This window comes from Leucopleurus acutus (genome assembly GCF_964270905.1).
Source record: "Leucopleurus acutus genome assembly, chromosome: 6".
NCBI classification, from domain to species: domain Eukaryota; kingdom Metazoa; phylum Chordata; class Mammalia; order Artiodactyla; family Delphinidae; genus Leucopleurus; species Leucopleurus acutus.
The window spans coordinates 115,927,648-115,982,548 of record NC_139149.1 but is presented as its reverse complement, the minus strand read 5'-3'; the positions used below and the strand labels follow the sequence as shown (position 1 = coordinate 115,982,548).

At 53.6% G+C, this 54,901-nt stretch overlaps 1 protein-coding gene across 2 annotated transcripts; it reads right to left on the bottom strand.

The window, feature by feature from the left end:
* Nucleotides 1–3,838: 3,838 nt before the first annotated feature.
* RAMP1 (receptor activity modifying protein 1) lies at nt 3,839–51,758 on the bottom strand. Of its 2 annotated transcripts, none has more exons than XM_082841689.1 (3): nt 51,318–51,758; nt 35,000–35,138; nt 3,839–4,404 (listed from the first exon to the last, which is right to left on the bottom strand). In XM_082841689.1, the coding sequence occupies exons 1-3, from the start codon at nt 51,745–51,747 to the stop codon at nt 4,149–4,151; spliced, it is 825 nt and encodes a 274-aa protein (XP_082697815.1). In that variant the 5' UTR covers nt 51,748–51,758; the 3' UTR covers nt 3,839–4,148. The 2 variants fall into 2 exon arrangements, with proteins under 2 accessions (XP_082697815.1, XP_082697816.1); XM_082841690.1 differs by lacking the exon at nt 3,839–4,404 and adding an exon at nt 5,430–6,052.
* Nucleotides 51,759–54,901: the final 3,143 nt, after the last annotated feature.

Here is a 54,901-nt window from a genome sequence, read left to right as displayed (position 1 = left end):
CGGAATATTACTCGGCCTTAAAAAGGAGGGAAATCTTGTCATATGTGACAACATGGATGAACCTTGAAGACATTATGCTAAATGAGATAAGCCGGTCAAAGAAAGACAAATACTGCAGAACTCTATTTACAAGAGGTACCGAAAATAGTCAAGTTCATAGAATCAAAGAGTGGGATGGTGGTTGCCACGGGCTGGGGGGAGACGGAAATGGGAGCTGCTAATCAAGGGGCACAATTTCAGTGAAGAAACATCAATCAGTTCTGGAGACCTGGTGCACGGCATCATGCCGACAGTGAACAAGACGCCACTGAACGCCTGAAACCGTGCTGAGAGGGTAGAGACCACACGCCATGTGTGCATACAACAACGCAACATCTAGCGAAACTCTATCTAGCAAAAAGGATTCTGTCTCACACAGGTGGCCAACGGGCACATGAAAAGAGGCTCAACGTCGCTAATCATTAGAGAAATGCAAATCAAAACTACCTTGAGGTATCACCTCACACCTGTCAGAATGGCCATCATCGAAAAATCTACAGACAACAAATGCTGGAGAGGGTGTGGAGAAAAGGGAGCCCTCCTGCACTGTTAGTGGGCATGTAAATTGATACAGCCACTATGGAGAACAGTATGGAGGTTCCTTAAAAACTACAAATAGAACTATCATATGACCCAGCAATGCCACTACTGGGCATATACCCTGAGAAAACCATAATTCAAAAAGAGTCATGTACCAAAATGTTCATTGCAGCTCTGTTTACAATAGCCAGGACATGGAAGCAACCTCAATATCCACTGACAGATGAATGGATAAAGAAGATGTGGTACACATATACAATGGAATATTACTCAGCCACAAGAAAGAATGAAATAATGCCATTTGCAGCAACATGGAGGGACCTAGATATGAGCATACTAAGTGAAATAAGTCATATAGACAAAGACAAATATCATATGACAGCACTTATATGTGGAATCTAAAAAAAATTATACAAATGAACTTATTTGCAAGACGGAAACAGACTCACAGACATGGAAAACAAACTTATGGTTACCAAAGGGGAAGGGGGGGTATAAATTAGGAGTCTGGGATTAGCAGATACAAACTACTATATATAAAATAGGTAAACAAGGTCTTACCGTATAGCACCGAGAACTATATTCAATATCTTGTAATAACCTATAATGGAAAACAATGTGAAAAAGAATATATACACATATTTATAACTGAATCACTTTGCTCTACACCAGAAACACAACATTGTAAATCAACTATACTTCAATAAAAAAAAGAAATTTGTCTCTAAAGACAAGACCCAATTTTTGTATACTTTAAAACATATTTAATAAACCTGAAAAATACTTTAAAATGATCAATCCCTGTTCTCTTCCGTTAGCTTGGATAATTTTAAAATAATGATATTGTTCAGCGTTAGTGACACGAGCTGTAAAACGTTTCAATACTAACAGCTACCATTGAGCGCGCAGCATGTGCCTGCGCTCTGCGCGGGTGGTTTCTGAGGAGGAGCGTGGCAGGCCCTCCGTCACCGGGAGTGGGGCTGCCCCACGGCCCCCTGCCAGCCCAGCTACCCATCGGGCCTTTATCTGCAGGCCACACTCCACGAGGCCCTTCGCGAGACCGGGGAGCGGGCGGGTCAAGGCAGGCCTGCTAGCCGGGGCTCCAGGCCGCGGGCTTTGGCGCAGGGACCCCCATGGCTTCGCCGACCCTCCTGAGACCCTCCTGGCATCTAGAACCTTCCCCAGCTCATAGGTGCCGTGCCAACAACCGCCTCACCAGAATCCCATGCGGGCGGAAACCTGGGGCTACGACATTTTACTTAATTAACGCATCCCCCTTCGAGGGAGACCCCATTACCCTCCCCACTTTATGGACGAGGAGGTGCGGGCACAGAGCCATGGCGGGGGGGACAGTAGGAAGGCTGTCGCGTGGCTGAGCTTGGCCTTTTCTGTCGGGTTTAACACCATTAGTCTTCATAGGCTATGATGGCAGGAAATACACTTCCAAAGGTTTGAAAACAGGTACCCAATCGTTTTTCCGGAACACGCGACATTCTGACTTCATGAAATTAGGGGAGAGCTTTCAGAGCAGACCTTTCAGACGAGAGCACTCGGAAAACACATTCTTCCGATAAAACCGTCCTCTGCCTCGTAGGGACCAGCTCCCCTCAGTCCGTTTTCTTTCAAGTGAAAACGGTCATACGGGGCTACATATTGAAATGTGAGAAACAAGCGGCCTGCTGTCCCGCAGAAGGTTACTCTCCTTGGTCAAAACTGGAAAATCTCATTAACCTGCCGTCGGTGGTGCAGAAGAGAGTGGCCACTTAGGAAGACCTGAGGCAGGAGACGCCCTTCCACCAAGGGCGACCCCGACCCCACCCCACGCACCTCCGGCCAGCAAAGCACGTGGGGAGGGACGGCCCGGTCCCTGAAGACGCCACAGTCGGAAAACTGACTCTGGAAGGACCCCTTGCTCAGCGCTGGGCCTTGGGTCGTGCGGTCTGCGGGCGAGGGCCTGCGGGGTTCGGGGGTCAGTGGTCAGGGGTCGGGCGCGCCCCGCGGTGCCGAAGGGGGGAGTCCCCGCGAATCACCGCGAGCGGCCGGACTTGCAGGAGGGAAGCAAGGGCCGCGGTTCCGAAGCGCCGCCTCCGGCAAACGCACGTGTCACAGGTCACGGGGTGACTCCCCCGAGCCCGGCGGTGCTGTCCTTCCGCGTGCGCACCGCCGCCCTGCTGTCACTGGACGAGGCTCGTCGGGACCCGCCCCGGTCCCGCCCCCGGTCCCGCCCCGACCGCGGCACCCCGCTGCCGGCCCCGCCTGCTCCCGGCCGCCCGGCTGCCGGCCCCTTTCCGGGAGGAGGATCTACGCCCCCTGAGGCGTCTGCGTCCTCGGGGGCAGCTGCCCTGCCGCCGAGTCCGCGCCGTGGGGAGGCCGAGGAGCCGGGCCAGCCGGCCCCGGGCTCCGGAATACGGACGCCGGACGCCCCGAGGGATGGCCCGTCGTCGCTGCAGGGGGCTGCCCAGGGGGACGGTCGGGGCTCTGGGGCCGGCGAGGCCCAGCCCCTGGCCCGTCGCCACTGGGGCGCCTTTGCGGGGGTCCGGCCCGTTCAGCCCCAGCGCGGGTTCAGCTAATGTTGAAGAGCTCGGGGGCCGTGGCCTTGGCCCCGTGTCTGGGTGGCTGTCCAGCTGGGAGGAGGGGAGGCCGACGCGGAGGGCAGTGGGCCTGAGAAGGGGCAGGTCCTGGGCCGGTAGCGCTGCAGCCAGTTGGGGGCTGTAGGGACCTCTGAGGGGGGGTTCTGAGCTCAGGAGCCATCTGGGAGGGACGGTGCAGGGAGCTCCCTTTGGAGATCCAGAACCTTCTGGAAGCTGGAGCTTGGGAAGCATGGTGAATGTGGCGCAGCAGCAGCCTGGATGGGTGCAGAGGAAATAGCCGCTGAAACCCTGGGGGACAGAATGGAGGTGGGTGCCTGGACCGGGGGCTGGCGAGGCATCTTTGAGGAGGGGCCTCAGTAAATCTGCCAGTCGCAGCCCATTAAGCCAGTAGTTCTAGACAGAGTGGCGGGGAAGGGGCCGGGGCCTCAGAATCCCGGGGAGCAGCTTCAGCGCACGCACAGCGCTCAGCCCCCCTGGGGCCTCACCATCATCGTCCCCCATATAGGTACCTGTGAGGGCGCCTCCTGTCAGAGAAAGACAAAATCCAAAGGGGCTAGAGTTTCTCCCATCCTTCTACTCCTGAGGGTCCACATCCAGAAAGAATGATGCTTCCCAAATTCAAGGACATCTTTAATCACAAACTACTTATCCATGATCGAGCCGGGGGTGGTTCATAAACACCTTGGGAGACAGCTCAGAACCCTCCCCAGAAACACTGACAGCTACGCTCTGCTCCCTCCCAGCACCTGGGCTGCCCTTCCTAGGGTGGCTTCTAGGTCAATGCCTGTGCCGTGACCACGCCAGAGTCCTGTTGTGAGCTCTTCTCGGGTAGAAGAAGAGGGGACCGGGGGTCTGCTCTGCCACTGGAGTCCCAGAAGCCTTGGCCAGGCTCAGCCCCCACGCCCACACTCGGCCTGCCCGGCAGCCTCCATGAGCGACAGCCCTCCCCCTCCCCTGCTGGGCACCGGAGCCCCCAGCCTACACGATGCCCTCCAGGCTCCTGCTCCTCCAGACCACCAGTGCCGTCACGAGCAGGGTCACCAGGATGGGCACCACGATGAAGGGGCAGAGGACACTGCTGGGCGGGTCCTGCAAGGCCCTGCCTGAGACGGGGCAGTCTCTGAAGTAGTGCCGGTGGACGGAGAGGAAGAACCTGTCCACCGCCGCGTTGGGCCAGAAGCAGTCCAGCTTCTGCGCCACGTGCCTGGTGCAGTCCGAGAGCTCTTCGTAGCTCCTGCAGATGGAGAAGCAGGTCGTCAGTCCCTGGTGGGCAGGGGATCAAGGTGGGACTCCAGTCAGGGGCTCCCCACCTCACTCCCCACTGGGGCGAGCTCCCCCAAAGTCCAAGCCCTGAGGCGGTGGCCCTGGCTTGAGAGACACAGGTCCTGCGCGGGTCCTGTGCGGGCTCCCTAGATGTCCTGCACGTGCTCACACCCCAGAAGGCAAGCTGGGGCTAAGGGATTCCAGGAGCTGGGGTGCCACACCAAGGGCAAACGAGAAGATGGACCAGCCAGGCGTCTTCAGGAGGCAGCCTGGGACCGCGAGCCCTCAGGCGTGGGCAGATGTGCAGCCTCTCGAGCCCCTTGCTGTCTGCATCACCCCGAGCAGACGCCCCCCAGCCTGAAAGCCCCCCAGGTGTCCACAGGACTCACTGTGAGGCCTCCCAGGCCTACCCTGACCTCGCACCCCCCCCATCTTCCCACACTTGCTGAGGAGTTTCCCACAGCACTGTCACCCTGCACTGTAGCGGGTTACAGGTTTATTTTGCTTATTGAGTGTAAACACCGTGAGGTCAGGGATTTTGTCTATTTTGTTCACCTCTGTAATCCCAGTACCTAGAAGAGTACCTGGCACATGGCAAGAACCAGTCAATTTTTTATTAAAAAATTGTAAAATATAAAGAACATACAATTTACCATTTCAACCATTTTTACCTGTACAGTCCAGTGGCATTAAGTACTATTCCATCGTCATGCAACCGTCACCACCATCCGTCTCCAGAACTATTTTATTGCCAAATAGAAACTCTGTCCCCGTTGAACACTCACCCCCCTTTCTCCCTCCAGTCCCTGGCAATTCCCATCTGTCTTCTGTCTCTATGAAACCTGACTACTCCAGGCGCCTCATAAAAGTTGGCTCTACAATATTTGTCCTTTTGTGATTGGCTTATTTCACTGAACATAATGTCCTCCAGGTTCATCCATGTTGTAGCCTGGGTCAGAATTTCCTTCCTCTTTAAGGCTGAAAAATATTCCATTGCTCGTACATACTTTATTTCGTTTATCCATTCATTGACGGACATTCAGGTTGCTTCCATGTTTTAGCTATTGTGACAAATGCTGCTGCTATGAACATGGGTGTGCAATTATCTACTCGAGTCTCGGCTTTCAATTCTTTTGGCTGTATATCCAGAAGTGGAATTGCTGGATCATATCTTAAGTCTGTGTTTAATTTTTTGAGTAAATTGTTTTTTTAATTTAATTTTATTTATTTATTTTTTAAAAACATTTATTTTTGGCTGCATTGGGTCTTTGTTGCTGCGTGCGGGCTTTCTCTAGTTGCAGCGAGCAGGGGCTACTCTTTGTTGTGGTGCGCGGGCATCTCATTGCAGTGGCTTCTCTTGTTGCAGAGCACGGGCTCTAGGTGCACGGGCTTCAGTAGTTGTGGCATGTGGGCTCAGCAGTTGTGGCTTGTGGGCTCTAGGTGTGCAGGCTCAGTAGTTGTGGCATACAGGCTTAGTAGTTGTGGCACGTGGTCTCAGTATTTGTGGTGCATGGGCTTAGTGCTCTACAGCAATGTGGGATCTTTCCGGACCAGGGCTCGAATCCGTGTCCCCGGCATTGACAGGCGGATTCTTAACCACTGCACCACCAAGGAAGCCCCTGTTTTTTAAGAAATGAAGATTCAGTGTTGGGGGAAATTAAAATGTATTCAGTAGTTTCCAGAAAGTGTTACTTCTGCTCAGGATGGAGAAAGCAACACAGAGTGTTGATCCCAGATGAACAGCAAAAAAAGCTGAAGAAACTACAAAATCATACATTTTCTTGAGTCCATCAGAGAGCTGAGACTGCAAGGCAGCAAAGTAACCTGAGTTTCAAGGAGGAGAAAGACGCAGCTGCTGTACCAGCTACATAATAGCTGAACTGCCCAGGGTTTAGCGTGGGCTGGAGAGTCATTCTGGAATTTCTGGGGCCCCAGATGCGGTGAGCAGGGTTCCATGACCATCTGCTCTTTCCCATGAGGCTCCAGGGGGTGCTCGTGAGAAAGGTTAGGGGCAGGCAGGGGATTGGCTGCTGTTTGGGGCCAGGCACAAACACCACACATTTCCCAAACCCTTCTCACAGAAGCAGCAACAGGCTTGGGGCCCTGGGGGATGAGCAGCTGATCTTGATGATCAGTGGCTTCAGCTGAACGGGCCTGAAGCCCTTCCTACTTCCCCAGACCCCGTGCCCACAGGGGTGCGTGGTTTTTCTAAGTGAACGAGGACTCGTGTTCCAAGTAGAAAACAGAAGTGGAAAAAGCCACGGGAAGTCAGGACAGACTGGGTCTCATTGTGAAAAAAATGAATTAGCACACGTCAAGGGCCTGGCACAAGGTAAGTGCAAGTGTGTCAGGTATTACTAAAAACCAAAGTGCAGACTTTTGAGCTGGTCGTCCATCAACCACAGGGCTGCATGTTACAAACACTAGCTTGAATGGTCGTCTTTTTCCCCACCTCAGACCCACTGAATCGACGTGTAGTTTTAGGTGTTCTGCAGACGCAGTGACACACAGTCAGTCCTAAATGTTGTTCCCTACGCTCTGCCTGAGGAGTGAAGCTGGGATGTTCCTAGAAGGAGGTGTTGCCACCTCCAGGCTGGCCAGCCAGGATGGGAAGGACCCCTGACCCAGGGACCTGTGACACCGGGGACCCCACGCTGAGGCCACGCTGAGGCTGAGCCCGTGGTGGGCTGTTCTGGGACGAGGCACTCTCTCCTTGAAATACCCTTCCAGTCTGCAAAGCCATCCCCGTCTAAAAATATCCCTAATGGGCAGTCGGCTGCCCACTTCATCCTGTTTATTTATACCGAAGTAACAGCTGAAACTTTCAGTAAATATTGTGAGCCCTGTCAGCAGGGATGTGATAAAAGAATTTCCTCCAGAGCACAGACATTCTTCTGTTCAAAAGAACATTGTACTGACTGAAGGGGCCAAAATAATCATGAAAAAATATGCTTGCTTTCACCCTCTATTTTCAGTTCTCATGTAATGGAATGATTACCCTTTTTCTTGGCCAGGACTTTCTACTGTGGGCCCCTAAGTGAACTTTGCTTGGAATGTTCCCGAACACTGTGGTGGGAGTAGTTTCCAATATATCTGGGTCCCAAGTCAAGGCTTCTGGTACCATGCTTCATGGCTGTTTGACAGGAAGGTGCCCACTGATGCCCACAGGGGAGTCATCTGCTCTGGGGACACCAACTAGCCTTGTCTGGCCCCGACGTGGAGTATGTGACTCTGGGCCCTGGTGCCCCACAGAACTGGGTTCAAATCCAGCTCCACCTCTTATGCTGAGTGATCCCAAGGGCCGCATCTCACCCATCCAAACCTTGTTCTCTTTATTCAATGAAGAGACAGGTACCCACCTGACAGGGTTACTGGGCAGATCAAGTTAAACAAGGTCAAGGGCCTGATGTATAACAGGTGCCCCGTAAGTGGACAGCTTCCTGACAACTGGTGTGTGGCCCCTTAAGGGTCCATTTCTTATTCCATAAACTCGAGTAAACGTTGACCAGGCAATGTGTGTCTAAGCCCTCAGAATATCTGAGGAGGAACCACTATTTTGGTTCACTCTCTCTGGACCAGTATTTGCTTCCATCAACTCAGGACAATTCACAACCTGGTGGCTTCCAGCAGCTTTAAATACCTGCTGGGAGGAGGAGAGGTGGCACCCTCGGCACCCTGGCAGCCGGGGCAGGTGAAGGTGAACAGGGCCCATTTGAAGGCAGCCTGGGGAGCCTGACTAATAAGCAGGTGAAAAAAATGTCTAACCTCACTTTTAAGGAAAAAAAGAAGCAAACATCCAAATAGAATCCATTTTCAAATGAAGAATATACTCAGGACTTCCCTGGTGGTCTGTCGGGTAAGACTCTGCACTCCCAGTGCAGGGGGCCCAGGTTCCATCCCTGGTCTGGGAAATGGACCCCGCATGCATGCCACAACTAAGAGTGTGCACGCCACAACTAAGACCTGGCATAGCCAAAATAAATAAATAAATAAATATAATAACAACAACAATAATAATAAAAGAACAAGGTAATTTAAAAAATGAGAATACTCAGCGCTGGTGAAGGTATAGTGAAATGAGGCAGGTGCTCGCATCATTGCTGGTAGAAGATAAACGGGTAAAATTTTTCCAAAAAGCAGTTCGACAATTATGTATCGAAAACTTCAAAATCACAGACAGCCTTTGAGCCGGTAACTCTATTTCTGGGAATTATCCTAAGTCAATCACATGAAATGTAGACAAAAATAATGTAAGAAAATGAACATTACAGATTTATAATTATGAAAAAGAGCAAACAATAGGACAGTGAGGAACAAACTGCTTATAAGAGCCTCAGCTACGTAGCTATTAAAATGATATTTAGGAGGAGGAAAATATTTATGTTACAATGTGGAACAAAAGAAAAAGCAGTTGAGACCAAATTACACAAACCATGTGCTTTCAGCATAAAATGGTCCATGTAGGAGGGGAAGACCTCAGAATGTTAGGAGGAGTTGTCACCACTAGAGGGTAGTGATATGAAGGACTTTTATTCTCCTATCTCCGCTTTCGGGGGCATTTTCCAAGTTTTCCGCAGTGAGCATACATTATTTTTATAATTATATTTTTAGACAGCTCACTGAGGAAAAGGCCTGCAGAAAACTGGACATCGAGGTCCCTGAATCTGCAGCCGTGGGGCGCACATTTCCTCGCGTCTGGGGCAGCGGGGGGCCTTCGGCGCAGGGGACTCGTGTGCTGTTCTAACTCCCGAGCTGCGTGGGGTAAACCCCGACCCAGGCAGGGCAGCGTCCCCACCACGGTGACACCCTCTCTCCCACCCTCTGCTTCCAGCACAAGGGGTTCTCCCCCCGCCACTCCAGTGGAAGGAGCTCTGGGACCCCCCGCCTAGGGGACACCTGGCTGGCAGCCCTGCTCCAGGCGGCAGTGCTGGGGGCTGGGCCCCTCCGAGCGACATAATGCGTTAGCTCCGTGGCTCAGCCGCCATTGGGGCCTCGCACACCTTCAAGGCTGCAGAGCTCCGGATGTCCGCTCACTCCCCGAATGTCCCCAGGGCCTGGGCGGGCCGGTGGCTTCGCTCCATCACTCGCCTCTTCCAGGGTCTGGGTTGCCTCCGGGGTGGAACGGACCTCCCTGCCGTCCCCGCACGGATGCTGCGGGGATTAGACGCCCGGTCCCGAGGGGCGTCCGGACCCGGGGGCAGGGAGGGCACTGAGGGTAGGTGGGGGGGGGGACGCAGGGGTGGGCTCCGAGGGCAGGACCCCCTTTCGCACCCATCCCCGCCGGCTCCCCGCCCCAGGCGCTCAAGGACACGCGGCTCCCAGGAGCGGCCCGGCCTCCCGGCCTCCTTGTAGGAAGGGCGAGGCTACCAGATGGCGCCCCCTTCCCGGGGACCTCCGCTCCTTGGTCCCTCCTCCCCTGATCCCTCTCCTAGGGACCCTCCCTCCTCCGCCTCACCTCGCCCCTCGCCGTCAGCACCCCGCTCGCTCCCTCCCTCGCCCCTGGCTCTCGAGGCTTCTCCCTCATCGGCAGCCCGGCGCACCTGCCTCCGCTCTTCCCGCCAGGTGAGGGGTCTTGGCGCTCTGCAGCCCTCGCTCCTTCCCTCCTCCGCCGGCGCCCAGACTGCAACATCCGACACCCGTGACATCCCCACCCCCATCTGAAGCCTTGGTCCAGTGCACAACGGGCGTCCACACCTGACTCCCGGGATGCCCCCCACCCCAGCCCCATCTCTCATGCCTGGGAAGCCTTGCCCCCTCTGAGTTGCCATGGATCCCCCCATTTCCGGGGGTCCCCTCCCCTCCTCCAGCCCTGTCACTGTGCCCAGGAGTAGGGCGGAGTGACCAGCCTTGGCGGGTTATTACAACCACATTTCTAATACCAGCTTCTACTTCTCTGCACTGAGCCTGGGCTGGGGCCTGGGCACCTCTGCTCCCCTTCTCCTCCCCTAACCCAGCTTAGTCGGGGCAGCCATCAACACCCTCCCCTGCTTTCCTCCTCTCTGAAGCCCTGGGCTCCATTCACCATTGGCTCTTGGGGCCACAGCCCTGGCCTTTGCCTTCTGCCCCCCCAGCCCGCTGTCCACACAGACTCACCCTTGCTTCAGGCCTTCAATGTTCCCTGCTGCACCTGTGCTGGATTCAAAAGCCCTCGTGTGGCCCCCACCTCTCCACTCTCAACTGTACCCTCTCCCTTTCACTGGCCACCCTGGCTGATACTTCTGCCTCAGGACCTTTGCACAAGCTGCACTTTCTGCTTGTAAGGCTCTTAACCCCATCTTTAAAGGTCGACATCTGTGTATCCCTCAAACGTCACCTCCTCAAACAGGTGCTTTCTTATGCTTCAACCTCACTTGGATCTCCGGCAAAGTGGGGTTTTCCATCATGGTTGTGTCTTACTTTGTACCTGTGCTTTCACTCTTGATTATTCACTCACTGTTGGTCTCCACAACTTGACTGCAAACACCATGAGGGCAGAGAGAGTGTAGGGAAAAAAAGTCCCACTCATCCTGTTCACAGCAGTCATCTCAAAGGCAAGAGAAACAAAGGCAGAAGGGACAGAATGAGACAGATCTGCGTGGAGATGTGAGTAGGACAGCAGGAGTGGTGGTCTTAGCAAACACAGCACATTCCAGTGCAAAAGACAGTAAACGGGAAGAGGGGGCGTTTCACACTGAGAAGAGTGTTAGCGTAGCTTCATAGGACAAAGACAGCCTACCGCTGCGAGTAATCGCGACGGACTCAACAAAATCTTCAGGTTAGGTGAATAGAAACTAGTATAAAAGTGAAAAATAAAGTTAATAAGCCTAACTCAGTGACTATATGAGGAAGTTTCTATCCTACAGAGAATCAACAATCTTTTCAAAAGTCCCTGGATCCTACTTAGGCTCAAAGAAAAACTTGACAAATTCTCAAAGTGGAGATTTTAAGTCAGTATTCTTTGACTATAATATTAGAAACTAGAAATTAGTAAGAAAAGGATAAATTAAAAAAAAAATGGAATCCCTAGAAACGGAAGATCACTCATATAATTTTAGGGTCAAACAAAGATTTAAAAATTCAAGGATAGGCTGTTAAGAAAAACTAATGGCAATACTGCACGTGAACATCAGTGAAGTATAGGCAAAACTGAATTCTGAGAAAAATCTGCAGCTGTAAATTGTCTTATTACCAACCAAAAATAAACGAGAATAAATGAAGAATCCAAATCGAGACGTTTAAACAAAGAAGCACAAAGTAAATCTCTGCAAAGGGCAAATAATTTAAATGCATTAATAATTATCGAAAACTAATATTTATTGATATTTTAAAAAACATAAAACTGAAAAAGTAAATTCAACAGTTGATTCTTTAGAAAAATAGCTACAATGAAATCACATTTCTGGATAGTCTAGTCCAGAAAAAAAGCAGAGAAAACACCACTGTACAAAACCTCAGATAAAAGACTAGAACAAGCATGAGATGAACGTACAAAACATGTGTGTTAAAAATCGGAAAATCCTTGAGGAATTGGGATGCTTTCTGGGGAAACAATAAATTATCTAATCTTGATTTAAAAAGTAGAAAATCTGAGAAGAAAAAACAGAAAAAGTTGTTAAAGGATTACTTTCACAAAAGGTGCTAGGCCCGGGTAGTTCTTTCAAATTCTTAAGATCACACCTAGGGGCAGGACAGGAATAAAGACCCAGATGTAGAGAACGGACTTGAGGACACAGGGAGGGGGAAGGGGAAGCTGGGACGAAGTGAGAGAGAGGCATGGACATATATACACTACCAAACGTAAAATAGACAGCTAGTGGGAAGCAGCCGCATAGCGCAGGGAGATCAGCTCAGTACTTTGTGGTCCCCTAGAGGGGTGGGATAGGGAGGGTGAGAGGGAGGGAGACGCAAGAGGGAAGAGATATGGGGATATATGTGTATGTATAACTGATTCACTTTGTTATAAAGCAGAAACTAACACACCATTGTAAAGCAATTATACTCCAATAAAGATGTTAAAAAAAATTCTTAAGATCACAGAAAAAGATGTCAAGCTTCCCAGTTCTTTGAAAAAGTTAACAAAACCCTGATCCCAAACCTCTTAAGATGACCTGCCCATGTGCCTCAGAACACTCACGAACAAGCAACAGATGTTCACTTTCACTTATAAATAGACATAGAAGTCCTGTTTAAGCGGCTGGCAATTTTAAGCTAGCCGTATACAACAGAATAAAGTAGGTTTATTTCAGGAATGCTTTAATGCTATTACGATAAAATCACACTTCGATTTGTCAAAGGAAAATAACATATAATCATTTCAATACACGTTGAGAAGGCATTTGATAAAACTGAACATTCGTTTCTGATTTTAAAAAACCCCAACCTTGTAAAGCACCAAGAAGTTCTTCTTAATGTGATAAAAAAAAATCTCTCTCAAGCCAGTAGCAAACACCACATTTGCTACTGAGGCATTTTCATCACTGTCAGGAATCCATTTATTTAATTTTCAGGTGGCCAGGTCTGTCTTCTCCCTTGTGGTTTCCACCTTTGGTGTCAGGGCTCCCACACAAGGCTTCATAGTCACCACAGAGCCCTTCCAAAGCGGGGAGGGGCTGCCCGCGCATCGGGCTACTTCCTCTGGTGACAGAAAGCCACAGAGGGGCCTGGCCTATGTTAGGCTTGGAGCGAGCCTGCCCGCCAGCTCATCCCTGCAAAGGGCCTCTGACCACAGACAGGAGGGCCGAGTGGCCTTCAGGGTGGGTAACCAAGCCCACGTGGGGTACTTTTCCCACAACCCACGGTGGGCGCACGGGAGCTGCCCGGAGGCAGTGCAGGACAGGGCATCTTTTGTTTTTCTTGACGCTGCAGGGAGCATATAAGGAAGTCCTGTTAATGGTTTGATTCAAAACATTTCACTTCCAACCCTGGTGTCATCTGGGAATGCGTGCTGGGCCGGCAGGACCCAAGCCGGCGGTGCACCTGGAGCCCGCCCACACCTCCGGGACTTGCAGTGGGGGTCGGTCTGTACAACGAAGACCTTCCTAAACCAGGCAGATCAGAGAGGTCCCATCAAGCTGGGAAAGTCCAACGAGACCAAGTGACAGGAGTCGTCATGCATTTCCGCCGGCCCAGGGCTGACCTACAGGACACCTCGCCAGGAACGTTTTGAAATCAGTGTGAGCACAGCGTGCAAACTCACACTTGCAGAGGAATGTTTCCAAGGTTCTGACTATGTTGTAGAACAGGGACTCCTGGCATCTGGGCCACCCCGTTCTCCCTGGGAGCACTGGGAATTGCCAGGAATGACAGCACTGGTGAGCCCGCGCTAGGAGGTGTCCACTAAGACTCTCGGATCAGTAAATGAACAGAACAACGCTACAGGCTTCATACAAAGCCTGCTGGATGGCGGAGGTAAATCCCATCTCCCATCTTCGTGACCAGCTCCCTGGCTAACCTGTACCACCCCGACTGCGGGCACTTGCTGAGCGAGGTGGACGGACGCCATCCTCTCGGAAAATGAACGATACGAATAAAGCGGAGAATAAAGAACCTTGGAGGGGTTTTCCAAGGCAAGAAGAGGAAGACAAATGGAAACGGGCTGGTTTTTTCTCCGCTGGGTAGGAGACAACAATCCCTCCGGAAACACTCCCAGCCCATCTGGAGGTACCATCAGCGGAACAATGGTGGAAGCAAGGTGGTCGGGGAAGACGGTGGGACCCCACTGTTGAACAAGCTCTCTTTGGCCCCGTCCTCGCCATGTCCCCTCCCACCCCGGGCCTTTGGCTTCACCTCTTCTGTCTTTCGCTCTCTCAGTCTCTCTTCTCCTGGCCTGGAGCCAGCCTGGCTGTCCCACCCCTGAGACGTTCCACCAAGGAAAATGTGTCAGTGGAGTTTGGGAGATGCTGCACAGGGAGGTTCCGCCCCCCACAGTACAGACAGGCCCTGAGGGGCTTCGGGAACCCAGTCCTCGATTCCCCTAGAACCGAGTCCTTCTCCACCTGCTCCCCCAGGACCCCCCACGCTGCGGACACGGAGGAGTGCGAGCCCGTCTCCTCTCTCACGGTCTTCTTTCTGGCTGCTTCTCAGAGCTCACTTAGGAATGACCTGCTCCCTGACCCTCAGGCCGGAAGGGATTTCACGCCTCCTCTTCCGGAGGCGTGTGGTTCTCCCAGCCCTGCTTCTACAGCAGGGAGGCGGGAGAGTCCTCTCGCTGCTGCCCTGGTCCTCCCACCCCCGCCTGCGGACATCCCGTTCTCCAACCTCCAACCCAGTACTTTGGGGATACACCTCCGGAACGCCACCTCTGCACCCCGCGGCTCCCCTCCCCGTATCTCGCCCATCCCTCTGCTCGTGCTGCAGCTGCCCACTTACTATCCGTCCTCCCTGGACTGAGACCTCAGGGAGGGCAGAGCTCAGCTCCCTGCTGTACTCCGGGCCCCGGGACAGGCGCACCGTAAGGCTCAGTGCACGACGGTCAACGGATGCTGTGTCTGCAACTCCAGGAGCCACTCGGAGCCCTTGTTCCCCGAGCCTGGGCTGGGAGGGAGGGGGTGTTGGGGGGTCACCGCCCCTTCCAGCCTGGGCTGCCCTGGGGCCCCAATGTGGGCAGAGGAGCCCTGGGGGCATCTGGGGTTCTTGCCTGGATATGGGGTCTGCCCAAGGCCCCCAGTACACACACCTCTCAGAAGCACAGGCTGCAGCCCCAACATTCAGAGCTGTCAGTGTTCCCATGGCAGCCACACAACCGGGCCCTCAGACTCCGGGGAAGGAGCGGGCGAATGCCCTGAGCAGATTCTTCAGCTCGGCATCCAGACCGGCAGGCCAGGCCACCTGGAAGCAGTGAGGGCCGTCACATGGGGGCTGGGCTGTGGGAGGGGCCGTGTGGGGCCCTGTGTGGAGTGGGAAGGGTGCCCCCTCCTCCAGGCAGTGCACGTGGCTTAGGTAGAGGAGCACAAGCTAGATTTCAGCTTCTACCTTGGCTAGCTGCCCCGTGAAGCTGCTGTATGTCCTTGGGCAAGAGACTCAGGGTCTCTGAGCTGTGGAATCTCCATCCGGGCAGACAGCCAGGGCTGAGATGGAGGCCAGGGAACCAATGCACGTGGGAGTGGTCCCCACTCCCCGACCCCCGTAGGGAGAAGCGCCCAACCAAGGCAACTGCTATCAACTGAGGATGCCAGTGCTTTCCTATGTTTCTGGAAGATTTCAACAGAGTTTGGTGGATAACCCAGAGCTTTGCCACCGCACGGGGCAGCTCGTGACCCAGTCCTGGTGTCCTGAGCTTGGCCCCGGTCAGGCCACGGCACCTGTTCCCTCTCCAGGGTCTGCAGACAGAGCATCAGCTCCTTGCTGGCCCCCAGGCTTCCTCAGCCGGGCCCAGCCTGCGAGACGCACCCACGGGGCAGGAGCAGGAAGGCCTAGAGGGGGCGAAGGGGCTGCTGGGCACCGGGCTGGGAGATCAGGTTCTAGGGACCCAAGGCTGCAGAGACCGAGCGAGGCAGGTACCTGGACGGGGCGGGTGGTGCTCACCCTTCCGCGTCTCCAGACGCCCTACTGCAGTTGTGGGGCTGGTCGGACATCCACAAGGGGTTCTGGGCTCCTGCTGGGAGCACGTGCACGCTGGGCCCTGGGACAGGCCAGGCCCAGTTCTCATGCCCCGGGTGATGGATGAGCAGAGGGAGCTGTGGGCATGCAGAATGGGGACCCGCTCAGACTGGGCTATGCAGCCCACAGACCCCCCGCAGCCGGCCGTGACCCCCGATAGCAACACGCCGCACCCCCGTGACAGCGGAAGGCCTGGCCTGCTGCCGTCCAGAGGACAGGACACGCTACGGCTATTTACGTGGAGACCCCTCACAGCTGCTCCCCCACTTACAGACCGGGGAGCTGGGGAGGGGCCCGAGCGACGGGCCCCAGGTGGCAGCGAGGTGGTGGCCCCGGGGCCCGCCTCGGCTCTGCGTGGCTCCGCCACGTAGGCCGCTGTCCCCTGCTCCCCGCTGAAGCCCCTCCTGGGGAGGGGCACCCTGGCCTCTCGGCCTCCTCCCCTGCGCCTGTTCTGTGGGCCCTGCTCCGGGCAGGAAGGAATCTGGGCACCTCTGCTCAGGCCGGCAGGAAGCGAGAGGTCTCTAAATCCATCCCCGGCTCCGCATGCAGCTCGCCTGGGCACCAGGTTCTCCACGGGTGGCGGGGCACGATGCCTCCTCGGAGAACAGGCCGCCGCAGGAACCAGGCTCCAGGCTCATGGAGACAAAGCCACAGTTTTGAAATTCAGTGGGTGTCCTCCGAGGCCTGGAAGGTGGGGCGAGACTGGGCCCGCAGTGATCCCGCCCGGGGCTCTGAGAACGCTGGGGGCTATGCCCACCATGGGCCCGGCCACACGTGACCCGCTCTGACCCGCTGCAACCCTGGGACCTCCTGGGACCCCTGGGCGGACACCCGGGTCTAGCAAGGTGAAGCCACCGGCCGGCCGCACCCGGGCCTGCCAGGGCCTCAGGGCTCCCGCCCTCCCCGGGACAGGGGTGAACACACGTGTCCGGGCGCCAGCATTAGGCAGGACAGCCGGGCGCTATATTTGGATACTAACACCCCGGGGACATTATCCTTGTGAAACAACGCTGGCGGCTGGAGGGTAGGGCTTCCTCCTCCAGTCCCCGCTCAGCCCTGCCCCCAGGGCCTTGTGGAGCACTGCTCTCTGCCCGCCCTGCCCAAGAGGCCCTTTGTCTCCCGGATGCACTGGATTCTCCTGAGGGAGCTTCCCAAAGCCTTGAAGGACCGACCCACATATCCCACTAGCTTGCTGCCTCTGTCAAGGTGGCCCCCTTCCCTCTGTGCCCCTCCTGCCCCACCCACCCTTGTTCAGAGCTCAGGGCAACACTGAGTGTCGGGGAAGGGCCGTGGAACATTCCACACCACGGAACATCGACCAGTGGTGGACTCAGTACTGAGCCTCGGTGCTTCCACCTTTAAAATGGAAACAGCGGTCCCGGGCTCACAGCAAGGGGGTGTGAGTCCCCCCTCCCCGCCCCAGTAGGAGGCAGCCATGAGGCTAAGAAGCCCCCACTGAGGTGCCCACCACACCCCGCACACGGGTACCTGGCCATCCCTGACCTCACAGCTGTGGAGGAGCCTCTGTCTCTGAAGGAAAGCCCCCCGAGGGCAGGCACCGTTTGTCTCCCAGTCCAGCCCCGAGTGGGCACTGCAGGTGGGGGAAGGAAGGGAGCGTGGCCTCTCCTAACTCGATGGGGCCACTGAGACCTGCCAGCAGGTGGGACATTCACGCGGAACTCCACGTGGGCCTGGCATGGGACATGCTGTCAGGAAACGTGAAATGGCCCGCCTGTCTGGTCAGGCGTGCAGACGCCAGGCTGGCGGGAGGGGAACACAAAGAAATGCCCCACCCTGGGCTGCTTCCAGGAAAGCATGCAGGGTAGCATCAGCGGTCACGCTGGCACGGCACGGCAGCCTGCATCCCCCAGGGTCCCATGAAGATGACCTCCGGGCAGGGTGGCACTATCCCAGGCCAGGTCACTGCGCCACCAGGACAGGGGACAGTGGCTGTGGCTTCTCTGTACCCCGACAGCTTCTTGCCCTATCCTCGCCCTGGGCAGAAGGCCATGCCGGCTGGCAGGGTGACCTCTCACCAGGCTCCTGCAGGGCGGCCTTGACACCCAGTGGGGGGTTGCAGCTGGGGGCCATCCCTTCCTACTGCTGGGGTTCAGCCCCAGGGAGCGTGAGGGGCTCCCCAGCAGCCAGGGTGCTGGGAGGAGGTGTGTCCAGGTCCCGAAGCCTAAACCCACAGGGCTGTGGCTCCAGGAAAGGGAGCCTGCTCCCTGTGGCCCCTGCTGCTGCCCAGTGGAGAAGAAACATAACCAAGTAGGGTAGGAGCAGGCCACCCCTGGCCCCCCGGCCTGGCGACACTCTGTCCCACCTCCCCAGGAACATGTGCCCGTGCAGGAGGGCAAGCCACTGTCACCCCCAGCGAGGGCAAAGCTCCCAGCCATCCTCAGGGGCTTCTTCGTGACCCCAAATCACCCTGGGACACAAGCTTGGACCAGAGGCAGCCCCAGCGCACCGGGAGGATGAAGACACATGGAAGTAAGTGTCACAGGGACCCTGCAGACCACGCTGGCTTCTGGGAGGAGGTCTCAAAACTCCCCCACCTGCTCTGGGACCAAGTGGAGAGGGGGTGTCAGGCATTGGTGCTGCCCATCGACTCATGGCCCCAGTGGTCCTGGCTGCCAGGGTATGAGGACATGTGTCTTGAGAGCTGCCCCCAGGCAGCCCTGACTCAGTCACGAGGGCTCCAGGCACACGTCCTGTGTGCCTGCCCTACGCCTCTGCCATCTCTTCCTGGTCCCATAATTCTAGCAACCCATGAGCAACCATGCCCGAAAAAAGGAGTTCATATTTAAAAGACAAACCAAAGTCTCTTCTGCCTTCTCTGATAACATAATGAAAACCCAGAGATGATGGGACAACAGCTACGTGAACTTCAGAGAACAAGGCTGTTCATCGTAGGTTTATTACCCTGTCAGGCTGCCACTCGAGTACAAAGCCAGCGAAAAGCTCCTTGGAAGTTTCTGAGGTCTGAGAAAGTACTAATTACATGGCTTATTTCTAGGGTCTACTTCAAATAGTTGCGTGAATTGAAAAGAGGCATGTGAAAGGGAATGATGATGTTAAAAATAATGACATGTTTGAGTTAACAGTCTATTTGCACAGATAAGTAACCAAGAGCCCTGTCAGATCAACAGTTATTACTGATAAAAGTCAGAACAACAAAGAGTACAAAAAAAAAACGAAGTAGAGGCAGAGAGAAAGAAGTAGGGTTTAGAACATTAGCTGACATCAATGAGGAGAGGCAGAGAGGAAGAGATAGGTAGATAGACAGATAGATGGACTGCAGGATGGATAGATAGACAGGTAGGTAGGTAGACAGAGGCAGATAGATAGATAGGATAGGTAGGTAGGTAGATGGATACAGATAAGTAGATAGAGGGACAGATGGATAGAGGGGTAGATAGATAAGTAGATAGATGGATAGATACATAGATAGATAGATAGAATAGGTAGGTACGTAGGTAGATGGATACAGATAAGTAGATAGAGGGATAGATGGATAGAGGGGTAGATAGATAAGTAGATAGCTGGATAGATAGATAGATGGACAGATTGACAGACAGATATGGAGGAAGCCAAAACCCCAGAGACTCCTGCTCTTTCATCAAGTAGAAGCCAAAGTTTGTCGTTTGATAACGTAAGCAAATCAGTACAGGAATAAGCACATCTGTGTTTCACATTTCATGGCCGGCTGAGTGAAAAAATAGCTTTGCCAATATTTCCACCTCCTTTAAAAGGTAAAAGAAAATACATCATGTTTCAACAATAGGGAGAAGAGGAAAGAAATCAGCAACCAAAAGTGGAGTGCCTGAAAATAGAACAGAAAGGACAAATATGATGTAATCTTTGCTCAAGGCTGTCACTCTCCAGATGGAACAAATAAAAGCCAGCAATAAGCTGCCTGCAAGCGAGACGATAAAGACGGAATCAGACGGAAGCCCGAGAAGAGCTACCGGTAAACTCCAAGCAGCTGAAACACTAGGGTTTTGATGCTAATATGAACCCAAAGATCATTAAAGCGAAAAGTATTAAGTATGATGAGGAGACATATAATGATGTTTCATGGTTGGTAACGGCCCCATGATAACATGGAATCTCAATGTTATAAAAACAGAGCAAAATATAGACATAAGACCCGCTAGAAAAATAGAAACAATAACAATATGATTAGAATGGAAGAACCGAATCATCGTCAAGCACATAAAAAATTCAGAAACACACAAAGGGCTGGATAACACAACAACGCAGAATTCATGATTGTTTTGGTGGGAGTTAAACAGAATGAACAGAACATGCTTCATTTTTGAGTATTCATGGTATGTTCAGAGAAAGGTCATCATATACCAGATCTCAAAGAAAACCTCAATAAAAATACAAGAGCAGAAATGATTTGAGCTATGTTCTCTCACTACATCAAGAAGAGATTAAGAACCAAATAGAAATAAAACATATGAGAATTAAAACACACTTGCCTAGAAATAGAGACACAGATGCAGAGAACAAATGTATGGACACCAAGGGGGGAAAGTGGTGGTGGGGTGGTGGTGGGATGAATTGGGAGATTGGGATTGACATGTATACACTAATATGTATAAAATAGATGACTAATAAGAACGTGCTGTATAAAAAATAAATAAAATAAAATTCAAAAAATAAAAGAAAGAAAATACACTTGCCTAAAGAAAAAGCTGTAAACAAAACGAAAAGACAACCCTCACAATGGGAGAAAATATTTCCAAACAAAGGGACCAACAAGGGTTTAATCTCTATACAAAGAGCTCATTCAGCTCAATATCAAAAAAAAACAAACAACCCAATCAAAAAATGGGCAGAAGATCTAAACAGACATTTCTCCTAAGAAGACACACAGATGGCCAAAAAGCACACGAAAAGATGCTCAACATCACTAATCATTAGAGAAATGCAAATCAAAACTGCAATGAGGTATCACATCACACAGGTCAGAATGGCCATCATCAAAAAATCTACAAACAATAAATGCTGGAGAGGGTGTGGAGAAAAGGGAACCCTCCTGCACTGTTGGAGGGAATGTAAATTGATACAACCATTATGGAGAACAGCACGGAGGTTCCTTAAAAAACTAAATATAGACTTACCATGTAATCCAGCAATCCCACTCCTGGGCTTATATCTGGAAAAACTATAATTTGAAAAGATACATGCACCCCAGTGTTCACTGCAGCACTTTATACAATAGCCAAGACATGGAAGCAACCTAAACGTCCATCGACAGAAGAGTGGATAAAGAAGATGTGGTATATATATGCAATGCAACATTACTCAGCCATAAAAAAGAATGAAATGATGCCATTTGCAGCAACGTGGATGGACCTAGAGATTGTCACACTGAGTGAAGTAAGTCAGACAAATATCATATGATACTGCTTATATGTGGAATCTAAAAAATGACACAAATGAACTTATTTACAAAACAGAAATAGAGTCACAGATGTAGAAAACAAACTTATGGTTACCAGGAGGGAAAGAGGGGGGAGGGATAAATTGGGAGATTGGGATTGACATTTACACACTACTATATATAAAATGGATAATTAATAAGGACCTACTGTACAGCACAGGGAACTCTACTCAGTACTCTGTAATGACCTATATGGGAAAAGAATCTAAAAAAGAGTGGATACATGTATATGTATAACTGATTCACTTTGCTGTACACCTGAAACTAACACAACATTGTAAATCAGCTATAATCCAATAAAAAATTTTTATAAAAAGAAAAGAAAAAGCTGTCTGAAGAAGAAAATACCTGTCTATTAAGAAAAAAGGATGGAAAAACGGACATAAAATCTACAGAAAGTGAGGAAGGAGGTCCTTAGGAAGAATCATCAGGTTTAAATGCCTTTATTATGTTTAAAAAAGAAAAAATGATGAACTACGCATCTAAATGATATCTTAGGAAAGAAGTACATATTTTTTAAAAGAGGTGAGAGTGGATGCTGAGTTAATGCCAAAAATTTAAAAGAGCCATTGTTACGTAAAACCTAGCCTATTCTGTAAAGACTATAAAAATGGGCACAATTAATGAGGAAGTGGGCCTCCTGATTTCCCTTTGATGATTGAGGTGGCATCCACCCAAAGGAAAAAAGGGGGAGAGAAACACGAAGATAAAACAAAACTTGGATATAGAGGATAGTAAACATTTAAAGGGATACTACGCATCCTTGTGTTTTAGTGAGAAATCTGGAGGATACGGCCCAAATAAATATAGCTGAAATACAAACAGGAAATAAGAAACAGCCAAAATTCATCAATAGTGGAGGAAGAAACTGGAGAAAGGAATTCCCCAAACCACCCAGAGCTGATGGCTTCGATGATGAGTTCATTCCAACTTCCGAGGGAACATCAATTATTTCCTACCCTTGACCCCAATCGTCAGCTAAACACATATATTCCATTAGGCCAATAGGAGTCTAATCCTAAAACCCGATTAAGGAAACTCGAACAGAGGGAAATCAGGAACTGTCAATCAAGAAAATGCCATTATGGGGCTTCCCCGGAGGTCCAGTGGTTAGGACTTCGCGCTTCCATTGCAGGGATGCGCCAGTTCCATCCCTGGTCGGGGAACTGAGATCCCGCGTGCCGCACTGTGCAGCCAAAAAAATAAAGAAAAAGAAAATGCTGTTACACTATTTTCACTGGGGAGAAAACAGAGGCCCACAGAGAGTGTAAGCAGTGAAAGAATCAGCAGGATTCGTGCCCAGGTGGTCCTATCGGAGCTCCACACTTCTTCTTTCCCCACGCTTGTTTTTTCTACTAATTGCTAAAAGACAGCACCCAAAGGTAACAAGTGGTCAATCCAACTAGGCCAGCTGCCAATCCTCAGGACGCTTGGGGGGGGGGGGCCCTGCAGGGATCCCCATGGGAAGGACTCTTGCAAACAGGTGACGCTTCCTGAGTTGACTGATTGATACTGGCCGGCTCAATTAAGATCTCAATAGGACTTCTTATGGAATTTGGCAAAATGGTTCTCCAGTTGTTTCAGCAAAATAGGTGGAAAATATATCAAAGAGAGCACAACACAATGTGAAATATAACAAAAATGAACACACTAGTCTCGGAGGACCTCTCCTAAATTGTAGAAAATATCATAAAGCCATGATAATTTAAGTGGTGGAATATGCCCCCAAAACAGGTTAAAATTAACTGAAATAGACTCTAATGTGTACAAGAAGGTATTAAATGTGTTAAACTAAGAAGAACTGAACGACTGAGGTAGGAAAAACTGTTTAACAAATTATGTTAGGATAATCGAGATAGGAAGGATATAAATTTTAATTCATGGCTTAATGTAACTACCCACTGTGTTAAGAAGATAAACATTATTTCACAATACAGAACAACTAAATAGAAAGAGAACATAAAATGTGTGGCCACGTGACTCAATTGAATTTGTGGAACAGATAGGACCCCGCCAAAATCACAGAGCTCTGAGGAGAGAGTAGGGGCACACATGTTTAACTGAATAACTAACTAAAACATAGAAAATAAACATCACCAGAATAAACACAAATGGAACATGAAGATATTTAGAACAAAATGACAGAGAGCTAATCTCTACCATAGTCAAGAGCTTGTAAAAGCAAATTAAAAATACCCCCAGTGGGGGCTTCCCTGGTGGCGCAGTGGTTGAGAGTCCGCCTGCCGATGCAGGGGACATGGGTTCGTGCCCCGTTCTGGGAAGATCCCACATGCCACGGAGAGGCTGGGCCCGTGAGCCATGGCCGCTGAGCCTGCGCGTCCGGAGCCTGGGCTCCGCAACGGGAGAGGCCACAACAGAGAGGCCTGCGTACTGCCAAAAAAAAAGAAAAAAAAAATACCCCCAATGACTCAAGTATAAATAGCAAAGGTTAAGGTCAGATAATCTGTGTTTGAGAAAAAGCAAATTGCAAACAACTGAGGGAGAACAGCTCAATCCTCCTAGGGGCCAACGATGGGCAAATTGAAACCAAAAGGAAATCTCATTTAAACCTGCAAAAATAGTCTCTACAAACTCAATACTCAGGAACCTATATGGAAATACATATTTTCCCATATGTTGCTGGTAACGTAAATTAGTGAAATTCTTTAAAAGGGCGACTGGGCCAAACCTATCAAGAACCACAGAATGTTCATGGCATGTGTTGTAGCAAGCCCACATGCAAGAATTCTTAAAGAAATTAGTCAAAAAGGAAGTAAGGCTCGGCGTACAAAAGTTCTTATAGCAGCATCATTTATAATATCAAAACCCTGGAAATGGCTCAACACAAGTAGGATTGGAAATATCAGGACATGTTAATTTGGCCTTCCTGCCATCGACCTAGGCTGCCTCCCCTGCCCTGGCACCCTCCCTGCTACCCCAAAGGAGCATGTTTTGAACAAAGTGTGGTCTCCATTTCTAAGACAAGGAGCTGAAGAAGAGGGATCTCAGACCTAAGGCCTGTCCCGAGCGTGTCCTGCAGGGCCCCCTGCGCACACGTGTCCAGGGCTTAAGTCCTGCACGACGCTTGGGGAGAAAGGTGACCTCCAAAGATGCCTGGGGCGTGGCTGCTGTGCTGCGCCTCGGCTCCCGGAGCCCTCCCACAGAAGACTCTGAGTGTGCTCGGGACAGGGGACCGCCACCTGGGTGACTGACGAGCGGATGGGTCCCGGGAGACCCTGTCACCGGGCTTGGGGCGGGGGCCCTGGTGGGCAGGGGGAGCGCTGGGGTAAAGACAGCATTACGAAGCGACGTCTGCTAGGATCCCCCCACCCAGCCTCCCCTGCCCACCAGAGCACACCCCATCCTCGTCTCCCATCACGAGCCCGCCCTGCCCCCTTCCGTGTGTGCGCAGCTCCCCTGACAAAGAAGTCCCATCTGCCTGGACGGTCCTGGGTTTCCCGGGCTGGGGGGAAGGGGGTGCCGCAGTGTATCCTGTGGGAGGTGGGGATGAACGTGCAGAGCAGGGAGGCCCCGTCACCGGATGGGTTCCATCTGCCTGTCCCTCCGCTCAGGCCAGGATCTGCTGAGTGTCATCTCCTTATGACCTTATATGTTCTGACACTGGCCTGATTTGATACCCAAGCTGTGGAGATTGTGAAACAGGGCGGTTAATGGTTTGATGGAAAAAGACGTCACAGCAGGCCGGGTGCCAGGGCCCAGCGGTCAGTTAGCCTCGCATCTGGGGACATGCGTTCGTCCCCTCCCAGGGGAGCAGTGGAGAAGAAGGGAAGCTGAGGTCGACGGGGCAGCCCCAGGCGTGGACGGTGAGGGCCGGGCCCTCCTCCCCAGCTTCGGGCACCTCGGTTGTGGGCCCGCAGGCGCATCGTCTGGGAGCTTCCTGAGACCCTCCTGCCGCTCACCCCCATCTCCAGGAGCCCAGCTCGGGGTGCTCGAAGCCCCAGACGGCGCCTGCCTGCCTTCTCCAGCATGCCTCGCCCCTGACATCGGTCCCATCGTCCCAGCCCTGGATCCGTCCCCCAGGCCAGCTGGGGCTGAGCTCCCCGGCCAGGGCGGAGGGGCCTGGCAGGCCTCCTGAGAGCCTCCGGCCAGCAACAGACAGGCCCGTGTTGGCGCCGCAGGGTCTCAGGGCGCACAGCGCACTCCTCCCCCGTGAGCTGGCATTCCCGAAGGCTCTGTTGCGATGCCATCTGGGTGCGGGCTTCAGGAAGCCGCCTTGGAGAGCGCGGGGCAAAGGGCGCCCCTTTCTTCTGCCCGCCCAGCAAGCCTGAGCACGTGCTGCCTCCTTGTCACAGCTGGGGCCTGACGCACCCCGGGTGGCTGCGGGGAGCCCGGGGTCTCCCGCCCCACGGCCCACAGGCAGCAGCAAGTAGTGGCGTCTCCACACACCCGAAGAGCCAGCGGGAGGTGAAATGAAGCAGCAAAGGGCCGGGGAAGAGCTGGGGAGGCCCGTGGCCCCGTCCTCAGCCGCCTGCATGACCTCGCCCCCCCCTTCTGGAAAGCCGTGTCTCCACCTCTTCCTCGAGGGCAGGAGCCCCAGCTGAGGCCGGGCCAGGGGACGGGACCGAGGCCTGAGCAGAGCCGGCTTGGCTTCTCAGGGTGAACTGGGGGGTGTTCCTGGCACGGTCCCTCCCCGAAGGCCCCCAGAGGTCCAAGATCGGCCGCCAGTTGTCCGCACTCCTGGGCTTGAGGGGGCGGCTGTGCTGCGGGACACCTGGAGGGTCCCCAGCATGCAGGTGGGCAGAGGGTGTGGGAGGGGCGTCTGTGCCAGGTCATCCCGACAAGCATGTGGCCCGAGCACGGGTGAGTATCAGGGCAGATCCTTGACAGACAACCCAAGAGGGCCCGGCGCCCAGATCGAAAGCTCCCGGCTGTGAGGGGCGCGCAGGTGGGCCGGCCTCCAGGCCAGGCGTCCTGCAGGGCTCCGGTGAGAGGCTTGCCCAGCACCCTGGGCGTGGGCCTCCCTGAGCCCCGGGCGGGATGGGCCGAGCACAGCAGGAACCCCAGGAGGGTGACGGCCGCTGCCCCAGAGAGACCTCCGTGGTTAAGGAAGATGCCCGCTCTCAGTTCCCATTGGGACCAAAACCAAAGCAGCTGTTCCAACGCTGCTGCTGAGCCGGAAGAACTTCCTGACTTGACCCTTTTCACGGGACACACAAAGAAGGCCCTTTGTTCCAACAGCAGGCCGGGGATCACGGCAGGCCCAGGAAAGACCCCGCGGTGGGTCAGCGCAGCAGGCCTAAACCAACAGGCGCCTGGAACTGGGGGGCTAGGCCTGCAGCCCACGGCTGCAGGAGCAGGTCTGCAAGCCCTCTGCGCTGCTCTGGGTCCTTCACTTAACTCACTGGGCTGTTCCTCCACTCGCAGGCCAGAGACCCAGACTCATCGCTGGGCCGTGGCTCGCGCCAGGCTGGAGGACTCTCATGGCCCAGCATGGGGCCAGCGTGGCAGGGAGGGGTTCCCGGGAGCAGGCCACGGGGACCCGGGTCCCTTGGACCCCGAAGCTGACGTGCGCCGAGGCGGACACGGTCAGGGTTTACAGACCTGGATGCTTTGGGGCAGAGAGACTGGGATGAAGGTGAAGTTGGGCTCTCTGATGACCAGTCTCGGAAGGCGGTGCCCCGTGTCCCTGGGCCATCTCTGCCCTCCTTGGATACTTCCCCAGCCCAGGTGACACCTTAGAGCCTGAAGCTGGGCAGGAAGTGGGGGAGCAGGGCTGCCCCCTGGTCTCCTAAATCCACCCAGCATTTCTTGTCCGGGGGAGAAAATCGATATGCAGTCACTTTAAAACCAGCCCTTTCCTGGTTGAGTTCTGCATGTTCCAGATTCCTCTCCCTCCCCAAACAACACCAATAGGAAGGTCTCTGGAAATGAGAGTTTCTGATGACACATTTCCCCAAGTCCTCTATAGCTTCCCCAATTAGATTACGTTCCCAGTTAATATGTTAAATTATGTTAAATTTCCGTTAGTGAACCAGGGCTGTACTTTAACGAGCTGACCTCTGGGACACGGTGGACTTGGCCTGGCGCACAGTGGGGAGCCTGCCCTGCTGGGCTCACTGGCCCTACAGGGACCCAGAGTGGGGATGGGTCAGACACCTGAGGAATCTGAGGCCCCCCAAAGCATCCTCACACGGAAGGACTCAGGAGTAACCCCCGAGCCATTCTCACGACGGAGGAGCCAGGGGTCCCGGTCCAGGGCTGCTGGAGAGAGGGGCCTGCATTGGCTCAAACACAGAATCTCGCTGCGCAGCTCTGGTCCCAGGGTGAGCTCTAACTGTTGCAAACCTTGAAATGCAAAAACGAAGCAGGCCCACATGCCAGGGCAGGTCACTCAAGAATGTCCACTGTCCTCTTGTTAGAACCCAAGCAGAGAGCCCTCTGCTCTCCCTCGAGAAATTCCTATCCGTGAGCAGCGATGCACAGCACTGTGAGAGCCGGCCGGCAGGGGCAGGCCCCGACGTACCCATGGCGGGCTTTATCCCCAAGTGTTCTGGAGTGTGCGTTCTATGGAAGACTGTCTGGCTCGCGTTCGTCTGTGTCACTTAGTGCGAAGGTGATCTCCTCTGACTTGCAGCTGTTTTGAACTGGAGTCTTTTCTGATTTCGGGAGAGCCCAGAAGGTTCCCTCTGACAGAGCAGAGCCGCACTGACGTCAGGGGGCAGGCACCAGGCGGCTCTGGTCCTAGCTGCGCTTGCTCTAGGGGCTTCCCACCCTCAGCTGCAGCCTGGCCCTGAACCCCAGACCCCAACAACGGCCCAGTGCTGCTTGCTGGGCTGTGGCCTTTGCCTCACCCACAGGCCTTCGCTGCACTTGGCTTGGACAGGCGTCCTTCCCAACACCCGTGCCCTTTGCCAGACGCCCACCTGGCTTGTGGCCCCCCGGCTCCAGGAGAACCCCCTGAGCCACCGCCGCTGTCCGGCTCTCTGCCTGCGGGTCCCCACCTTGGGTCCCTGCTCTCCCGCTGGTCACTGCGCTCTGGTCATGGTGATGGCCCTCCTGCTTACACCCTCACTACGCCTAGCCTTCTTCTCTGGGTCCCTCTTCCGTTCTCCTTCCACCCAATCCTTGGGACAAGTTTGTCCACCCCCAAGACCCCCCAGACCTCCACTGTTCCAGGAGACCCTGGAAAGTCTGCCCTTGGCTCGAGCACCAGGCTTGGTACTGAAGCCGAGCAGGACCCTGGGGGGCTCCTGGGCACGGACGCCTTTCCCTGTCCCCTGCTTCCTGTTTGTAGGGACAAGACTCCAGCCTCCACGACCTTCCCTGAGTTCTAAAGCGCAGATTCAAACAGGTGCTAATCACGGAAGGGAGGGGATGCAGAGACAAGGGAGGAGCGGCCAGGAAGCAGTAGAGCAGCCTTGGGCCAGGGTCCTGGTCCCTCCTCAAGGGACACATATAACAGTGTATTTGAGCTCTTTACAGAACTAAAACCCCCAACAAACGGAAGATGTTGGCATTCTTCATTCCAGAGAAGCCGCCTGAGGCCAGATTAAAGGAACCAGAGAAGCTCATCAAGAGATTACTGTGAGACCAGATTAAAGGCGCTCAGGCCCTGCGCACACCCTGATCTTACCAGCAACCCCACCCTTGAACTATTGCTATAAAACGCCTCACCAAATCCTCCCAGGTTGGGACACACGGTTTTTGAGGGCAGGAGCCTGCTGTGTCCCCCTCTGCCTGGCGAAGCAATAAAGCTATTCTTTTCTACTTCACCCAAAACTCTGTCTCTGAGATTCTATTTGGCACCTGTGCACAGAGGCCAAGCTTTCGGCATCATTATCCAATGCAAATGAACTTCACCAGGCCCACTGGATGTTGGCGGGGGCAGAGATGGCCACTGGAGGCCAGCATCCACCTCCCGGGGAGCCACACTTATACAGAGAGCAGCCCCACACTGCCCCCTGAGGTTCAGGAAGCGGCCACCTAGTGCCCTTGGGGAGTGTCAAGAGCTGGGACTTTGACTCAAAGAGACCTTCCTTACTAGCTGTGACCCTGGGCAGATACAGTGGGAATTACACAGTTCTGCCTCTTCCTGAGTCGCTGCCTACTTAAATGAGATAGTGAACGTTCAGGGCTTAGCATGATGCCCAGCTCACAGTAGGTGCTCAGTAAATGCGAGCTACAATAATAAACTCTTTTCTTGGACGGAGGGAACCGACAACTAAGTAAGCGTTCAGTAGGCAGTGAGCACCCACTGATGGTTCTGGAGGAGAAATTAATGCTGTCGATGCAACATGGGGAAGGCTTGAAAAGGGACCTTTTATAAAAGTATGAGCAAAATGCACAGGGAAACTTAGTAAAGGGCGAAGTGGCGTCTCCAATCACTGGGGGCAAAGATGGGTTCATGAATAAACAGGACAACGGGCAGCTCATCTGGAAGAAGACAAAATCTGCTTCATAGTTCACACCGCAAACCACAACTAACTCCAGGTAGACCAGGGGTTTAGATGTCGCCACTGAAACCAGACATGAGCTCGAGAAGGAAACATGGCTGGATTCCTCTTGAATCTTGGTGTAGGGAAAGGCTTTCCAACTATGACTCAGATCCAGAGGTGCTAAAAGATCAACTCTCACGTGACTACTTAAAAAAAAATTACGTGGCACCAAAAATGCTGAAAACAAGTCGAAAGACAACTAATAAACTAGGAGAAAATATCTAACATGTATCACACACAAAGGGCTACTCTCTGTTCTGGCTTACAAAGAACTCTTGAAAAAGGACCAGAAATGGTCTTGACAGAAAATGGGAAAAGACATGAACAAACAACTTGATTTGAGGATGGCCGTTAAACGTAGGAAAGATGTTCAGATTCACGTGTAACTGGAGACTGCAAATTAACACTCCACTCAGACACCAGTTCTCATTCATCCAACGGGGAACGTTCAACGTCTGATGACAGTCTGCTGGCGAGGCTTGGGGAAACGGGCCCTCCACTGCTGGCGGGGTGCAAACCGCTGCACCCTCAGGAGAGCAATGGGCGGTACTTAATAAAACCACGTGTGCCCTTACCGTTGACCTGAAGATACAGCTCCAACAACGTGAAAATGCATCTGCACGAGGTCATTCACTTCAACGCTATCTGAAATTGGAGACTACTGGGAAAACCTAAATGCCTCTTCATAGGAAAGCGATGGAAACACTGTGCATGGTGGAGTATATTATCCAGCTGTAAAAATGAATGGGAACATTCTCTGTGCACTGATGAGGACTGATGTCCAGGATATACTTCTCAGTGAAAAAAGAAAACCCCAAGTGCAAAAAGAATATCTATAGTGTAGTATAAGAATATCTATAGTATAGTATAGTATAGTATATTTATAGTATAGTATGAGAGTATCTGTAGTATCTTATCGTACAGTATGGTATAAAGATATCTATAGTATAGTATAAGAATATCTATATTGTGGTATAGTACAGCATAAGAGTATTGATAGCATAGCGTAGTATAAGAATATCTATAGTAAAAGACTATCTAAAGTATAGTACAGTACAGTATAGAAGACAATCTATGGAATAGTATAGGATAGGAATAGCTGTAGTACAGTATAGTGTATCAGGTTGGCCAAAAGGTTCTTTCGGGTTTTTTTCTGTAAGATGGCTCTAGTAGCACTTAGTCATCTTTAACGTCATTGGAAACAATTGTGTTAGATTGTAGGTGACAGCTGTCATATCAGCGTGCATTTAAAAAAAGACGTCAAATTGGTGAATTTTTGTGTAGCCGTTTTAATATTGAAGATGGAAGAAAACAGCAACACTTTCGGCAAAAAAGGTAAAAATGCGACTGAAATGCACAAAAAGATTTGTGCAGTGTATGGAGAAGGTGCTGTGACTGATCGAACGTGTCAAAAGTGGTCTGTGAAGTTTTGTGCTGGAGATTTCTCACTGGACGCCGCTCCATGGTCAGGTAGACCAGTTGAAGTAGACAGTGATCAAATCGAGACATTAATTGAGAACAATCACCGTTATACCACGCTGGAGACAGCCGACACACTCGAAATATCCAAAGCAAGTGCTGAAAATCACCTGCACCAGCTTGGTTATGTTCATCGCTTTGATGTTTGGGTTCCACATAAGTTAAGCGAAAAAGACCTTCTTGACCGTATTTCCGCATGCGATTCTCTGCTTAAATGTAATGAAAACGTTGTTTTTAAAACAAATTGTGATGGGCGATGAAAAGTGGATACCGTACAATAACGTGGAACGGAAGAGATCGTGGGGCAAGCGAAATAAACCACCATCAACCACACCAAAGGCCGGTCTTCATCCAAAGAAGGTGATGTTTATATATGGTGGAATTGGAAGGGAGTCCGCTATTATGAGCTCCTTCTGGAAAACCAAACGATTAATTCCAACAAGTACTGCTCCCAATTAGACCAACTGGACACAGTACTCACGAAAAGCACCCGGAATTAGTCAACAGAAAACGCATAATCTTCCAGCAGGATAACACAGGACCGCATGTTTCTTTGATGACCAGGCAAAAGCTGTTACAGCTTGGCTGGGAAGTTCTACTTCATCCAGCATATTCACCACACGTTGCACCTTCAGATTTCCATTTATTTCAGTCTTTACAAAATTCTCTTAATGGAAAAAATGTCAATTCCCTGGAAGACTGTAAAAGGCACCTGGAAAAGTTCTTTGTCCAAAAAGATAAAAAGTTTTGGGAAGACGGAATTATGAAGTTGCCTGAAAAATGGCAGAAGGTAGTGGAACAAAAGGGTGAATACGTTGTTCAATACAGTTCTTGGTGAAAATGAAAAATGTGGCTTTTATTTTTACTTAAAAACTGAAGGCACTTTTTGGCCAACCCAATACTTCATGTAAGAAAGAAGAGGATATAAGGAAAAAAATATGTCCACCTGCCCATTTGTACAAAGGAATACAAGAAGGAAAAACCGGAAGCTAATGAGACTGGTACCCACAGGGAGTGGGTGGGAATGGGGTGAAAAGGATGGAGAAATGCGGTGGGGGGAAATGACACTTCTCGGAAGCTGCCTTTGAGGACAGCTCTGACTCAGAGCCCCAGCGTGATGGGCAGTTCTCTACATCAACCTGCCCAAGCTTTAGTTCCCAGTTACTCAACCAAACACCAACCCAGGTGTTGCTGGGGCAGTTCTGAGATGTGGTTCACCTCTACAACTAGCTGGCTTTAAGCAGAGAGATCCTCCCTGATCATGGGGGTGGGCTTCAGCCTCCAGTTGAAAGGCCTTAAGAGCAAGTTAAGAAATTCTGCCTCAAGGCTGCAGCCTTGGCTCCGCCCAAGCGTCTCCAGCCTCAGCCTGCTCCGCAGATTTGAACTTGACACACCCATGATCGTAAGCCAGTTCCTTGGAATAAGTATCGTTATATATAGCTTTTCCCTACCCCAAGGTTAAAGGGGGGCTCTCCCGTGTTATTTTTCTTCTTGTGCTTGGGTGGTCTCACTGGTCACATCTAAATCCCTGGAAGGAATATATGTGTATGTTTATCTTGGCTTTTGAGCCTCATTCTTTAATCAAAGGAACCGGGGCTCCTTGGAAAAATGGCTGATTCCAGGGCTGGGGCAGAAAATGCACAAAACGAGCCTGGAGAATCTCATGGTGCCAGAAAGTAAGGAACGGCCCCCAAAAGGATGCGGGGGGCGGGGGGATGTCAAGAGAACACAAAAGCCAATTTGAAGGTGCTGTAACTGCCAAAGCTGGGACAATGTAAGGACCCTTGTGATGGTGTTGGCCCCACCCAGATAATCCACACACCCCCACATCTCAGGGGCACCTGGTCAGCAGCCTTAGTTCCATCTGCAACTTACCTCCCCGTCACCGTGTACTGTAACATATTCCCAGGTCCCAGGATTAGGATGTGGTCACCTCTAGGGGCTGTTATTCTGCTGACCACAGACCCCGGGGCTGGCTGGCCCCAGCCGATTTGCCGAGATGCTCTCAGGATGAGGACTTCTGCTTCTTCCTCCCACAATTATCTTGATTTTCTTTTTAAATAAAGACATTTCCTAGCAACCTCACCTCCACCCCCGGCTTCTATTTTCAGCTGTATCACCACACAGCTCAGCTCGGATGATGGCAAACTCTGGGGCCCAGGTGATAATGACTCCTGTCTGCACTCTAAGCGGAGTCGGAAACCGTCTGCGGTGGCTTCGTTTCCAGTAACATGTCACCACTGCTTCGTTCAGAACGTCACTTGCCAATTGCGTTACCTCTTCTGCGAGGCCACCTGTTTGGAATCTGTCTACACAAATCACTTGCCCAGAGCTGGGCTCGGGGGCGGGGGCATGTTGTTCCCCAGGGACCCTCGTGGTGTTTTCTCTGCGTCATAATAATGTGCACTCTTTAATTTAAACACGAATCACTCAGCGGAGGCAGAAAGCCAATTAGCCTCAAGAACAGGCTCTGCTGATTTTGAACATCCTGCCCCCCACCACCCCGGCCCCGCTTTGATTTCTAACCCCGCCCCCCTTTGATTTCTAACTCATGACTTATTTCTCAGCTCAGAAAAGGAGACCCTGAAGTCTGGGAAGAGGCAGCGGAGAAGGAGGAGGGTGAGGAAACCCCACCTGGCCCGGCGCCCACTCGGCCTCTGCTCAGACCCTGGAGGGCCGTGCGGGTTCCATGTTAATTGCAGTGGCAGGAAGCCAGCACCCCCGCGCCCAGCTCCTGTGTGTCCTGCGCTGTGCTGTAAACCGAGGTGCAGGTCTTTGTACAGAGGACATCGGAGCCCAGGCTGGAAACCCACAGACACTCTGCGGACCCTGCTCGCCTGGCAGGGTCGGCCGCCCACCTGTGATCTCGGCATCTGGAGGGTATTTCTCTTTGCCTTTCCTCGCCCACTGGAGCCCTCTGATGCTCCCGGGCCCTGAACGCTGAAGCAGAAACACAACCTGGGATAGCGCCTGCAGACACACCAAGTTATGATCTTTGCTCCAGAAGACGGAGGGGACGGGGCCTGGGCAGGGAGAGACGCCGACCCCGCTGAGCGGCCGAGGGGCCAGGGATGAGCCCTGTGGGGCAGGAAGAAGGACGTCTTGGCAGAAGGACTGAGTCAGGAAGGGGAAGGGGCTCAGCTCGAGCTGGGCCGCCCATGGTTCCAGGAAGCTCCGAGCCCCGAGCAGGCAGGAAGGACAGCCCTGGCCGGACCACGGGGATGGAGGGAAGCTGCGGGTACAGCCCTGCACTCGGGGGCTCCTGTCACAGGGACTCGGCCCGGCCGCTAGACCTTTGCTCCCGGCTCGGGCCTCCCAGACCGGACAAGGACCAAACGGAACCCTCCGCCCGCCGCCTGCCACGCTGGCGCCCGCCACCCACCGTGACCCCAGGTCGCCGCGCTCAGGCCTCCTCCACCCCACCGTCCACGCTCACCTGACAGGGGCGCCCTCCTTCGCCCTCACCCTGGACCCAGCCCGTGGCGCATCCACACCCTGGACTTTGGTGAAGAACCGCAACCGCGGCCTTGAGGGAAACCCTCTCACCGGCCCCGCGGCCCCGCCCCCGACACGCCCCCACACCGGAGACGCGGACTCACCCGATGGTCTTGCCCCAGTCGCACCACAGCGGCCTCCCGACGGCCTCCATGTCCACCTGGAACTGGGCGAGGCAGAGCTCGTGGAGGAGGGTGCTGAAGGTGGCGTCCTGGCAGGCGGTGGCCATGAAGAGGTGGCTCACTGCAACGACAGCCCCCAGACGACTGTCACCCTCCGGCCTCGCCGGGCCCGCCTGCCCCCACTGTGGGTCAGGGACTCTTATGTCCACAGCCCACATCCATCGGGGCTCCCAGCCCAGGGCCCGCCGGGGAGCCCCGTCTGACTCTGAGGCCACCAGGATGCCCTGGGGTCCCCGTGATCCCTGGAGGGGGCGTCTAGGCTCCAACTGGATCATTTCTTCGTCAGTTGTTTCTGGACCCAGGAAAGGCCCTGCCTGCTAATAGCGGGTCTGATGATGAGGTCTCCCTGGGCGACAGCGACAGAATGGGGACCGCACTTCCTCTTGTCCGGGGCACAGAGTCTGACTCTCACATACTGTTTCATCCTCACACCACTCCCGACATGGTTCCCAAGGCCTGCCCTTCACTGACATGGAAACTGCGGCTGCGAGAACAGCTTGCTGGGACCGGACCCTGGTTCATCACCCGCGAGGCCACCAGGCCCCTGCTGGGGAGTGAGGAGGAATCAGCCCGGCCCAGGGAGGGCCAGCGGCACAGGGTCCTGGAGCCCGCCGCCCGCCCCTCTTCCTGCGGCACCTGCGGGCTGCGCTGCAGCACCCAGCACTGAGCTCACATCCTCTGTGTCTGGATGTTCACCAGTTAGAAACCACCAAGCAGACACACTGTCACGTGAAATGTTTCTACCCTCCCGCCTTGATGAAGGTACAGTCAGAAATTACAAATGGCCAAGCAGTGCCCTGCACGAAGCAAACTTCACTCATTTCCCCCAAGCCCAAGCCTGGCTCCCGTGGACGCCAGGCAGGTGAGGAAGCTTCTCCACTGGGTCCTCCCCCCACCAGGCCTCCTCCTCCTCCCCTCTTCAGGCTGAACGTCCACTGTCCACCTTCTTGCTGCTCTTTGGGGTGGGGTCGGGGTCCTTGCATTCCCTGCTTGGGCTCTGCCTGCAGGCACCCACCCGCCCCGCCCCGCCGGCAGGCCCTTCCAAATCCCTGGGGGGAGGGGCTGTGCTGGGAATTCTTGGACTCAGGGACATGGGTGGACGGCAAGCTGTCACTTGAGGCGCTCGGGCCTGGTAGGGGTGTGCGCTCAGGTGGGAGCCCCTGGCTCCTCGGACTCCTCCCCCTCCACCTCTGTCTTCCCAGAGTAAAATGCAGAGGAGCTGGTTCTCCAGTCCCTACAATATTCGGGTGCTGCTCAAAGCTCTTTACGACTACCCTGAGGTGGGGTCCTATGGTGATCATCGCCTTACAGATGGGAACTGGGGATTCGGGGCTCAGAAGCAGGCCCAAGGTCCGAGCACTGGAAACGGTGTAGACTAGACTGAACTAGCCCTGCCCCCGTCGGGGCCTGCACCCAGCCGACTCCCAGACCGCGAGGCTCGGGCCGGAAGCAGGAAGTGGGGCAGCAGGCCTGACCTGTCCTCTGCTGCAGATCTCAGGGAGGGGGTAGGTGAGGAAGGTGGGGCGTGGCCAGAGAGGTGGTGACGGCAGGGGGCTGGGAAGAGCCATTCTAGTGTGCGACTCTGGGGGCTCAAGAGTTACTGCGTGGGGGGACGAGGCGGGGGGGATGGGTAGGTAGGCGGGTGGGGGGATGGGTAAATGGCTGGGTGGGTGGATGGCTGAGCGGCTGGGCAGGTGGACAGGAGGGTAGATGAAGGAGTTCACACACCACAGACGGGGCTCTGACCGGCCCACGGTGGGCAGAACGGAGAGACGAACGGGAGGCTGAAGGCCCGGCCGGGGCAGAGGGGAGGACGGGCTCTCAGAGGAAGCCTGTGGACTTGGGAGAGGGGCAGGTGGACAGTGGTGCTGGTTACAGGTAACAGCGACGGGCTGCCTTAAACAGAAGTGAAGGGCAGGCCGGGCACAGGGGCCCCACACAGGCAGGAAGAGCATGCTCCGTCCCTGCCCCGCCGAGAGTCTGAAGCGAGGGAGCTGGCGGGGGGGCCCGGAGCCTGTGCAGGGCACTGACCTCCTGCCAGAGCCTGTGCGCCTGGAAGCCGGGCCGAAGTGCACGAGAGCCGTCCCCTCCCGGCACGGCTGGTTCTCAGCACGGCGGGGACTGGTGGCCAGTGACAAGCACGCTGTGTCCGGCAGGGTCGGAGACTTGGGGTCGGGGAGGGCTGTGGTCAGAGGGAGCCATGACGAGGCCTCTCCGCTCTCCCGGGGGACGCGATGGCGGGGGCTCCACACGCCTCTCCAGGATCCCCGTGACGACCCCGCGCCCCTGGATTCCACGTCCCCCGACATGTGACGGGGTGGGAGGCTAACGAGCCCATTTACCTAATTTAAGTGACAGACTCCAGGCTGGACACATCTCGGCAGGGGGGTCAAGCTAACAAAGTGACATTTCATAGCAGTAAAAGTACAACTCTGTGATTAATTACAAATAAAACCGCAAACGCAGGGAACCCACGGCACATGGAAGTGGAGATGAGACCAGTGGCAGGAGCTGGAAGCAGCCTTGGGCTGCACCTGCCTGCACGCTGAGGTGCCTGCTTCCGCACCCGCCGCCTGGAGGGTCCCACTGTCCCCCAGGCCTGGACAGGCAGGCCGGGGGCCTGGAAGCCGCTCAGATGGGGAGGACCCCCGGGGGTTTCAGCTCGAGAAGCCGGGAGTAATGGGGGGGAACGGGGAAGATGAAAGGCTGGCAAGAGGGAAAGCCCTTCGGAGGAGCCCCCAGGAGAGGACGGGGGGCGGGCACAGGGCTGACCCGCTCTCGACACCCTGGGAAGGGGCGCCCGGCTGGGTGTGAAGGAGTGAGGCCCCCGGGGCGCTCAGGGGGCCGGGGAGGGAGACGCGGGGGTCTCTGAAAGCCCCTGAGTTCTCGCCGCTTCCCAACAGCCCGGGTGTGGCCCCCTCAGGGTCCACACGGCGCACGTGCACCCGAGGGCCAGCCGTGCGGAAGGGGCAGCTCCCCACCCCTGCCCTCTCAGCACACCCCGAGAAAGCCCACCTGCGCCGGGGGTCGCAGGGAGCTCAGGAAGGCTTAGACACAGACTCAGGGAGGAGCTGCAGCCTCTGAAGGTCGGTCGCCCCTCCGTGTGTCCCCCGCGCCTCACTGCTCGTGGCATCCGCTCTGCACTCCCCACCTGGACCGCCCTTCCTGGCAAAGCTCAGGCTCAAATGTCGCCCGTCCTCCTCCCTAAGGTCCCAGCACCCCCCGCCCCACCTCTACATCTAGTGCCTTGTTTAGGGCGGGCGGACAGTTCTTTCTTTTCTCAGAACCTCTTTGCTGTCCTCTCCTCGCCCACTCTTTCTGACTCACGTGGATGTCCTCCCTGGCACCCAGCAGCTCTGCATGTTAATATTTGTCAGGTGAACCAGATGGTGACGCCCAGTTTATCAGTGGACATTCTACATGGGAGTGGAGCATGGTGTCTCGGACTGTCCCAAGGAGGTTCAGGAAGTGCGGCGCGCTCCCCTTCTGCTCTGGAAGGGCTGGTTTACAGCGAATGAAGATGAATGCGCATCTCAGGGCACTGGGTGCTCGCGACAGAAAGCCATGGGCTGATGTGAGCGCTGGAGGGATCTGATCTAAGGGTGCTGGGTGGCTCCCGAGTCCCTGGAATGTCAGGGAAGCAGGGGCCCACAAGCCCCAGAGTTAGTGCGGGGGGTAGGTGGGGGGCCAGAGGCCGAGGGCCTGGTTGGAATGGGTTCCGAGGGACGTGTCCTCAGGCCACAGTCCCCCCTGTGAGGGGGTCCCTCCCTGACGCTCAGGTCGGCCTCTTCCTGCTGCCCTCTCCTCTGGGCTGCACACATCCAGCAGCCACCTGCCGCCGCCCGGCCGGCTCAGGGCCTGGGTGGCCACCCTGACCTTCGGCCTCAGTGGTCACACTCTAGCCCGCACTGTCTGTGCGCCGCCCTGCCCTGGGCTGGCTGCAGGGCCTGCCCTGTGGCCTTGACCCGGCCTGGCTCTGGGCTGGTCCCTGGGCGGCAGCTCCCACCTCTCTGTGAGCCACTGTCTGTCTCCTGAGGGCGGGACCTCTGCTCCCTGGAAACAGACACCCCTACCCCGCTGCCCTTTCTCTCCTGCCCTGGGGGAGCCCAGAGCCGCTGTTCTCTTTGCCGTCATTCCTACAACTGGGATGAGGCTGGGCAAGCTGTCTGTGTGAATCTGGAAACCAGTTTCATTTTTAAGTAGAGGAGAATGACACTTAGATTTACAAACAAAAAGAGCCTGATGTGGTTTCTTTCATTGGGAAGAGAGGAAACGTTATGGTTTTAACATGGAATAAAATTGCCCAAAGTTTTAAAACCAGCTGTTTGGGGCCAGATGGGTTCCAATCCTGTGTCACTGCAAATTTAATCATTCATAACTCATGTCTTTAAAAGGCCGAGTGCAAGGCTGCCGGGCGGACAGCAGCAAGTCGGGGCAGGACTTTCCCTGGTGTCTGCATCGTTCAGTCCAGCGAGCCTGGCGGTGCCTCGAGAAACAGCTGGAAAATGTCCCTGACGCGAGGAGAAATGGCAGTGAGATCTCTACGGCCACGTGCCCGGGGCCAGAAAGATGGGGCGGCAGCCTCCCCACGGGGGACCTCGGGGCTCTGGGGCATTTGGGTTTTCTAACGAGAGATGAGGGCTCAGAAGTGAGGACCTGATAGGTGTTGTTTCATGCCTGTGCCCTTGGCCTGTGGCCGCACGTCTGCAGGACGGGCCCATCCTGCTGCCACTCATCCCACCCCACGTTTGCAGAGATGGAGCCGCAGACTCACACGGTCCTCCCAGGGCTGGGGTGACTGGTGGGAGGTGAGCCGAGGGAAGGGCACCTGCTGGGGGGCCTGCTCGTCAGAGTGACCGGCTGGGGGCTGAATTCAGAGCCCGTGAGCCTCCAGGGCCCCCAGCACACTGCCCACCCCCACCCCCAGGCCAGGCCCAGAGGAGGCCTCGCCACCTCTCGGCCACAGTTTCTTTCTCTGTGAAATGGGAACATCCCACACCAGGTGGGCAAACAGGCCTGGCTTCCAGAAGACGTGTTCACAGAACCAACCCCACCTCAAGACGAGTGGCCCTCCCTGTGGATTTGCAAACTGAGTGGCCCTTAGCGACTCACAGGAAGTGCGAGCCTGACCCCAGGGCCCAGCAGGGGTGATGGGAGGGGGCAGGAGGGGGAGGGGACAAAGGCACGGGACACTTCTGGAGGTGACGGATATACATGCTCACGGTCTTGGGTCCACGTGGGTGTGTACCTACGCCAGAACCTTCCAAATGATACACTTTAAACATCCAGTTTACTCTCCGTCAGTTACACCTCAATAAAAACAGTAAATCAGAAGGGCATGCCGAGTGGGTTACCTCTGAGTGGTGTAATCACAGATGACCTTTATTTTCTGCTTTATGCTCTTCTACGTTTTCCACAGGTTAAAAGTATAATTTCTAAAATATTCTCCCTGTATTCTGTCCAGACCTTTTCCTAATAGCTATCGGAAAAATCCTTGCTAGGCATGTTCTTGCTGAATCACTTTTTGCTCACCCAGCTAGGGCCAGCAGGGTGAAAAACACCCACTTCCAGGACTCTCCTGGCTACAGCCACTTGGGAGCCAAATGCCCACGCAGCTACATGCCTGGCCTGTCACTGAATGCCCCAGAGGATGATGTAAACAGAACTTGGTTTGAACATGTTACCTTCAGCCTTTCTCAGTCTACTCTGGAAAAAGAAAACAAAAACCCAAATGACAAAATGAAAAAACAGGAACTCTGTGTGTCCAGTAAAAACTCCTACTCAACCCTCAAGGCCCAGTGAACCATCACCTCCTCTGCCCTGCTCAGCGCAGAGCCCTCTCTGACCGTGCATCGCGCCGTCTTCTAACCCTTGGTTAGCCACCGAGGGGCCTCGGAGACTGCGTCTCCTGCACACCCAGCGCCGGCCCGCAGCAGGCTTCTGGCTGACGGCACACTCACTGAAGGAGCAGATGTGCTGGGGCACACCGCACTCCTGGCCAGGGACAGCTCTCTTAACTTTCACGGTCTGTTCTGGCTTCTAGAAAGCGCAGAGTGGTTTGGGCCTCAACCTGTCCTCAGCCAGCAACTTGTGAGATGCTCCTCTCTCCTCCCTGCTTAAATACTCTGTTGATTTCATCCCCTTCTGGAGGGTTCTGGGGACTGCGCAATGTGATACCAGGTCATATTTCGGTGCCTCAAGGTGCCTGTGTGTCTGTCAAGAGCCACTGTCTGTCTTCTCTTTGGAAGCAAGTTGGTATAAATGGATAGAATGCAGATCAGGCTCTAGATGGGTTACACATCAATTGCAAAAGGCCTGCTACTTCCCCTCCCACTGCCACATGCTGGGAAGGCCCCATCGAAGGTGGTGACAGCTGCAGTTCACGTGGCCAGCTCCTGTCCTAAGCCCTCTACGGGCATCAGCTTATTAAATCCTTGCAAGTAACAAACAGGGCAGGTATTATGCTCTCATTTTACACATGGGGACAGAGGGGCCCTGAGAGGCTAGGTAACCTGCTCAGAGCCACACAGCCCAGGAGTGGTGGAGCTGGGGTGCAACCCCTGGCATGCTCATCTCAGACCACGTGGGAGAGATGCTGAGGGCGGCCACCTCGACGCCAGAGACCCTGAAAGCAGCCCCAAAGGCTGTAGATGATCCATGTCTGCTGAGGCTTTGAGGGCCTCGAACCAAGTCACCTCTGCAGGTGGGCTTCCCCAGGGCCACCTCCCCAAGAGCGGCCTGGAGGGGTCTCACTGGAGAGGTGGGAGTCCCGTGAGATGGATGCCTGGCCGCGTGCAGGCGCCCCGAAGGACATGAGGTCAAGCCAAGAGCCAGCGGCCGAGCTGCCTCCTCCCGGCACCGGGTCCACCTAGTCCCAGGGGACCAGCATTTTCTACCTGAGCAGGTACCAGGTACAGCCGGCTCAAGCCCATCGCTCCCACTAAAATCACTGGTGTCCTTAAGGAGCACGTGGTTCCCTCAGAGGAAAGCAAAAGGATTTTCATGGTTTTAGAAACCAATTTCAACGTCTCACTTGTTAAGGGAGTCTATCTTTGCATGCTTTTCTGACACGCAGATGAATCACTGCACAGCGACTGGAGAAGCACATCCCAGCGAACTTACCGACAGGGGCTGGGCCAAGAGAGCCTGGAGACGACCTCTCCAGAGGATGGAGAGCCTGGGGCCCAAGGGAGGAGCTCCCCAGCCCATCTGAGTGCCCATTCCTGCCGCCCGCGAGTCGGGGTCTCCTGAACTGGCTCCATCGGTCACCACGCTCCGTCGTTGGCGGGCCGGAGGGTCCCTGTGCCAGCCCCTGAGTGGGTGCCGTGGTCCCTCCAGCATTCCCCACGTGGCCCCTGGGCATCTCCCCACTGCCAGGCTCCGTCACATTGAGCTTCCTCTAGAGCGAAAGCCCCTCGGCTTCCCCTGAGCTCTTCCTCTCCCGTCTCTGTTCCATCTAAGGCCCTCTCTCTGCAGGAGGTCAGCTGGTCCAGCTCGCCCCCTGTCCCAGGATGCTCTCCATGCCTGGCAAGAGGAAGTCCCGCCCTTGCCACCCTCTGAGCAGCTAGTCAAGGGCTGAGAGAGCGCAGGAAGAGTCCCCTCCTCCCGGCCCAGGGGCCCTTCCACTTCCCCCTCAAGCAGCAACTTGCTCCAATGAAGCCCTCACCTAGAAGATTCTCCTGTCACCTGATTTTCATCCTTGCCGTCAGCCTGCAGACCCACCGTCCCCTTGCTCTGGCCCAGCGATGCTGCTTCCCCTCCTCCCTCCCCTCCTTGAAGTGCCTGCTCTGTGCTGGATGTGGGAGGACCTGTCGATGTGTGCCCTGAATCCACGAGAAAACAGGATGCTAAATGAGATCAAACGCCTAAGTGATGCAGAATAACACCCAAAACGTGGGCAATAGAGTCAGACAAATGTAAGACCAAAAAATAATAAAGCACAGTACCATCCCTGACAAAGTCAAATTCCACCTGGAAAGAAGGAAAGGGCATCCCACACCCATCAGGACAGCTACCGTCAAAAAACCAGGAAAGAACAAGTGCTGCTGAGGATGTGGTGACATCGGAACCCTTGTGCACTGCTGGTGGGAATGGAAAATGGTGCAGCCACTGTGGAAAACAGTAGAGCAGTTCCTCAAAATAGTAAACATAGAACTACCATACGATCCAGCAATTCCACTTCTGGGTATTTACTCAAGAAAATTGAAAACAGGGTCTCTAAGAGATAACTTGCACACCTGTGTTCATAGCAGCGTTATTCACAATCGCCAGAAGGTGGACACAATCCAGGTGTCATCGATAGATGAATGGATAAACAAAATGTGGTATATACATAGGAGGGAACATTATTCAGCCTTAAAAAAGAAGGAAATTGTGACACATGCCATAGCATGAATGAAGACATAATGCCAAGTGAAATAAGCCACTCACAAAAAGACAAATACTATATGATTCCAATTCATGTGAGGTACCTACAGTAGTCAGAATCAAAGAGACAGAAAGTAGAAAGGTGGTTGCCAGGGGCTGGGGGAAGGGGATGGGGAGTTAGTGCTTCGTGGGTAGAGTAACATTTTGGGAAGATGCAAAAGTTCTGGAGGTGGGTGGTGACAATGATTGCAGGACAATGTGAATAGCCTCAATGCCACAGAACTGTAACCATCTTAAAATGGTTAAGATGGTAAATTTTATATGTATTCTACCACAATTAAAAGTAAAAAAAAATAAAATGAAAAACAATAAAGAAGGGCTTCCCTGGTGGCGCACTGGTTGAGAGTCCGCCTGCCGATGCAGGGGACACGGGTTCGTGCCCCGGTCCGGGAGGATCCCACATGCCGCGGAGCGGCTGGGCCCGTGAGCCATGGCCGCTGAGCCTGCGCGTCCGGAGCCTGTGCTCCGCAACGGGAGAGGCCACAACAGCGAGAGGCCCGCGTACCGCAAAACAAAACAAAACAGAAAAAACAATAAAGAGGACACAGAAGGTTATGCTATAAGAACTCCTCACGTGGATGTGACTGGCAGAGATTAGGTGTGTGAATGCCCCACTGTCCCAGTGGCACAGAACGTGCAGGAACTCAGCGACAGAAAAGTGAATCAGAGAAGCAGCGTGGGGTTGAAACACAGTTCTCAGAGCCCTGACACAGCTGGGGGACTACAATAAGGAAGGATACGTAAGTAATATAGTTTAAGATGATGACTAGCACCAACACATAAAAACTCCACACTCGGAAATTCCCTGGCCGTCCAGTAGTTAGGACTCGGTGCTTGCACTGCTGAGGGCCCGGGGTTGATCCCTGGTTGAGGAACTAGGATCCTGTAAGCTGCTCAGCACGGCCAAAAAGCAAACAAACAAACAAAACTCCACACTCTTTTTGTGGGTTTAGGGGCCTTTTACAAAAGGCAAATTCTGCAAGGCCCAGAACGATGCCTTCACTCGCACTAAGCCGTGGCGGTGGTCTACGACTGCTTCCTGACCACGGAGTGTCGGGGGAGAAACCAAAAGGCTGAGTCACTGGGATTGTTAAAAACTTGCTTCCAAATAAGTCATATTTTAAGAAGATATAAAACCCACAAAGACAGAAAATCAAGAAAATATTAGCAACGGGCACAAGACAGAAAGAAATTCAGGGGCTGCAGCCATGATGCCAAAGAACAAGTTTCATTCCTGAAAAAGACAGAACAAAAACAAATGGATTTGGCATTCAAGGGAAATGAACTGGTTCTTCTGGGGAGAGGGGAGGGGTCTAATAACAGAGATAAATCACTGTCTCTTCTGATCGAGAGATGACAGGAAAATGCCAATTCAGACCAGACATGGCAAACATATGTCCACAGATACAGTGGGAAATAGAAAAATAAGATGCCTCTATTAATGATATATTGGATAAAATGGACAAGTTCACAGGAAAATGTGAAACATCATCACTATAAGAAATAGGAAACCCAAGAGGACCAAGACCCACGAAAGACACTGAAAACGTTCTCGGTTATCTTTCCTGCCAAACAGGGCCCCACTCGATGGTTTTGCAAGTGAAAATGAAGGTCCTTCAGGTCCTGGAGGAGCTGGTCATTCACATCATCCCAACTGCCCTGACGCAGACAGAAAGAATGAACGTTCACAAACCTCTTCTGGGAAGAAACCCCGGTGCTGCTAATAAAACCCACCAAAGAAAGTGCAGAGCACTCTCACTTAGGAATAGCAAAGCATAACTCAGAACAAGCAGTGGGCAACAGACTCCCAAGTCTGCTGAAAGCCAGCACAGGGACCCAAGGAACACTCCATTCATCCCAGAAATGCAGGAAGGTTCACACTGGTGAACCCCTTCTCCACCTGGGGCCCCATTTCACCAGTGCCAGCAGCCCGCCCCTCAAGGAGGGAACTCAGAGCTGTGCACACTGCCAAGGAAGAAATGATTCTTCCTTAACGTCATAAAAGAGTATTTCACAGATGGAAAGAAGACTCATTCTCTATCCCTTCCCCTCCCTGTCTCTAGCAAACATAAAATAAAATTAAAAAAGCATCTTGCCCAAAGGAGAAAGACTGAAGGTTTGAGGCACTGTTGCCCTCAGCCAGGAATGAAGGAAGGCACACACCCCCTACTCAGCAGAGAGTCACCCTCCAACCCAGCTGGAGCGGGGAACCAAGAGTGTCAACGTGGGGAGGAGGTGACACCCTTCCTTACAGATGATCTAATGATCTATCTGAAAAAGCCAAGGGGGAGAAGAACGAAAACAAAACAAGAAGCTGGCACCGTTAGAAAACACGTGCACAAAGACCGCCAAGTGTAAAACAAACGCACAAAAAAGGAGCTTATGTTCCAGCAAAGACCAGATAGAAGATAAATTGGGGGAGATATCCCAGTCATAGTAGCAGCCAGAAACCACAAGATTTCTAGAAATTGAAGAAGTAATCTGCAGGAGAAAAGGAATCCTGTGGGTGGGGTAGAGGACAGACTGCTGTTTCCTGAACAGGTGGTCTTGTTAAAATCCTCCCAGATCAGTCAACAAATCAGGGCAATCACCATTCAAATCCCAACAGCCACTTAGCTAGAAAACCAGAAGACATTCCAGATGAATCAGAGATCTGCATGTCTAAAACCCCGGCACGGGAGGACACCCTCAGTAGGCAGCACTCTGGGTGAGCCCTCTCTGCACCTTCTCAGAGGACCTGACCTTCTCCAGGCTGCACTAGCTGTCACCTCTTCCACACTCGCCCCTGCCAACTGCCTTCCCCAGTCTCTGTCTCAGCCTCTCCTCGGCCTCGGCCTCCCCTCCCCGGCCTCCATCAGGAGCCTGCGCCCCACCTGCATCCACACCCCCGGGGCCATCCCTTCTATCCGAGGCTCTCACACCATCTTGACACGGATGCCGCCCCAGGCGTCTCTCCCAGCCACACTTCTTCTGTGCCCTGCAGACACCTGCCTACTTGCCACCATCCCTGAGTGTCCAAGGGGACGTGTCACCCAATGTGGCTGCTGTGGATAGGGCCGCCAGCTTTAGCAAATAAAACTACAGGACGCCCAGTTAAACTGGAATGGCAGGTAAACGAGTTCTTTTTAGTATAAGTATGTCCCAAATATTGCTTGAGACACTCTTATACTAAAACAATTTGTCGCTTCACTGACACTGAATTTAAGCGGGGGCCCTATGACTTCCTGGAAGCCTCAGCTGTGATGCGCCAGCTCTCTGGCCGCTGCCTGCTAGGTGCCCAGCTGTTCTGCATTCCTCGCTGCTCCTTCCCTTCCCACAGCCGAGCCCTCTGTCTGTCCACCTGTGGAACCCTCTGGAGCCTCTCCACTCCTTCCAGCTCAGCCCCACCTTCCCTCGCCCTGTCTCCCACCTCCAGCCCCGGCCCAGCTCCCGCTGGGCTCCGGCACAGCAGCCCAGGGCTCTTTAAACCATTTGTTCCATCTCGCCACCGCATTTAATATCCTCCAAGTCTGCCCATTGCCCTCACAATGAAATCTGAACTGCTCCCCTTGGCCTGGAGGATCGGGTCCTCCTGTAGCTTGGCTCAAAGCCCTCTTCCCCTCATGCTTCCATCACAAAGGCTTCTGGAAAGTTCCAAGGCCTTTGCATAACTGTTCCTGTGCTCTGGAGCGCTCTTCCCGACTCCCGGGGGCTTGAGATCTGGGCCCGCCGCCCGCGGCTTTTACTTCTTTCTGCATAGATGGCACCTCGCGTACGTGGCTCAACGGGCGCGCGGCTTCTCAGCCTTGGCACCGTGGGCGTTTTGTGCTGGACGCTTCTTCGTGTGTATTTCTCCTACAGCCAGCAGTAGGCTGTGTAGCGGCACCCCTGGCTTCTACCTACTAGAAGCCCCTTCCAGGCCTGACACCCTGGGGCCCACTTGTGTTCTGTACCAGGTAGAAGTTACCAGAAGAAATTAGTGCTTCTCCGATGCTCCCTTATCTGTCCCTCCACCCAGCCCGCAGCCATCCTTCCTCTCGCAAATGGACCCTGGAATCTTCTGGAGGCAATACAGGCATATGCAGAGAGCACCAACCTGGGGTGTCAGTGTCCCCAAGTTTCTGTTACCTGACTACGCCTTTCAGGCCTCTTCCCCCGTAACATGGATTTGCTATGTGATACATGAACTGCTTTCATTCCAGCCGACAACTGGCCTGAGTCTGTGACAGTAAGGCAAGCGTTATCATTCAGGCATTTGCTGGGTAAACTGCTGCCCTTGGGCCTCTCAGGTGAGGTCTGGCTCAGGAGAACCCTTCCTGGTGAGCCTGTCAGGTGTCGGGGTGCAGAGCCCCAGGGAGCAGGGTGGGCACTGCCCGGCTGGGCCGTGGAGGGCAGAGGGATGCGGGCCAGGTCTCTGGTCCCACAGAATCGACCGTGGGAACTGCACCCGGGAGGGAGGGCGCCATCGTGGAGGGAAATAAAGGAGACACTGTGAGGCCTAATGAGGAATAAATAAGAACGGCTTGGCTGTGATGCGCCGCTCGGGCCCACGGGGTCCCCTGCTCCCCTGCCGGGACTTGGCAGTTGATCCTGCGTCAACGAAGCTGCTTAGCGTCTGTGTTTTGAATGATGACTGAAGTGATGTCTTAGAAAACACTAAAATAGAACAATCTTAGGGAAAAAGCTTCCTTCTCCACCGACAACAATACCGTCATTATGTTACAGAGAATAAGGTCTTGTTTAGGTTGGGAGCCTCCTCCTGCCGCTGTGTTGACATAACCCTCCTCGCCAGGAACAAACGCATTCTCTAGAAATGTTACCCAGACCCAAGGTCATCCATCCTGGAGCAGGGAGGGCTGGTGCCAAGGACATCCCTGTAGGGGCTCCGTGTGTGTTGTGTGTGTGTGTGTGTGTGTGTGGAGGGCTGGTGGCTGGGCCTGGGGACAGGACAGAGCCCCAGCAGCATCGTGTTTTTCTCCATCTGCCAGGAAGAAAGTGAAGAGCCAGGGGTGGGCGGGCACAGGGCCAGGGTAGGCGCTAAGGCCAGAGCAGCCGCCCCATCTCCCCTTCACCCCTCCTAAGGCTGCAGCGTCTCCTCCTTGGGTCTTCCCGGAGTCCCCAGCAGAGCAAGAGGCTCTTGGGCAGGGATCCCACAGCCCTCAGGCGTGTGCCCTTCTCAGAGCCCCGTGAGCCTCTGCCACATATCAGGCACTGTTCTGCAAGGGACACGGCTGGCTCAGATGTGATGGGGTTACAGGATTGAAAAGTTCACCTCTCAGGGCTCAATCTAGGCTCAATGAGGAGAGGTCCTGCCTGCGTCTGTCAGCTTGGACAGGTGCCCTACGCCCAGTCCCCCGAGGTTCCTGGGATGCGATCTGGCACCCGGCACTCACATCCAGCCAAGACGAGAGAGTCAGAAGGCTCCAGGAGAAGACGGATCGCTCAGTCTGGGTCCCGTGCTCCTCCCTGAGATGAGCCTGGGGGGGCGGGCTGGGGCCGGGGCCCTCTGAGTGGGGAGCCCTCCGTGCCAGGTGGACCTTGGGAAAGACGGGCTCTGTGCCCGAAGGAGTGGGATGCTGGCGGGCAAACCCGCGGGGCTGCACGGTCGGCAGCTCAGCATCTTCACTGGAATTCACACCGCATGGGGCGCCCACATCGCACACTCTGCCAGACAGCACATCTGAGTAGAAGCTGTGAAACTGCTTCATCCTGGGAGAAAAAAATCAGGAGGAACAGACTTTCCGAACTAGCTATTTGCCTTAAGTAAGGATTCCACCTACAACATTTCCTTGACGTGTTGCTATCACCACTTCCAATGAGGGCATAAACATCTCTCAACAGCCCTGGCCTGGGACTGACACTACGCACACCGACTGGCATGCACCTATGGAAGGAAGACAAAACCCAGAAACTTCTCCCTGCACCTAAATAGAATAGAGAGGGTAATAAACAAACACACCAGGTCGATTAGCAAAAAGAATTCTTCCGATTTGGACTCCAGGATTAGAACCGCCTCCAGACGTCAAACAGCATGGTAATCTGCAGTTGTCACATTGACTGCATTTCCTGTGACGCCCCGGTCGGTTCCCAACAGTTATACTTGCATTTATACAGAGTCACATATTTCAATAAATATAGCAGCCTTGCAAGAAAACCCCCAACCGCCCCCAGCATGCCAGGGAAGGTGCGTGTTTCCCAGGACAGATGACAGATGAGTTCATAGAGGACAGTGTCAGCCAGCCCTCCTGAGTAAAGGTGGACTCATAAAAACAGGAGCTTACAATGAAGTCATCATAGACTAACTCTGGGTCCTCTGGAAACGCCCTTCTTTTCAGATTGATGAAAAACAAGAAATGCCACCTTGCTTTTCTGGGTAGCAAAATCTTCATCACCATGGAGATCTAGCTCACGTCACCACTTGGGAAGAAAACTGTGTGCTCCTGTAATTCTTCTAATTACCGCTGGGCTCCAATGACACTAATTAACGGATAACCTCATAAAGCCTGTGTTTCTTTTTCCAAGATGTAACATTAGCCAGACCTCTCAGAATAATGTTAAGATTCTAGGATTTTAAACTTCCACCAGAACACGTATTATTTTCTTGGTAAGCAAGGAAGGTCTTTATATGTGACCGTGAAATAGTGTTTTATTTATACAGGCTTTAGAGGGTGCAGTTTCTGGACAGCTGTAAAGAACATTTATTTATTTATGTTTAAGAAATGAGCCAACCCGGCTCTCTAACTTGCTAAAACAGAAATGTTCATTTCTTAGGAAACTAAAACAGTGAGTTCCACATCAAGCCCATAGATCCTAATGCAAAAGAAGAGAATAATATTATTATAAGACTGGGCTTTTCACATAGCTTCAGCCAAAACACTTAGGTGGCAAGATCAGCTTTCAGATTACACTCTACTGAAGCAGATACTAAGGGTTTTAGGCAGATCCAACATGCCTTGGCGAGGTGTGCGAATAGGGAGATTGGAATTGCAGCCCCTCTCGTCCCAGACAAGCCCCACGGCCCCAAGCTGCTTCTCCAGCAGCTACAAGGCAGTGTGGTGTCACCCCTTCACCGAGAGGCACCTCGCAGCAGGTGCTTCAGACCAGCATCATCTGTTCGGCAGCCAGGACACAGGTTTCCCAGGGCCACTGGATTCTTTCACTTTAAAAGATCTATTTAGTTTTTATTAAAAGGTAACTAACTAAATACACGAAATGAGTCCAGCAGTTAAAGCAGTTTAGGAAGGTTTCTTAGCATTTTGTGAGAACATTTTGGACAGGGAAGTGAAGATGACAATTTCTCGTGAAATTTTGCTAAGGCTGGTGCAGGTTCCTGTCACCACTGGGTTTCCATCTAGTCCCTCAAAACAGAAAGCCGAGCGCGTCCCACCCCCTCACCAAGGGTCCCTCTTTGAACTTCTATTAGCCAGAAGTGACAAGTCAACGACAAACAACAACAAGCTGTGGCGATGTCCCCGAAGAGGACAGAGAACATCTGCAAAGGAGGCTTTACTGGCAAATCAGCAACTGCTGCCTGTGACAGTCAGATTCTCAGTTTTAACTAAGTTTCTAGGTAAATGGCCCGTGGTCTGATTCCGAAACCCTGAAACGGCCGCACCCGCAGGGCAGAGCCGGGAGCAGAGGTGCGGGAAGGGGGGCCGCGCGGCCGCTGTTTCCTCCTGAGCCGAGAGCTCCCGTGGGTCCGGGGTGGGGGTGAAGCGCCCGCCCCTCCAGAGCCCGCGACGCCTCCGAAGCCGCCCCTTCCCCTGAGGGAGGCGCCGCCCGCGGCCCCGTCCCGAGCCGGACCCGGGGTGGCCGGGACCCCCGCCCTACTCACCCAGGAGCAGCCAGAGGCCGCGCCGCGGGAGGCCGCGCAGGCCCCGGGCCATGTCCGCAGCCGAGTCCGCTCGTCGCGCGCCCCGCCGAGGAGTGAGCCCGCCGGGCGGCGCGCCGGGGGCGGGGGCGGGGGCGGGAGCGCAGCGTGCGGGAGGCGGCGGCAATGCGGCCCGCCGGGGATGGCGGGGGGGCGCCGGGACCCAAAGGGAGGGCCGACAGCGGGGGAGCCGGGCTGGCCAGCACCTGCCAGCGGGGCGCCGGGGCAGAGGCTGAACCTGCGACGCGGCCCGGCGCTCGGCGAGTAGCCCTGAGCGCGCGGAGCGAGCGCGGGGCCGGGACCCTTCCCGGGCGAGCGCACACTCGGGCTCCGGGGAGCGCTCCTGAAGTGTTTGACAAACAGACGCTTGTTTAACTAGACAGGGCATCTCCATGTCAACCCGGGCACCATCCCTCCTCCTCTCCCTGGGTTACAACCGCCCACTCCTACCTCGGGGGTGTGCTCTGCAAAAGGCCAAGGTGCAGGCACTGGGGATCCTGAGAGGACAAAACCAGTCCCGGGGCCCGAGGAGACTCAGAGTAACCAAAATAGGACACATAGGTCCAATGAGGAACTGGAAAGACAAGATGAGGAACAGGGTGCGGGCGCAGGGGAGGAGGTGCACGAAGGTCCTGGGACTGGAGGGAAGAGGGCTGTTTGAGGGGACAGAAAGGTGGCCCTGGTGGACTTGCTGCCGAGAATGGGTGGTGAGAGGCAGAGGAGGCTGGGAAGGCCTCATTCTGACTCTGCACTTGTGTAGAAAGAGAAAGGGCACATGAGAGCCCCGGGAAGCCTGAGGGAGCGCAGATTTCCCCAGCTCGCCTGCTCACGCCTGAACTGGGAGGCATCAGCCCAGCACAGCTGAGCTGACCTGGGCTCTCTAAGCTCTTCTGGTGGCTGCAATTCACCTTGCAGTGGTTCCTTCTTGTAACAAACTCTTCCAAGAACCCTGAGCAATTGAGTAAACTTACGCTCACGCTAAGGAATCAGCCACTGCCCCCTTAGGGAGGAGGAAGAATCACTAGCCCGAGAGCAACTCACATCTTTGTGGCTGAAGCCTCATACACGTAGCAGAGTGCCGCGCGCAGGATTCTGCGGTCAGTCCACGTGGGCTGACTCAACACTTCCCTCTGCTGAATGAAAGGGAACAGGGCCACCTGCTGTCGGCTCCGAGAACAGGCAGCAGCTGACAGCTAGGTGGTTGGGAGGGCACTCAGGGCCAGCATGCCTACAACCTGGGGGTCCCAAGTGTCCTGATAGGGGTCTGTGTCAGATGGTGGCGGAGGCCACATGCGCTCTTGAGTTGAGTAGCCCCTCTTCCGAGACCTTAGGAAGATACACCCCAGCGGGTGGCCTGGCCTCTCTCTTTATTCATTTAAGAAACATCTGAGCCCCAACTGTGTGCAAGACTGTGCTGCATAAACAAGGCAGGTCCTGCACTTCAGATGGTGGATCTCGTGAGGAACGTCCAGACCTAAGTAACATGAATGCTGTGACACAGGAACCACACGTATGGGGCCTGGTGCGCCTGGCTCAGCTGCAGTGTAAGAAGCCTTGAGGGCTGGGTGGAGGAGTGTGTGAGGGGCTGCAGGCCAGAGTAAAGAGCCAGTGACCGGGGACCAGGCCAGGTGGGAAAGGCACTGTTACGGGAGATGAGTGGGGCCCGGCCCAAGCCTGTGAACCCTATACCGGGGACAGCCAGTCACTGGTTAGGGAGAAAAGCGGGCGTCTCTGCTGCTCTCAGACTCGCCCTCCGCTCACCCTTTTGAGTCACCCTTTCCACCCTTGGCCTGCGGGCCTCCTTGCATCATCTTCTGGTCAGCTCCTTCGTCATTACCCCAGGTACCTTCATTAACCTGGGACCCCACTGGGGTCAGCAGGAACCATTCTTTGCAACATGTTCTTTGAGGCTCAACTGCAACAGGAGGCATGGGCTGAGCAGGGGAAGCCCTCTGCCTTTTCTCCTCCATTTTCTCACACTCACCACCCTAACAGACACATGTGCCTAGCAAGACAAAGTGTTATTTCTCAAGTTCATGTGCTTAGGAAGTTCACAGTTCTCTTGGGAATGCCAAAGCCAAGAGGTATGCACACCATGGCACTTTCTCCCCTAATGGTTTTCTTTTCTGCACCTTGGGTCTGGGTAAGAGATGCCCCAGTAATTACGATGGGTCTTCCCTTCTGCAGAGGTAGGAAAGTGGGACAAACTCTTTAACACTTGTTCCTGTAGCTGTGACACATATCTAAGAGTTGACAATTTTGCCCTGGCTAGATTTTGTCTGATGTATCTGTATTTCTAGCTGGTAGCATGGAAAATCATTCCTCTCCCTGGGCACCTCCATCTATATGGATGTTAGGTTAAACAATGGAAGAGTTGAGAAAATGGCCAAGTGCTTTACTGTATGCACAGCAGGGTTAAGGACACAATCTAGATAGTTCAAAAAGACCTGGTCAACTTTACTAAAAATTCAAAATTAAAAGAAGCCTTCTGTTTCCAGCCATGATGAAATAAGAGGGACTGGATTTACCCTCCCCACTTCAACTAAAAAACTGGACAAAACAGATCGCCACACTGGACCACAGGAGAGGGATCCCTAAGAGATGGGAAACAGCTCTATTACAAATACATAACACAACCACACTGAAGGGGATCAGGAATAAAAGACAGAACCTAAGTAAGTTTAGAGAATGATATTCTGACTGCACACTCTAAGGATAAAGACAAAAAGAACTTTACACAAATGCTGTACTGCAGGTAGTAAATGCTTCTCCCAGGGTCTGATTTAGCAATGCTGTCATGATTTGGTGTGTATGCTAGGTCTGAATAAACAACTACAGGTGTGTCTGGGTGCACAGACTGACAGAAATGCATACATTTCCTAGTTCTCTCTGCTGAGAGGGCCTACGACCAACTCCAACAGCAGTGAGCACATCTACTGACCAGATCTTGGTTTCTAAACATCATTCTCAAAGAAAAGGAAACACAGCTTGTTGGAGAAGTGGCTTATTCCAGGCCTGGGGCAGGGAACATATAAGATGAGCCTAAAATATTCTGTGGTGCCAGAAAATAAGCAAGTACTTGGAAAAGGATGGTGATTTTCAAAGACAAAGAACCCAACCCAAAGAAGCTCCTAATGCCTACAGCTGGAATCATCTGAGCGACAAAATAAGCAATGATAGTGTTATAACTCACAGAACAAAATGAACATCACTGAGTCCATAGTGAAATAAATAACTGAATAAACACATGGGGGAGAAAGGACAGGTTTTCCTTACGGAAGAATTCTAAGTAATAAATGTAGAAGGAAAGAAAGACATACAAAATCATCATTAGACTAACACCACAAGAATAACTGTTTCAGGCAAGATTGGCTGATGGATGCTAAACCAGTGAGCAAAAGTTTTAGGAGAAACAGATACTTACATACCATCAAAGATCTCTCTCAATTACAAAGGAAAAATAGTAATACAAACAAAATACAGTGGAGGAACCCAACAGAGGCCGCCATAACCAAGTGATGAAGGATAGTATCACCTGCAGGAGATGG

Bases quoted from the DNA above. Each gene is read 5' to 3' on its own strand.
- RAMP1 (XM_082841689.1), bottom strand. From the start codon at position 51,747: ATGGAGATGCCCTGTCTAGTTAAACAAGCGTCTGTTTGTCAAACACTT. The intron at 35,139-51,317 runs GTGAGTAGGGCG...CTGTCGTTGCAG, and splicing joins CGGCCTCTGGCTGCTCCTGG to TGAGCCACCTCTTCATGGCC. The intron at 4,405-34,999 runs GTGAGTCCGCGT...CTCCATCTGCAG, and splicing joins GACTGGGGCAAGACCATCGG to GAGCTACGAAGAGCTCTCGG.